The sequence below is a fragment of the Muscardinus avellanarius genome, assembly GCF_963383645.1.
Source record: "Muscardinus avellanarius genome assembly, chromosome: 17".
NCBI lineage: Eukaryota > Metazoa > Chordata > Mammalia > Rodentia > Gliridae > Muscardinus > Muscardinus avellanarius.
The window spans coordinates 59,717,569-59,789,657 of record NC_137803.1 but is presented as its reverse complement, the minus strand read 5'-3'; positions in this window follow the sequence as shown (position 1 = coordinate 59,789,657).

Here is a 72,089-nt window from a genome sequence, read left to right as displayed (position 1 = left end):
AGGATCGTGGTTTGAAGACAGCCTTAGCTACTTTGTGAGGCCCTTTGCAACTCAGTGAGACCCTGTTTCAAAATAAAAATAAAAAATAGTATATGCAGTGTGTACATAAAATTACATGTGCATTGGGTAGCATGTTTGTGTGTATGTTTGAGTATATGTGAAGTTTATGTACATACATGTGTATGCATGTATCAAGCGTGTACATCGTGTGGTGTGTCTCTGTATATGCGATGTGTTAGTTAGAATGCCCCTGGGTTCCATCCCTAGTACCCCCAGAAAAAGAAAGAGAGAAAGACAGACAGGAAGGAAAGAAGGAAGGAAGGAAGGAAGGAAGGAAGGAAGGAAGGAAGGAAGAAAGGAAGATCCTCTCATGTCCCAAGAAAGTGAGAGGGTCAGGCAAGCCATACTGGTTAAGCACCTTCTCCATGCTGAGTTCTCTGGGCCCATGGTTTTCTGGGGTATGCGGGTGGCTTCCAGAAAGACGGGAACCTCAGCTAAATGACCTGCCACATTCTGTGTATGTTTGCACATGAGAATTCGCTCAACTATGGAGCCACAACATTCAACAGATTTTCATAAGGGTATTGACTCTAAACTGGCTCTAAAATAATATTAATCATTCAGAAAGGATCTGCGGGGAGAAGAGTGTGGCCTGGCAGAGGGCTGCTCTTGGGTAGAGTAATAAACAAGATGAAGTTGATGGTGGCCAAAACTTTTGGAGATTTCCAGCAACATTTAACAGGTGCATGGAATTTGAGAGGCAGCTGCTCACTGGCTGTGCTGGCTAAAAGTTAGAGAAAGCCTCCGTGCTGTGTCTTCCATGCTGCCCCAGTCATCTCTGAGTCCAGCTCATCTTTCCCTAATCTCCTGCACACACAGTTCAGAAGTATAATCAACCCTGTCCTCTGAGCAGCTGGAAACCAAGTGCACTGCTTACCCCAGGTCAGCATGTCCGCCCAGCCCACCATCACAGGGTTGTGTTTATATTTTATTGTTTTCCTTAACAACCTCCAAACTTAGAAACCTCTAGGGATCACCGGCTGTGTTTCTTGAATGCCTGTCAGAACCCACTTTTCCCGTTACTCCTGCGCTCTTGCTGCACTCTGCTGCTGACCTCCGGTAGGCTGCTCAGGGCCAGCGCTGGGAGGATGAGCGGATGAGTGTCCCGGCCTTTCTGGGGCACTTGCCCAATTCAAGGACCAACCGAGCAGTTGGACTCCGAGCCAGACAGGCCCCCCGGCCGCCAGCTCCACTACCCCGTCCTGTGGCAGTGCTCAACCTTGCTGCTGCTGTCCATACAAGCGCCTCCAGCACGCTCTCCTGCCTCCCTTGGAAGTGACAGTAGCCAGTCCCACTTCAGAAACCTCATCCTGCACTGTTCTCTACACCAAATAGAAACCACAGCAGCAGCAAAATAAATAATAATAATAATAATAATAATAATAATAATAATACTAAGTGCTATGAAGATCTTCCTCCTCTAGATTGTTATGCACTTTGCAATCTAGTTTCTATGTGCACTTATGTTTGTTTCTATATTAAATGTTTTATGAGTATATATGCATACTGCTATGATCATACCATCACTAAATGTATAATATACATATGCCACGACATACTCTACTTTTGCCTTTTAGATGTTTCATTCATTGGTTATTCGACCTACTGTCACTTAGTCACCCTGCGCCTTGTCTAGCGCTGTGCAGACTGTGAAGATCCGTGGAGCCGGGCATGGTGGCATATGCTTGTAATGCCAGCATTCGGGAGGCTGAGACAGAAGGATCATGGTTTGAGACCAGCCTTAGCTACTTAGCTACTGAGACCCTGTTTCAAAAATAAAAAAGAATTTAAAAAATAGGTCTGAGGGTGTAGCTCAAACGTAGACTGTCCCTGGGTTCCATCCCCAGTATCCCCCCAACACACACACAAATTGTGGATACAATGAAATGGCCGAGGCTTCTGCCCCCTCCCTAATCCTGGCTTCCAATAAAATTGCATCGTATTTAGGTGGGTGTGGTGGAGCACGCTTATAATCCCAGCATTTGGGAGGCTGAGACGGGAGGATCGTGCAGGTTCGAAGTCAGCCTCAGCTACTTAGTGAGGCTCTCAGCAACTTAGCGACAACCTGTTACCAAATAAAATATAAAATAGGTCTGGGAGTGTAGCCTGGAGGTAGAAGGCCTCTGAGTTCCTGCCCAGTACCACAATAATAAAAAAAAATTGCATCCTATTTAGATGCTTGTAAAGCCTTGTTAGGTACAATGCTGTATATGTCTGTGCAGACGCAACCTTACTGTGTCTATGCAGATATGAAATACTTAAATTCTCACTTAAAAATATGCTAAGATGGAGCTTTAAAATCTTGTTTGGGCAGGAATTCAAGGCTCTCTTTTCTTTCTTCTTCTGTCTCACGGTTTATAAATTACAGCTCATCTCTATGAAAAATTACCCGGACGGCCAGTTGTTCACACCCCATGCCATCTGATTCCGTTCCGCGCAGGGATGTGCCTTCGTTTCCGCAAACTCCCCTCTCTACCACATGTTCTGTTCTCGCAGCCAGCCTGCATTTGAGAATGAAATGAGAAAAGCCCTCAGCAGCTTAGGTCCTTCCGAGTATTCTGTTTTGCCTGCTTGTTCTCCTGCAAGCGCCAAAGAGGAGTCTGCCAATGTCATCTGTGCCCATTTGGTGAATCACCTAGTGTGTGCGGAACCCTGTGCCCGGTGTTTTGTCATTTTTATCTTTCTGAATGCTTCCAGAGAAAAATCTCACCCTGCAGGCAGTTTGGCATAGTCCTTAAAAGCCTCCCAGCTTTTAATCCTATCGGCATCATTTCTCATCCGTGTGGCCTTGAATGACGTAAACACTGTTGCCTCGGTTTCTTTATCTGTCAAAGATAATCACGGTACCTGCTTCACGGGGACATGGGGAGAACTGGATGAGCTGAGACAGAAGGAGAACCTCGCCGGGCATGGTGGCACACACCTGGAATCTCAGGAGTTGCAGGACTGAGACAGGATAGTCACAGCAACTTAGCACAGGCTCTCAGCGACTTCCTGAGACCCTGTTTCAAAATTCCCCCCCAAAATAAAAGGGCCGGGGTATAGCTCAGAGATTGAATACCCCTGGGTTCAATCCCCAGTACCACAAAAGAGAGAGGGTGGGGAGAGGGAGAGGAAGAGAGAGAGAGAGATGGAGAGAGAAAGAAAGAGAGAGAGAGGGAGAGAGAGAGAATGAAGCGACATCAGCTTATGGTGGCATAATGCAATATAATCTCTGGAAATCTATGACCACTTTCAGTATTACTAATATTAGACTAAGTTGTATTTGGATGACATCATTCTTAATTTCTAAAATAATTTTGCTACTTAAATGTAATAAAAAAATCCATGTACTGTAGGCTAGATTATTGGTCCTTTACAAATGTTATATTTGTTTTCTGTAACAGGTAGTTAAAATGATATTTCCATAATGTCTCACAATACATTTACAGTAGAGCCGGGCGTGGTGGCACACGCTTATAATCCCCGCACTTGGGAGGCGGAGACAGGAGGATCGCGCAGGTTCGAAGCCAGCCGCGCTGGCTTAAGAAAGTCTGTTTCCAAATTTTAAAAAAAGTATAAAATAGGTCTGGGAGTGTAGACCGGAGGTAGAAGGGTTTCCAGAAACCCCATTACAACCACCAAAAAAAAAAAATAAAAAAATAAAAAATTACAGTAGAAAAGGTAGTATTGATCCTATTCTCTTGAAAAATGTAGATATTTATTTTTTTATCATGCATAGCATTGCTGCCTCCATCTTTAATATCTTTGGATAGTTGTTTGTTTGTTTGGTTTTTTTTTGAGCAGCTATTTTTAAACAGCTCCCTTCAAGATTTCATTAAAGATTTCTAATATTGGTTCTTACTGCTAATAGACACAATATTGCTTTCCACAAAATAAATTATGGAACACACTTGCCTTTGACATCATAACTAATTTAGAGGAAATATAATTGGCGATCAGCTTCTTCAACGCAGGACCTGCCTCTGCGTATTCGAACCTTCAGATGAGCTATTATTTACAGACAAGAGAATGATTAAAAAGTTCCTTCTTTTCTTAATAAATTGATGGTGCTAAGACCACATAACATGAGATCTACCCGTTTAACAATTTTTAAAACGTACACTATGTATTATCTACTAGAGGTGTGGTGGTAGGTGTGAATTTCCAGAGCTAATTTATCTTGCATAAATGAGGCGTTATCCTGCTGAACACCAACTCCTCCCTTTCTCCACCCCACAGCCCCTGAGGGCTCTTTGCTGCTGTGTATGGAACTCCCTTAGAGAGCTCAGAGGAGGGATCCAGTACTGTTCTTCAGTAGCTGGCTTCTCTCACTGGTGTAAAGTCCCCCGCAGTCTTCCATGTGGTCCACACTGCAGCATTTCCTTCCTTTCAAAGACCTTGGCCCAGGTCATCCTATGTCAGCACCACGTTTTCCTCACCCCTTTATACATCAGCGGGCATTTTGGTTGTTTCTGCCTCCTGACTCTCTTGAATGGTTCTCTTGGGTAAATAAACAACCAGGAGTAGATTGCTGAATCTTACATCATTTTTAATTCCGTTCAGGATCCTCTATGCTGTTTTCTAAAGCATACAACAAGTACCACCAGCTGAGTTCAGTTTCATCACATTCGCACTAACATGTGTTATCTTTTGAATTTTGATACCAGCCATCCTAATAGATGGGTCACTTTTTTTTTTCTGCAGTACTGGGGATGAAACCCAGGAGCATTCTACCTCTGAGCTACACCCCCAGCCCTACTTTATATTCTTTATATTGAAACAGGGTCTCGCTGAGTTGCAAAGGGCCTCACTAAGTGGCCGAGGCTGTCGGCGAACTGCCATCCTCCTGTCTCAGCCTCCCGCATTCTGGGGTTACAAGGGTGCGCCACCACGCCCGCCTAGATGGGTCACTTAAATGGAGACCCACAGAGTGTGATTTTGCAGTGGAAAGCCACATTGTACACATTTACAGTCCTCCGCAGGGCTCCTCAACTCACTGTGCGTGCGGGAGCGGATGTAGGAGTGTCTGGGAACACACTTAGTCCAGGCCCTTGGAGGCTGGCCTAGTTTTGTTTTTCTTTCTCAGTCGCACAGCCTGCAGTTGTAATCTTATTGCATAAATCTGCCAAGATAACTGAATCCATCACCTTGAGAAGGAACATCAACACCAACATCTGAGTACCCTGTAGTCACTGGGTCAATATTAGCATTAAACATACAGATAAGATGCTTGCGCGTGTATGTAAGTATATATACATGAAAGCATATACTTAGGCATACCAAATAACACGTAACAATTTCATTTCAATATAGTATATTATCTGTAGCCTCCCGAAAGATGGAATTGTGCATTATAAGCTGTTGCCTTATTTCACTGATACTTCACAAAATTGTGCTTGAAGTATTTTTTAATTGAGTAACTTTCAAGTGCCCTTTGGACCACTGTCCTGCAAAAAAACGCTTTCTCTTCTAAATGGCATTTTGTTTTTAAAAATGTATGTGCATTAAAGAGAGGAATAACATAGTTTAAAGATCTTGCAGGAACTAAATATTTCAAACTAGAAAAATTCAATTAAAATACATTTGACAAATTAAACTATAAAAATTACCTTGATGTATTAACACTACTTAACCAAAATATCATTATTAAAATGATGAGAACAACTTGTATATACTAACTAAAAGTGTTCTTTGTGATAATAGAAACACAAACTCATCACTGAAGTTGTTTTGATTGAGTTAATAATGTAACGTGTAAATCACTTCATTTGTTTAATTTCCTGCTTAATGTTAACTGTGTAGAAAGTATTCTGGTAGAAAATCTTAAACTGCAGATTCTATCCCTCAGATCTTCTCTTTGCATAAATTATACAAATTACCTACTTAGGACATTAAGTGGATTTCAGCATAAATTTTCTAAAGGCCATTAGTGTTGCTGGTTAGTATACCATCCCATCACTTGAGACCAATTTATATCTTGGAAGTTTCTAGTAGGCACAGACTAAGATATCTTAGAGGAAAGGTAGCACATGCACACATATACAATACATGCACATACACATGTTCACTTATACTCTAGAGGTATCTCCTTCACCGTCTAGCTTACTGAAGATGTCACCTACAGGCGTAACTTGAAAAACACTTCCGTGCAAGCTCAAAGTGCATCTCTTAAAGCACACCAATTATACGCCACATCTTGGATTTGTCTTTCATATTAAATTAATGAAATGACTGAGCTCAAGGCTCCCCTGAAACAATACTGGACGGAGATTATACTTAATGTCAATCTGTTTGTTCGTACATCAGGTGCAGGTTTCATATTATCGGCACACGCTCTAGTCTTGACGAGTTTCAAATTTCTGAGTGTTTCCACAGCTGCATCAGGGGCCCAGGGGCTGACTGCGATAGACCTGCGTCTCCTCCAGGAAGAGGGCTCTCCAGTTCTGCGCGTAGGCCTTTATTGTTTTGTCTGAACAATGTATAGAGATATGTATATGCCATAAAATGAGAAAGTCTCAATTAACTTTTCTAGGACAGAGGTAGAGGTAGCTCTTAAGGGGAAGGGTCATTCCAGCCCACTGAGTTGGATTGGAAATAGAAGAGACAGCCTGGACTGTTAGGAGACATTGATGAAGGGAGTCAGGTGGGATTGAGAGCGGATCCTGTGCCAACTGAGACGCTGTGAATCGTTTTTTGGGGCATTATGCTTGAAAGTCTGCTCTATATCGGCTTGATCACTATCAATAATAAGTTGCTCTCTCTCTATCTATAATATATATATGCATATATATATGATATATATATGACTGATATTTCTTTAGAAATAGATATATTTCTGAGGTACCAAAGTGTGATGTAGCCTAATTTTACTGAATTTACATTGATGCTGAAAATTATGACCTCTAATGTTAAGAAACAGTATCAGTAGAGAAGATGATATATAATCATATATAATCTCAACAGCATAATGAGATGAAAGAAATGTTCATAAAAGTTGGAAAGTGTGTGTGACTCCCAAGAGCAGTGATTATTCTGATGTGACTAGCACTTGAGTTTTGAGGGTGTGAAGTGGAGATGGCTTGGAAGGGTGGCCTGGATCAGGCGGAGGGGTATTTGAATGCCACCGAGGGAATTTCAGCTGGAGTCTAGGAGCATGAACGTTGGTATCAAGTGGAAGGAGGAAAAGAAAGAAATGATGGCTTTTTCTTTCTGAATGCACCTGCTATGTGAAAATGTAATTCCTATAGCCAACCATAATATGAATTGTAGGATGTTTTGTTGGAAAGAAATTGCATGAATTTAATGCATATATGCCAAGAATCCTATACTAAACCCTCTACATCAGTGCAGCCCTGACATTGGCACTGTGAGCTGAATCTAATCTTCATGATACATAAGAGGAAACTATGAGCTATAGAAGGTGAGGATTGGAGTAGAAGCAGGATTAAAACTCAGTCTGCCCTGTCTCAAGAACTTCTTTGGCTACTTCAAGGTTCCCTGCATGCTATAGGTGCATGGAATAAATTCTTTCTTCAAGAAGGAAATAAAGAGGTGTGGTGGTATACACCTGTAAACCCAGTACTTAAGAGACGGAGACAGAGGATTACAGGTTCAAGAGCAGTCCCAGCACCACAGGGAGACTCTCCGCAACCTAGCAAGACTCTGTTTCAAAAACAAAACCAAACAAGAATAAATAAAGGACTGGAGGTATACTTCAGTGATAGAATGCCCCTTGATTCAATCTCTACCACCAAAAGAAAAGAGAAAGAAGAGAGAATGAAGGAAAAGAAGGAAGGAAGGACAGAAGGAAAGAAGGAAGGAAGGAAGGAAGGAAGGAAGGAAGGAAGGAAGGAAGGAAGGAAGGGAAGGAAGGAAGGAAGGGAGGAAGGGAGGGAAAGAAAGAAGGCTGAACCCAGAGAGAATCTTCAAGAAAGTTCCTTAACATTAAAAAAAAAATCACTAGGGAACTTCTGCTTGCAGAAAGATGGAGTAGATATGCTTTTCTCTTTTCTTTTCATAAAACCTGAGCACTATATATAAAATAATCACACAAAGATTCTGAAAGATGATGAGAAGGGGGCCGAACATCGGGTCCTTTGTGAGCCCAAAGCAGCGCAGCAGTGTGCACCTGGTGTCTCCTTTTTCTCACATACCCTGTCCTGGACTGGATATTGGAGAAACTAAAAAAGGCAAAATACCTCCAAGAAAAGCCTGATCCTTCTAGTCAAAGGACCAAGAAAAGAGAAGCCAAGCACCACTGAGGACTTCTAGATAGTAGTCACCTACTCTGACCAAACACCACGAGAAACACAGTGGCCCCAGTCCTGAGAGAGTGCAAGTCTGAGCTCCCAGCGGGGACCCAGGGCTATGTCATGCCTGGGGACACAGGATCATGCCTCAGTCCAGCACTGACAAGGTGACCCTCTCATCTCTGCTGGTGACGTGCCACAGGAGGCCCTGTCAAGTCACCTCTGTCTACCACAGTCCACTGGCGCAAGGTCACCCCCACCCCAGGGAGAGGTAGCACCATCCCAGCCATGGAACCTGCACTTAGATCCCAACTTGGAAACTACAAGGCAGGGTCCCCCTGCTTCTTTACTGAAGCATGTGAGAGGAAGCTGCTTGAGCAGAAGTCTACATAAGATCCCAAGTTTTACAACATAAAGTTATCTCATAGGAACTGTAAAGCAGTCATCATAAAAATTCTCTAATAAGCAATCATTAACACACTTGAAACAAAAATATAGTTTGTGTGTGTTACTGGGGATTTTACCCAGGGGTGTTCTACCTCTGAGCTTCATCCTAAGCCCCACTTTATATTTATTTTGAAACAGGGTCTCAGTGAGTTGATGAGGGATTCTATAAGTTGCTGAGGCTGGCCTTGAACCTTCAATCCTCCTGTCTCAGCCTCCTAAGTACTGGAATTACAGGTGTATACCACCACACCATGCTAAAAAAAAATATAGTCTTTCCAAGGGAATAAATGATAAAAGTAGAACCAAATGGGAATTTGGGGAGTGAACAACATAGTGACTATAATAAAAGGAATAATTAGTATTATATTTGGTTTCAAAATAGGTCTTTGTAAAGTAAAATGTTCTCCTGAGCATTCAGTGTATACCAGTCTCTGTATCAGGGTCTTGAATGAGTTGTTTCCATTTTCACTAAAACCCAGTGAGGAAGATGTTGTTCTCACCATTTTATAGTCGAGTGTCTGGAAACAGAAAGGTGGAGCAGCTTACCATGGTCCGGGAGTAATGGCCCTGACCAGATACCCTCTTGTTCTTTAGCCATGCGTTTCACGTGGTATCACACAGATTATTATGCTGAATTTAAATAGTAGTTCTCTCTAAGCTCCCTAATTGATCATTTTTCAGGAGTTTGTAGGATCTAGGATAATTTCACAGGCTGATTTGTATGAGAATATTTTAACCAAGCATTCTTTATCCAACTTTCTGAACTCTCTGAGTTTTGTAAAAACATAGATTTCTTTTAACACTGCTGATGGAATTTTTTTTAAATAGTTCTACTTTTTCCTTACTCTGTGTGTGCTAAATTGTCTCATACTTGATATGGCAGTCAGGTGAAGGTATTGGCTATTTAATGGATGAAAGTTAGTTGGATTCAGAGAAAAATATTTTGAGGACTTACCTTAAAGCCACAAGATTTGGAGAAAGTTGACATCTATGAATCTTTGGGGGTTTGCCCATCTGTATATTTGAGAACAATAAAACAAAGTCGTGTTACATCTTTAGAAGGTTCTAAAAACCTATGATGGTCCTTTCTTCCTGGTCTACATTATGACATGACATGTATCATTGTTACTTGCTTTTAATTCAGAGAAGTAAAGTCAACAACAATTTAAAGCATATATTAGCTTTTATGAAAAGTTTTATAGCTATAATACAACTTCAGTAATGTACATCTCAGTATCATGTATTTTGTGTCATTTCACCCAAAATATAATATTTTTGTAAGAATACAAGATATCCATCGAGCGTCCTTATACTGGGTAAGTTAGACCACGCACATATTAAAGACAGTGATATTCTGAAAGATGTAGGTTATTTTATGTAGTTAATTGGCGGTAAATACAAACAGCATAAATTCTGATGGAGAAATGACATAGGGTGAGTCAGTGCTTCCCTTCAGTGCCAGGTAAGAAGTATTCACTTTGTCAGGGTCCTCAGCAAGCACCCACCGCTGTCAGCACAGGGCTCTTGTGGTGGGAGCACTTGTTTCTCTCTGCTTTCCCCTTTCCGTCATGCAACTCCTTTTTCTCAAGGCCATTTTCTGACCTGCTGAGATAACCCTTCAATGCTTCTCCTTGCCCTCTGGCCCAGGGAGGCGAGCTCTCTCAGACCCCCCTTCCAGGAGTGTTTCCAAATGGAGATGCCTCCCACCCACTCCCACACAGGGACTTAGCATTTCACCTCCCAGCTAAGATGACTCTTCAGTGTTTTCTTATCTGCCTCCTAGAAGAAAATGAGTATCATTGTCTGGTAAAATACATGAGACTTAAAATATAAAGTACAATAGGCCTTGTGGATGTGGGCTAGTTGCACTAAGAGCAAAACTCGTCAAAGTCTAACTGCATCCCCAGTTCCTGGGGTGGGTGAGGGCATGTTCCTGCCTCTGGCTTCCCCTGGGAGTTCCTTGACTATTTCAGGACACTTCACTTCTCAGGATCAGAAGAAAGGTTGTCAACAACTTGACATTTCCTGAAATACTGCTGACTTCTGGGGTTTTTATCTCTGTTTTGAAGCACAGCACTGAGGAGGCTGCTTCATCTTTGCTATTTTGCTTACATGTGAAATGCCCCCCAACCTTCCCTGCCTTGCCAGAGAGAAAGTGGCCATCAGTGTTCTGAAATGTCAGGGGCGGTAGGCTGGGTGTTGGTCAGGGGAGGAAGGACGGGGCCAGGACCCGGGTGCCCCAGCCCCTCCTAGCCACCCACTCGGGGTGAGAAGCAGAGATCAGGTAAGTTGTGACAACATGGCTGTAAAGTCATGGTCCAGAGTGGACATCACCAGGATTTGACAGGGCACGATCCGTTGTTTTCAGCCGAGCAGAATCGCCAAAGAGAAACAGGAACCAAATTGGCTGCTTGGGTATGAGAAATGGAAACATGGATGGCACACGATGATGATGTTAGAGGGCACAACCCGGAGCCCAGAGGCTGGGCAGCCAGTAGGCAGTGTCTAGGCTTTGGGAACTGGGGCCGGATGGGAAGAATCCAAGATGAAGACTGGGATCCCAATTAATGGGCAAAGCACAAAATAGGGACTGATTCTGGGTGAGAGGCACCTGGAAAACTGCCAGGTGGCGTCTGTCAAGTGGATCCGTGCTCCCTGGGAGGGACGGGGAGGCAGGGGACATGACACGGGGAGGGGATGGCCAGAGAAAGTAGGACCATCGGATTCTGTACCATAAGGCACCTGGATTCCAGTCATAGCAGCAGAGTAGGCATTAAGGAACAAGACTGGGATAGGTGCCAACACCGGGGACCCAGGGCCCAGGAGGCTGACGGGTCCCAGAGCAAGGTCTGTGCACAGCTGTGAGGGCATCAGAACTGCTGCCGCTAGAACCTGCGCCCTGTGTGTGGAGCCAGGACTGGACTTAGTGAGACACTCCTGGCCTTAGATCAGGAGGAGTCCCAGGAATACAGGGAACTGCACTAATCTGGGAACTGCAATCCCCTCTGGGAAGAAAGCATGGTGGACTGAGAGGCTGAGGGGACCCTGGGCTGACACCAAGCAAAGGCACATGGTCCCAGGTGCAGATGTTGCTGCCACTGCAGTGACTCAATGGAAACTCAGGCACAGACCAATATTTGGGAGCAGTCCCCTTTCCGTGTGTCGTCAGACAGCTAAAGTTACGCTAAAATACTCTAAAAACACAACCTCCACCATTTTATTGTAATCCTTAATCATTTTTGTAATGTTATTGTAAATCATTAATAGTGCTATAATCTCTTTCTCAGTTTTAAAATATGCAGCTATGCCTTAAACTGCATTTGTAGCTCCTTGTCATTTTGCTGTTTGAAAATAAATGATATGAAACTAAAACAGGGATCAATACATGGGATTGCAATAAACTAAGAGCTTCTGCACAGCAAAGGAAACTATCAAGAACCTCAACATATATCTGCCTTTAGAACAGTACTATACTGTTTCAATTATTGTAGCTTTATATGGTTTGAAATCAGAAAATATACATCTTCTAGCTTTGTTCTTTTTTGAGATCGTTTTGGGTATCTAGAGTCCATATTCCATATTAGGATAGATTTTTTTCTGAAAAATAAATAAATATATGATGGTTTCACCTTAAAAAAGAAAAAGAAAGAAATGTTCTCTGGTAAGAAAGAAAGCAAAAAGAAATATTGAAATGTTATCTTTAAGTCATCAAAAGCTTGGTATCAGACAAATGAAACTGTTATGTGAGATTATCAACATTAATATTGGATAAATTGCTATAATACTAGATGTCAACTACTAAGCCAAGCATGGGAAGGAGGGATGGGGAGGGAACGGGGTGGGGATCAGGTAGGGGCTAACTGGGTGATGTGTGCATGTATATGTATGTCTACAAAAGTATTATTTTTATCCCATTATGATGTATGAATACAGTGCACCAATAAAATAAATAAATAATTTAAAAATAAAAAAATAAAAAAGAACCTCAACAGACAGCCCAAAGAATAGGAAAAAATACTGCCAATTATTCTTGTGATAGAAGGCTAATATCTAAAATATAAAAAGAACTCAAGAAACTCACAGCTAAAAGACAAATACCCTAATGAAAAAATGGACAAGTGAACCAAATTGATACTTCACAAAAGAAGAAATTCAAATGGCCAATAACTATATGAAAAAATGCTCAACATCATTAGCAATCAGAGAGATGCAAATAAAAATTACCTAGAGATTTCACCTAACTCCGATTAAAATAGCAATCATTAAAAACACAAACAATAACAAATGTCAGCAAGGATGTGGAGAAAAGGGAACTCTAACACATTGTTGGTGGGATTGCAAATTACTGCAACCACTTTGGAAAACAGTATGGAGGATCCTCAGAAGAATGGGAATGAATCTACCATATTATCCAGCAATACCACTTCTGAGTATCTACCCAAAAGAATGGAAACCAAGCTACAACATAATGCATGTGTATCTGTGTTCATAGCCACACAATTCACCATTGCTGAACTATGGAAACAGACAAGATGTTCATCAACAGATGAATGGATTACAAAACTATGAGATATGTACACAGCGTAATTTTACCCAGCCATAAAGGAGAATACAATTACATCATTAGCCAAGAAATAGTTGAAACTGGAGAACATTATGCTAAGTGAGATTAGTCAGTCGCAAAAAGTAAAAAAAATTGGATATTTCCCCTAATATGCAGAAGCTAGGGAGAAAATGGGTCACAGCAGAAACTCTAGATGAAGGAGGAGAAACCATAGATGAGCAAATCAGGGGACCTAACTGAGGGTGATGGGAGGGGGAAGAGGGAAATTCCCCAATGTCCATGATGCACATCGACAAACATGTCAAAGTCAATCACTAAGCCAGACGTGGAGGGAGAGGGAGAGGGAGGGAGGTGGAGGGAATGGGGCAGGAACTGGAGAAGGGCTAAATGAGTGATGTGTGCCTGTACGCCTCTACCATCTCTACCCCATTAAGATGTATGACTACAATGCACCAATAAAAACTTAAAAAGTAAATAAATAAAATAAATTATGTATTTTCTGAAACTTGTTTAATCAATATCCAGTGTTAATGCAGAAGTGTCACTTATGTAAGTTGCATGTTAGATACTTGTCTTTTTAAGAACTAAAATAACTGTATTACTGTAAAGCATTGTTTTATTTTCTTTTTTTAAGTATGAAAGTAATCACCCAGCAACCTGTTACATATCGTGGTGTTTGTTAAGGTAGGAGAGTAGTGAACAGGTAATCTAGGAATATATCGCTAGTGCCAAGACATAAAGCAAGGGAAATATATTTTACCCAAACATTAAAAAATAGTGTTTTCAATAATCTTCTTCCTGAGACAAGAAGTCTAGTAGGATTTGTCTTACACACACCAAAAAAAGTCTTCTAAAATTTATCTGCAACTGTCTAGCAGCTTTTTGGTTCCTTAGCATATATATTCTGTTCATCTCTTTGGTAATGAGGTCAGGGCTCATCGACATTGTAAAATATTGGGTTGAACTATTTGAAACTCCTGATGTTCAGGTGTTTGAAACTAAGCTTTTGCAGTCACAAAAAGTAAGAAATTGGATGTTCTCCCTAATATGTGAAAACTAGGGAGAAAAGGGGTCATAGGAGGAACTTCCTTCATAGATGAAGGAAGAGAAAACATAGAGGAGAAAATAATGCGACTGAGAGAGATGGGAGGGGGTAAGAAGGAAATTCCCTAATGTACATGATGTACATTCATAAACAACCAAGTCAATCACTAAGCTAAACATGAGGAGGAGGAAGGGGAGAGGGAATGGGGAGGGACCTGGGGAAGGGCTGAGTGATGTGTGCATGTGTGCCTCTACCGTCTTGTACCCCATTAAGATGTACGATGCACCAAAAAAAAAAAAAAAACAACTAAGCTTTTCTATGTATCAGCCTAACGGGTCCCACCGTCTCTTCCTTCTTTCTCTGGAGGTAATAGTTCATCAATGAATTAAGGAGGAATTGGGCAAGCTGCTTCTCAGGCACGAGAGCCAAGCATCCAGCAAAGATGTGGCCACGCAGCCCTCCCCTCCCAGCTGCAGTGCCCAGCCACCTTGACTCTGTCCATAAGGACCTGAACTTGGTGTATACTACTCCCCTGTCAACCAGAAACTGACATTTACTTTAACCAACAGAGCTGTAAGTCACAAAAATTTCAACATATGTCAGAAATTTTCTAAAGAGAATGTCTTTAGAAACCTTATTTCCCCAATAATTTGCTAAATCCAAAGCTTCTAAAATAAATTTAAAATGTTCTTCTCAAGCCAGGCATAATTGTGAACACTTAGAATCCTAGTACTTGGGAAACTGAGACAGGAAGATCATACATTCAAAGTCAGCCTCAGTAATTTAGGGAGACTCATAAATTAATTAAAAAATAGGATTGGGGCTGTAACTCAGAGATTGAACACCCCTGGGTTCAACCCCTAGTTCCAAAAATAAGCTTTATCATACTATAACTCCTACTTCCACTCGTTTTCCTTTCTCTACGAATGTGTCTATACAGAATCACTGAAACATGTCAAATATGCAGGAGCGGAGGTTTGAGTAGGATGCCATGTCTTTGGCAAAGCCCCAAGTGAGCACAACATGGCCGTGTGGGAATCCACTCTCCGCAGTCTCGGAGCCACGTCAGAGGCCCAGAACGCTGTAGACGGTTATGGCCGACGCCCCTCACCTCGCGTCTTTTGCACCTTTCTTTCCTCTCCCATCATCTTCACCCACATTCCTCCCAAACCTCTCGTGCAGACTTTCTGACGTTTATATTCTTCTGAACTCCACACTCGATTCTGCTGTGACTTACGGGTGGAATCGGAAACCATTTCACTCAGGTCATCTTTCAGAGGTCCCAGTTGGTTTTGCTTTCCTTATTATCAGAGAAACACAGAGGAGCTAGAATGCAGTTAGGACGACAGCAAATGATTAAATGGCCACAGGACCTGCTTTATGAGATCCAGGGGAACAAAATTTATTTCTCTCAACATAAGTACTGAGCAAGAGGGCCTACGGTAGCTGTCTCCAAATGCTGGACAAATAAGGTTTAGGGAAAGACGGCATTGGTGTCTCTGGCATGTGCCATGTAGGGCCAATGATATGAAATCAAGAAAAAGAAAATTTACTGCCACGTTGATTATTTACGCATCTCTAATGGGAAGCCTGTGTTTGAAAAACAGGAAAGCTGCTTAGTAATAGTATATTAACAAAAATATACCTGTGCTCGAAATAACACTTCTCAGCCTCGTAGCTGAGCATAGCCTGTGAGGTTTGCTCTGTGGAAAGTGCTCCCTGAAATCGTCCTCAGATCTCGTATGATGCAGTGTAAGCCAGCCATGCTGCTCCACTGCTAGCGGAATGGCTCTTATCTCAGGACTCCAGCATAGACTGACTCCCAGCCACCCAGACCTGGCAAGCCAGGTGCTCACTAGCCTGTGTTCACAGCCTCTGCCTCTCCACACAAGAAGTACGCCATGGTTCCTTCAAGTTCTTTTTTTTCTCTTCTTTTGTGGTACTGAGATGGAACCCAGGGGCATTCTACATCTGAGCTACACCCCAAGACCTATTTGTTATTCTTTATTTTGAAACAGTGTCTCACTGAGTTGCAATGGGCCTCACTAAATAGCTGAGGCTGTCCATAAACTGTGATCCTCCTGTCTCAGCCTCCCAAATGCTGGGATTACAATTATGCGCCAACATGCCCGTGTTAAAATTTTTATTATAAATTAGATTTATTGCCAGGCGTGGTGGCGCATGCTTGTAATTCCCGCGCTTGGGAGGCAGAGACAGGAGGATCACGCAGGTTCGAAGCCAGCCGCGCGGTGCTGGCTTAGGAGACCCTGTTTCCAAATAAAAATGTAAAAATAGGTCTGGGAGTGTAGCCTGGAGGTAGAAGGGCTTCCAGGAACCCCAGTACCACCAAATTAATTAATTAATTAATTAATTAGATTTATTGAAGTCAGGTGTAGTGAATAGATGATTGAACCTATATCAATGCCAATATTATCAATTACAGGGCATGCCTAGAAGGGAGCCCTTCTATCTGTAGAAAAGGCTACTGGTGGACCATGATTCCAGTACTGGTTCACCCTGTCACACTGGGCCGGGCTCAGGTCATCATGACCCCCTCCCCCAATTCCAGGGTCCATTCCAGACACTGCTTGACACTAAAGTCTTTCTGGAGTCAGATTGCTTACAGACCCTCCCTGGGAAACTCAAACTGGCTTAAAATAGAGGAAAGTTTGCTGTGGTCCGCAATTTTATCATGACCTAAAAATAACAAAAGAAAAATTTCATGTATTCATAAAGAATTTATTGTGTTCCATGTATCAGCAAGTCTATTGTGAATAGGAAGTAAATTCCCTAAAAATAAAACAACTCCTTTAATGTTGATACATTTAGTCCACCCTGTACTCCTCTAGTATAGTCAAGGGGATCTCTGGTGGGGACGGTAGCCACCATTTAACGGGTGTGCGTGTGCACGTGGGTCCTTCTGTCTCTGTGTACATAAGATTTATCCCAGTTGCAACAACTCTTCACAGTTGAATCTTAATAATCTTATTATTATTATTATTATTCTCCTTCTTCTCCTTCTCCTCCTCCTCCTCCTCCTCCTCTTCCTCCTCCTCCTCCTCCTCCTCCTCCTCCTCCTCCTTCTTCTTCTTCTTCTTTCCTCCTTCTCCTTCTCCTCTTTCTCCTTCTCCTTCTCCTTCTTTACTTTACAAGGGGAGGAAATGCCATCCCCAGGGCAATGTCTAGGTGACCTGTGCAGAGCACAGCGGGGTGATGGGGACAGCAATTAGCCTGGGGGAAGAACTATGTGATTTGCCCTGGAGAGTCTTCCGCCCAGAACCGGCTGTCAGACTCCAACAGCTTCAGGATTCAGGATTCAGTTTGAGGGTTCTGAGGGGCTAGAAGAGCCAGGTGACCCGGGCTTGGGACTGTCCTCATTCACTTACGAGGTATCCTTGCACATTCCAAAATTAAAGTCTGCAAGAACGTAGAGGAGGGTTTTACAGGCATGCAGGAATAGTGTTTCTGACACATGAATATTAAAAAACGGAAGCTGACCTTGGGTGATATGGGTGAGTGTTCTTAGTTACCTGTCATATTTGGTGATGCAAGCAGTCACCACGACATAAGCTATGGCAGGTGCAGATGGAGTAGAGCGTCCCGTGACATCTCAGCACTCCACTGGAAGGACATCTGCGTGCTATTCTTAGAGTTTTAAGTTCCCAAAATTGTAAATGCCATATGTGCTAATGAATCTACCTTTAATTCTTTGCTGACTGGTGTCTATGGTCTAGACTCTAAGATATTCTCAAAAGGCAACCTAAAAAGAAACAACTATTTGAATGTGTTCAGTGGAAGAAGAGTATCTTTATTGCATTTTTAAAAATATTAAATGTTAAGTCTGTTCCAATGACAGGGGATCCCTGATTTATCACTATAAGCTGACAAGCATGCTTTCATTTTTATACAAGCCAGTGCTCCTGGCTGTCCCTATTCAGAACTTGAATTTGAAAAAAGAGGCAACCCTTCATGATTGTCTAAGAGAACAAACACGGGCAAATTTGGGATCCTGCTCTTCACATTCAAAATCAAAAAACCTCTATAGTTTGAACTTCAGCGGAAACATGGAAAGGCGAACAGACAGCCCAGGTACGAGCCTTTTGGAAAACGTGAACCAGAATGTAAGACACATACAATAGAAAGAGAACAAATTTGCTCTTCATAGTAGTTAGTTCTTTAGAGTTCTTCAAAATAATTTTTTTCTTTATTTGAGGGTACTGTTATGTTCACTAACTCATAGAATTCACTGAAGACTTTATTGTCATCTAAAAATATTATTTTCCATTGCTTTATTCGCAAATATCTGAATTTACCTCTTTCTGAAGATATAAATTGCATGTAAGCAGTGGAAGGTATATCTCGTATGTGAAGCTCTTCAAGATTCACTTTTATCTCGAGAACCTCTTTATTCTCTGGAATCACCTCAGAACTTCTCTCTTGGCCCGGGGCTGAGTGTGTGTATCTGCTGAGTCAGGTCAGGATTTCCCCCTGTGTCATCCACAGGCACCTTGGATGGAGTGCTTGCTTGGAGGAGTCTTCATTTTCATTCAGTGATAACAAATCATCCTTTTGAGCCTAAATATAAACTTACAATGTTAAGTATCAGAGTTTAGTTTTATTTACATATAGTTATTTCCCGAATGACTGCAAATACAATATATTTAGCTTTTTATGGTACTGAGAATTGAACCCCACTATACTATCTCTATCTATACGCCCAGGCCTTTTTCATATAGTTTTGAAACAGCATCTCCCTAAGTTCTAAGGGCCTCGCTAAGTTGCTGAGGCTGGATTTGCACCTGTGATCCTCCTGTCTCAGCTCCCAAGCACTGAGACTACAGGTGTGCAGCACATGTGTGGCATTGTTTAATATTTTTAACCTAAATGAGCAAATAATCTAAATAACATCTCTTGTCCAAAATTCTGTATAGTCCATGGTAGGAGTTAAAAACATAGTACAATCAAAGAGGAAGTAAATAGCTGGAGACGAGACAAGGATTGAACCAAGAAGGGCAACAGAGAGAATTGAAAAGAGGGTGTTTAGAGGCCATGTGGCTGGGAGGCAGCCCCGTCTAAGGCCTGGTGACCTCCATCCTGCCCCCCTCAGCTTCAGGGAGAGGGGGCTGCTCCTTCTCCTGAGCCCGGGAGCCTCAGGGCCCCTCTCTTCAGTCCAGTCCAGCCTCTGGGTGGGTGTGGAGTCTCCCTTCGTACAGCTCTCTGCCCAGCCTGTTTGTTCACAAGTGTTCATTGAGAAAATGTTGCTGGTGTGCTTCTCACATGGATTTTACATCCTGGATCTTGGCTTTTTTGTTTTGTTTTTTCCCCATGCTTTAAAACATTTGGATGACATTTCGTTTTTATTAAACAGCTTCTTTGCTTTAGGTGGCTCTGCACATGACTGCTGCTCGGCCTCCTCTCTGGTGCCTGCTCTATGGCCTATGGATAAGCATGTATCTCTATTTTTGTATCTGTTGCTTGCATTTGTGTTTGATACACACCCACTCCTCTTGTTGAAACTTCACAGGGTCTAGTTGTTCTTAGCTGCTGTTCACACCCACACTGTTTACAACTTGCATAGTTGAGAGTTTCTAAGTCCTTTTTGTTTCCTGGTTGAGGGGGAAAATTTTATTTTTCTTCCCTTTTTTTTTAAACTGCTTTCTTAGGAACGATGTTTATTTATCGCAAAATCATAGAGACCAGTACATCCATTTTCCTTCATTCTTTTTGCTGCACTCTGCTGCATTTTTCCAAATAAAAACGCAGTCAGTCTCTCTTGTAAATATTTTAGAAATTCATCCTCAATGTCAAAAGTCAAAGATACTAAGCAGATCTCTGAAACGCTTTTTTAAAAAAAGCATTACACTGTGATGCTGTCTCAGAGGTTAGCTGAGCCATTCTCCTCAACAAACATAGCACCCATCTTAGGAATTCCTTCTTTTCGATACAGTATGTGGTTTACCATTTTTGAAAGGGCTCTGATTAAATTTATTAGGTAGACATAATTATTACAGATGGAAAGAGTGGAGAATGTTCATTGACATTGAAGCAGAAAAATCACAGGTAATCCTCTTCTTACTAAATCCAAACAATGCACATACAGAACTATGTAAGTAGCTGAGGGGTAGGTGCAGCACAGTTTAAGCCCCAGTCTTTGGCCTTTGCGTCTGGACAAGGTTATCCCTATACTCCAATACTATGGTTCTTCCTCTTTTTATTGGTGCACTGTAGTCATACATCTTACAAGAGTACAAGATAGCAGAGGCACACATGCACACATCACCCAGTTAGTCCTTACCCAGTTCCCACCCCATTCCCTCCTCCTCCCTCCTTCTCATGTTTGGCTTAGTGACCGACTTTGATATGTTTGTGAATGTTCATACCGTATACATTAGAGAATTTCCCTCTTCCCCCTTCTCGTACCCCTCAATTAGTTCGCCTTATTTGCTCATCTACAGAATCTTCTTCTTTGTCTAGAGTTCCTCGTATGACCCATTTTCTCCCTAGCTTCTGCATATTAGGGAGAGCATCCGATTTCTTGCTTTTTGTGACTGACTAATCTCACTGAGCATAATGTCCTCCAGTTCCATCCATTTCCCTATAAATTACATAATTCTGCTCTTTTTTATGGGTGAGTAAAATTCCATTGTGTACATATCCCATAGTTCTTTTCTGATTTTTTTTTTGTGTGTGTGTGTGTAAGCCAGTCATCAGAATAATGCTCAGATCCAGAACATTACCATTCATGGTTGTGTCTCTTAATTCCACCCCCAGCTCCATGACATTCTGTCAAGGTCTTGAGTTCCAAGTTGAGCAAGAAAGAGAGTGAAAGATCAGCGGGGATGTTCTGCCCACTGGTCATGTAAAGATAATTCCATTTCAGCCCTGCTCACAATTTCCTTGTTCTTTTACCCCAAATCTCTGCTCTTGAAATCATGGCATTTCAAGTACAGATGGAAAACATTCAGATCCCACCTCTTCTTTTCTGCATGTTGAGGAGAACTGATTTTTACGGGGCTTTTTTCCGAGGTCCAGGGTAGGGTTTAAGTGGGCTGGCCTACAGTCAGCCCTCCCTCCCCAGGCTCCTGGACCTGCTGTAATCCTCCATGTAAACAATGCTAACAGCTTAGTTCCTCTAGACTTTCTACAATCCAAGGGCAAAATACAACATTAACTCATTTTTAACCTTTTTCCGCCATCAATTAGACATTGCCCAGCAATTCGTAGGTCTTATCTTTTCTTTAACTGTATCCCAGTTTTGTGTTTTATACTTTTATTGGTGCATTGTGATTATACATCATAATGGTGTTCAAAATCAATCACACACTACACTCAGGTCTTGGTGTGTTTCCCATCAGGCCCCTCCCCTCCCTCCTTCCCATACACAATGGTGAGATTGGTGTGACACCTTCATACAGGGGCTCAGCCTGATCTGAAGTATTTCCTCCTCTCCCCCCCACCCCTTCCACTGTCCCGTTGGTCACTCTCAATTATCTAAAGTCTTTTCTGTTTCCTACTTTCTCTCTAGTTTTCACATCAGAGAGCTACACCCCAGCACTAGATTTTTAACTCTTTGTTTTTGAAATAGGGTCTCTTTGAGTTGCAAAAGACCTCACTAAATAGCTGAGACTGGCTGTAAACCACATTCCTCCTGTCTCAGCCACCCAAAGCTGGGATTATAAACATTTGCCAACACACCTGGCTAAACATTCTTGTCTTCATAGAATTGCTATTTTAGGTAAGAACCCTGAGACCTTATTCTGCTGATGTAGGGCCCAAACATAGGTCCTGTCATTCAATCTGGCATATTTCCATACAATAATCTGATGATAACCCTGGAAGTATCAATATCACACACTTCCTTAGGGCTAAACAGTTTATAGGCATCATCTTTTTAATTCTTTTGTTGTTGTTTTTGTTGTTTTGTGGTGCTAGGGATGGACATTCTACCTCCGAGCTACACCCCCAGCCCTATTTTTTATTCTTTATTTTGAAACAGGGTCTCACTAAATTGTGGAGCACCTCACTAAGTAGCTGAGGCTATCTACAAACTGCAATCCTCCTGTCTCGGCCTCCCAAATGCTGGGATTACAAGGGTGGGCCACCATTCCCAGCTCATCTTGTTAATTCTGTTGCATTATACAACAGCCATGCATGGTTAAGTATTCTTAATCTGATTTAATAATGAAGGACCTAAAGGTTCAGAGAGATTCAGTGGAATGCCCAAGAACACACAGATAACAGAAGGTTGGAATTTGAATCCAGGACTACCTGACTCCAAATCCCATGGGCATTTCAACTCTACCGGGCTAGCAGAAAAATGTTCAAGGCTTTAAAAGGTCTAGCTGGGTTTCTGTTTAGACTACTTTCTACTTCTGTGTGGAATTCCAACGGTCATCTTGCAACATGTGCATTTCTTATTTTTTGAAAGTAGAACTACTGAAAGGGAAAAATCCTACCAGGTTTTCCCCAGAATACTTTTTCTTACTTGTGCCATATAGAATACAAAACGTGCCACCTTGCTCACTTCTCCTTGTAACATAGAAGGCTTCTATCTGCACCGAGTGAATAAAATTAGTCACTAAAACATTTTCATCATAATGAAATTTACTTTGGAATGAAACTGCCCCCTGTATCATCTGTTTTCCCCAGGCTTGAGAACATTCTTTTCTCAGACCTTCTCCGCCCACCTAAGTTGTCTTTAATAATTTCCTTTGCCTCTCAAAGCTTTGTTCAATATAGCGTATGAATTCACACACTTCTGCTAATGGACCTCCCGTTCTCCATCAGCGCTGCTGAGAGACCCTAAGAATGTTCTGGTAAAGCCCACTTTGTCCTCCCTGATTCCCGCCACGTGTATGTTGTATGCACGTCATACTGGTTATAGAAATGGCTGGAGGCAATTACGGTAATCAGAGGGAACCGCTCACGGCGGAATGATGCTCTGACGATCCTGATGATGACCTGCACGGCCACGGGCCAGCCAGTGCGTTCCCACCACTTAAGTTAGCTGGGGGGTAAATACCTTCTGTGAGGGCCGCGCTCAGATTTATTACTGCGTTAGTTGGTTCTTCCACAGATTAACCTCCCAAGTAATTGACCAGCTTCGCTTTGATCCTTCAGGCTTCTCTCGCCTCATCGCACATAAATACTCCGCCTGGGCATAAGCTCTGCGCTGTGTCCCTTTCTCTCCCATCACCGCCGGCAGTGGTGCTTGTATCCTGGCACCTAGAGCCAGAGTTGCGACCTCCACACCTCCTCATTCTGCCTCAGCTCAGCCCTTCCCAAGGGCGCCTCCAGACTTCTCTAAGCAGTTCCAACCCTATGAGCTGCTGGCAGGTAGAGACTGTGTTCTTCATGCCTTGCTATGTCTGTCAGCTCACCTACTTCCCGACACTTAGTAGGCACTCAACAAATCACAAGGATCTGGAGTAACCAGCCACTATGAGCCAGGGACACTGCGTGACCCTGAGGTGCAGCGTCAAGGAAGGGACAGCCCACTTCTGCCTAGGAACCAACCTCCTTCCCTTCCTCTTTTCTTCCCTTCCTTACTTCCTCCCTCCATCCCTTCCATTGTTTCTCCCTCCTTTTCTTCCTTCCTTTCTCCTTTTTTTTTTTTTTTGTGGTACTAGGAATTGAACTCAGAAGCATTCTACCTCTGAGCTATCCCCAGCCATATTTTGTTCTTTATTTCTGAACAGGATCTAAATTGCTGAGGCTGCCCTAGAATCAGCCTTCCTCCTGTCTCAGACTCCCAAGTACTAAGATTATAGGTGTGTGCCACCACCACTCTGGACCCCATGTACCTCGTGTGTGTGTGTGTGTGTGTGTGTGTGTGTGTGCGCGCGCGTGCCTTGTTTTGTCAAGAAGGCTATTCAAGGAAAGGAATAATGTTCTTTTATTTTTTTCTTTATTACTGTTCACATTACAGGTTCTTAGTATATATCTAAGTTAATTGGTTCAGTTATAGACATTTATTTTTTTATTTTATATTATTTTTTTTTATTTATTTATTTTTTTTCCCAGAGTCTATATTTCTTCACCTGTATAATGGACATAAATGTGAGGTTTATATAAGCTTTTGAATGTTGATGTACATACAGAGATTTAGAAGGATAAAGATACTGATAATAAATGTCATAGTAGAGACTATCAAAATATCAGTTTCAATGTTTTTCTGTTTTTATAAAACATATATTTATTGCTGTGCTAGGGATCAAACCAGGGCCTGACACATACCAGGTAAGGGATCTACCACTGCACTAGAGCCACAGTCCCTCAAAGTTGTGGATTTCACTTCCTAAAATGATTGGTTTCACTTCCTAAAAAGATTGTATATATTGCACATTTCAGCACCAACCATAAAAATTTAGCCCTTTATTTAGTCTGAGATAGTATTCAGCACCTATAATTAAATTAATCCCCTTAGTCAGGTAACACCAAGACACCCCGAGATCTTTCCAGGCTCACAGGGTACTCTGGCTGGACAGGAAAACCAAGGCCATTAAAAAAACCCTCCCCCCTCTCCACCTCACCTGGACCCTGTTGAGCCTCTGACAGGTGTAACAACCTGGGAAACATTTAGTGGCAAATGGCTAAAGAATTTAGTCCAACTCTTCAATGTGGCATTGAGGCCAAAGACAGAGAATGGGCCAAGTAGAATGGCTCTGCTTGCTGTCCTGTCCGCTGCCTCTCAGCCTTAAGACCCTGTCACAGTGAATGGGCGCGGACTTACACTTAGCAGAAATAGCACTAAGCTTGCTGGATCCAGGGTCATGCCATGGCCAGATCCTGCGATTGGAGCTATTTAATTACTCAGTATTTTGACCTGTAGAATAAATACTTAGACATGTCCTACTCTGAACTCTAGTAGGACAGCAGTTGACAAAACAGACAGCACTCTCTGTGACCTTTATCAAGTATAGGACAATCCCCTGAGCAGGGAGGTGGACCTTTCCTAAGTATAGGACAATCCCCCGAGCTTGGAGGTGGTGGGACAAGAGTCTGAACTCAGGAAGGAAGGCGGTGGCCCCTGTGGAGTTGGCAGTGGGTGTGCTGAATTACACACCTAGAAAACACGGGAGAGCTTCTGCTGTTGCAAGTGGTGTGCAAGGTACTAGCAACACGGAGGTGAGTGTGACAGATGAAAGAAGACAAACGGAAGCCAACCATGGATGAGGGGGAGCCACGCGTCGTGATAAGCACCAAGGAGAAGGCACATGGCTTTAAAAGCATGACCCTCGACTCAGCCTTAGCGGCCACCTGTCGTTGAGCTCAGAGACTGTAAGAAGGTCTAAATTATGCAGGGGGAAAGGTTTCTGTTGAATATTGTCCAAATTGAAAAAGAAATGAATGGTGCTGTGGTCTTCTCGAGTGTGTAGAGAGAAACTGATGCCATGAAGCCCAGCCCCACTGGGCCCCACCTACCTCTGCTCCTGTGGCACTTGCGGTGCAGCCTAAAGCAGCCTACAGCTCTGCCCGAGTCTTCTGCGCCTTAACAGTGTCTTAAAAGTATTTTTCCTGAGCTGATTCTCATAAAGCACTTTATTATTTATTGTGAATCTTTGGATTTCTGGACTCCTGCCTCGGCCAGGCTCTTGGTAATTAAATTCTGCAGAACATTGTGTCCTAAAAATCTGGATAGTCCATGGTATAAAGGAAATATTAGTGTTTCTAACCCCAGAAAAACAAAACTTTGCTGCCTGAGCGCCCATAAGCATTTTTCTTATCTACACATTCATCTGGCTTCAAAACCATTATTTCCCGTTCATCATAAATAGTAAGTTGGAACATGTAACGTGATTGTTTTTCTCCTTTCTAAAGCCATGCTTGTTTACTAGAGGAAAATTAGCAAATGTACAAGAGTAAGAAGAAAAAAAATAAAAGTATCCATCATATCCTGATCTTTTGCTATCAAACAACATAACTTAGAAGTTTGTATCAGAAAAGTATTCATGGTAATAATTCAAGTAATTTAGAGGTTTTCAAATAATTTCTCATACCCAACTTTTCAACACTGATGACTCAGACCAAGATTTCTGATGGTAGCAGATGGCCACATACTCTCCATACCTCCCCAACGCCCACACCTACCTACCTACGTAAATATACATGAGCTCTTTTTAAACATTTTATTTTAATTTTTTGTTAATCTGCAACGTGTTTCCATGCATATAATAGTGTGCCGTGGAGACATTGCCATATCAATGCAAATGGGTCCAATGAATTATTTTTAGCAACTGTATTATATTCCATAGTGTGAACACACCTTAATGCCTTTAATCCATTCCTCTATTGCCAGGCGGTTTCAATTTTGGAAAGGTTTTTCCTAATATACAATGGCGTGGCGAACATTTTCACAGGCATATTATTATTTATAGATGCATTATTCTGTCATATTTTAAAAGGCTTAATTACTTCTTATTTACACCCTACAAATGTCATATTCATTTTTTATGTTTATTAACTCTCCCGGGTCCTTGGTCCATTCTGCTGCAAAGTAGAGGAATCAATTCCTGTAATCAAACACACACACATGCCTGGCTTACACTATTTATTTAAATATTTTCATTCAATAACTGCTCAGAACAAGCCAGTAAGGACCAAGTACTGTCTCTGTTTCACAGATTTGAAGCTGAGACTCCTGAGTGGTCAAAATCCACTGAGAGTCACACGAACACAGGTCTGGCTGAACTTGGCGTCTGACCCTCCCTAAACCACAGGTGACCTGCCACCGAGGGGCTTGCCTCATAGCGGCCGTGCAAGACCTGTGGGAGGCCCTTTTCCTCAGTTTCTTGCCTTTTGCATAAAAACATAAAAAGTCTCAAGGACAAAGATGAAAATATAACGAGCTGATAAGTAGAATGACATGCATATGGATAAAATTGCCTCCATTTATATAAGGCAGTTTGGTTTCCATATAGGCCTTTGGTAACTGAATCTTTTTTTTTTTAAGCAAAAATTGAAACACTACTTTCATGACCAATTCAAAGGCTTGTTGATGAGAAAATGGGTGAATTGCTAAGTGCAATAAGAAAATAGATGCGCAAATCAAGTACTATAATCTCATTACAATCACAAATAGACGCAGATAAATTAATCAAACAGCTCGAGTCTGTCTCCCTAAAATTAATCAGGAGGTGATTAGCAACTCTGGAAAAGTTTCAGTTTAGAAACTTCCATCTTCATTATGAAGTAGGGAGCCTCAAGTTCTAATCAAGTTCCATGATAAAAGAGTTATAAAGTCAGCCACTACTGTATACTGCAACATTTTAAAAGTTAATTAATTCTCTGACATTCAGCACCATAACTAAATCACTTCATACAGTCGCTGCCTGAGCACAGAGAGTCTGTCATCTGAGTTAACATAGTAAGTGGCACAGCCATCAGTAGCAATGATTCTTTGCCCATCTACAACCCGGCACCCGCTGCCCTAGAACCCTGGTCCTCAGAAACAGGAAATTTCTCTCCACGGAGATGTAGAAATATTTTTCTAAACAGAGTGAGAGGAACCGAGACCTTTAAACTTCAGGTTTCGAGGTGAGAGGTTTTAAACAAAAAATATATATATTTTAAAATCTTAAACCAAAGAAAATTCTAACAAGGCTCTGTGCAGCATTACCACCTGCTAACTACTATCATTTACCCTGTGGTTTCTGTTTAAATTTGTCCTGATATTATGATTTATTCTTACCTCACAGGATAATGAATCTAGATTTTATTTCTGTTCTTTGCTCCGACTCGTACAGCAGGCAAAGTGTTTGAAAATCAAAGGAAAAGAAGATATTGACTTGGATAATCTCTTCAGATGTGAAAACAAAAGCAGTAACAAAAACACAGGATATACGTTGTGTTGTTCACAGTGTCTTACCTGTTTGACTGTTTGGATCCATCGTTCCGGCAAAGAAGGTGGGAAGGACTGAGCCAGAAGTCAGGAAATGGGTGTACTCGTCTCTTGCTGCACATAAGAAATTCCCTCACTTTGATGCTCAATACACCAACTTTCTCTTTTTTTTTTTTTGGTGGTGATACTGGAGTTCCTGGAAGCCCTTCTTCCTCTGGGCTATACTCCCAGACCTATTTTTTTATTTTTGGAAACAGGATCTCTTAAGCCAGCACAGCTGGCTTCAAACCTGCGCGATCATCCTGTCTCCGCCTCCCAAGCGTGGGGATTACAAGTGTGCACCACCACTCCAGGCCTAAACTTTATTTATTTATTTATTTATTTATTTATTTATTTATTTATTTATTTATTTATTTTGGTGGTACTGGGGTTCCTGAAAGCCCTTCTACCTCCGGGCTACACTCCCAAACCTATTTTATATTTTTGAAACAGGGTCTGTTAGGCCAGCGAGGCTGGCTTCGAACCTGCGCGATCCTCCTGTCTCCGCCTCCCAAGCGCGGGAATTAAAAGCGTGCGCCACCACGCCTGACCTTACTTTCTCATTTTTTAAAAAGAAAAAACTAGACTGTCTCCATGATCCCCACACAGGACAGAAGTCAGTCTCTTTGGTCCAGTGTCACTCCATCCTCTGCAGAAGGCGTGGGGGACACAGGCGTGTCTTGCTGAATTTGTTAAGCTGGACAACTGCAAAATCTACCTTGTTAGTACATCAGGAAAAAAAGCTATTGGGAAAGATTTCTAATAATCAGAGCTGAGACATTCGTTGGAGTGTAGGAAAATGAACGGCATATTTTCATTCAGTTATGTTTCTTCTGATGAAGACTCAATATAGATAGTATTTTGAAGCTAAGTCCCATGGTAGAAAGCTCAGCGGTAAGTTTTCCTTCTGTTTTCTCATTTGAGTCCCAATGTTTTGATCTGATCAGATGAAAGCATTGGTCATTGGTAATTAATATCCTATGTCTTTCGCCACAGTGATTCTATAAACTTGTTATATTCTGGAAAACGGTTAGAGATCTGTTGATCTTCTAGGAGAAGGGAGCATACTTGAGTCTCTGATACAGTGACCTGTTTGTTGAGCTTTGTTCAAAGAAAAAAAATGTATGCTCGGTGTTATTGAAAACCACGGCGCTGAGGTCTATGACAGATGCTAACCTACTCAGCGCAGTGTGGGGGGAACATCTGGAGACTGGAGGTACTCTTAATTTCATCTCAAATCAAGTAGTGAGGGTCTTGTTCTAAGAAAGTGGAGGACAGTTAAATTACATGACTTTCATTGTGCATGAACACAGAAGAGCGTCTATATAATAAAACCAGGGCTGAAGCTTGCTTTAAACAAATCACTTTTATGTTGCAAACCTCTCCATGCCAATGTTCTCACGGCCTTCAGGAAGTCTTCATTCCGTAAGCAACATGTTTTGGAGCCACCTGAGAAGCCTTACAAAAATGTGTTCGTGTTTTAATTCATATTTTGACACTTTTGAATATTTCTCCACAGAGTAATTATGTATCTGTCCCTGTTAAAACAGATACACAATTCTGTGGCTCACATAGTAAGAGTAGTAATGAGGAGCATCCTGACCAGAATAGAAAATACCACTAGCCAGCAGCATTTGTATAAAAAGAGAGTTGAAATCTCTTCCAACTGTTTCTGGGCCCACTTTTTCTTTTCTGCGTCGCTTGTAGAATCTCTGCCCATATGCTTTTATTTATTCATGCATTCATTCTGTCTTTAACTTCATCATGACAATTTTCCCCTGTGGAGGAGTGTGGTGGTGGTGTCCGCGGACCTGGGGGGCGAGCCCGAGGCTGTCTGTGGGTCCTAAGGGCCTCGAATCCATATCATGGAAACACCTATACTGCGCTCATCAGCACCTGCTCCTCCTCCCTGGCTCCTCCAGCCTGCCTCAGCCGGGCGCCCCGATTGCAGCCCAGTCCCCTTGATTATAATTGAGCTCATCTGCCCTGGTTCTGACATGGATGAGAAAAAGTAATGAGAATAAATGTGACTCTGCTGACATTAAATGATTATTTAATATTTTCTTTTCATTTTAAAGCCTGTAAATCTAAGTATGATTTTCAAGTTTTTTCTTTTTTTGGTTTTCAGTCTGGGTATACATTTGAATGAACTTTATTCATTAGTTCAAAAATTAATTCAAAAATTGAATGAATTTCATTCATTAGGAGTCCTTTTTTCATTTTCTTTTCCTTTTTTTTTCTCTTTATTCGTGTGTGTGTGTGTGTGTGTGTGTGTGTGTGTGTGTGTGTGTGTGGTGTGTTACTGAGAGTGGAACCCAGGAGATTTTCTACCTCCAGGCTACACTCCCAGACCTATTTTCTATTTTATTTGGAAAAAGGGTCTCACTAAGTTGCTGAGAGCCTCACTAAGTAGCTGAGGCTGGCTTCGAACCTGTGTATCCTCCTGTCTCAGCCTCCGAAGTGCTGGGATTACAAGTGTGTGCTACCGCACTCAGCTTTTTTTCATTTTAAGAAAAATGAGCTAAAAGCTATCCTCCATTTCTCCTGTGAAAGGAAATCTTATACACTGGATTTTTTTTTTGAGATTGAGATTGGGTGTGTGTGTGTGTATATATATATATATATATATATATATATATATATACATACCTGTACAAGCAGACTGGTTTTGGTATCTAGGATGTGTTTTCCAATTTTATTCATAATCATCTTTATTTTCTAATGCCATATATGCACAATAGATACATTTGGTCTGTAGAGTAAAAAGACTTTTAAAAGCTACCCTTTTATTTTCAAGTATAATTCTTAGAGATTTGACATTCTTTCCCATTATAATATATAAAAATAAGATTGGGTGGCAGAAATTTGAAATTACTTTCCAGTGATATAATTTTGTGAGGAAATCATGACCATCTTAGAAGGATGTTTGGTAGCAAACTTGGCAAGCACTAAATTGGCATTTGTGTCTGAGGAACCTAAAGTTTACAGGTAAGCATAGTGACTGTGACCCCTGAGACAGGATGCTTGGTAAGAACCCTTTGCGCCTTTAGTTACACAGAATAGAGCGTGAGCATCGAGTTGGCATCCAGCTGTACCAGGCTGTGCCCTTTTCCTGGGACAGAGCTGGGCATCTGGGCAGCGGCCTCTCAAGTTTTTACCTGTGCTCCCTGAGTGTTCCTCAGAGAAAAGCAAACCAAATCTGCTCCTTTAACACAAGTTGAGTCAGACAGATTTGAGTATATCTGCATTAATGAATAATACACGTTCTGTTCATGTTTTTGTTTTTTGCTCAGTAGAATGTTCTGGAATCAGACAGAGCAGCTAACTGGTCCCTTGGCCATTGTGGAAGTTGCAGCTATAAATGGATTCTTTATTATTCTTGGTCTCAAACATGTAATTAATACTTATTTTTTAATCCCGAAAGTTAGCAAGTTCAAAAAACCTGAAAGATAAACATGGTTAATGAACCCTTCATACATTCATTTTATACATAATATTTGAATTTGGGGTTTTCCCGCTGGCATATGATCGTGTTGTGTTTGATGATCTTCAGTGATCTTTGCTTCCCAGAGTTATCTGTCATGGCTGTCTTTCTACGTCAGCTTATAAATGTCTGCCATTTTCTTCCTTTTCTAAGTACAATTGTAGCCAAATACACAGGCACTTGCACCCACTTACTCCCCACTGGGGCCAAAAACCAGCGGCTGGCCCAGTGCGGCCACCTCAGCCCCACCAGCACCACCTCGGGTGACTCCTGTCCTGACCTCACTTGACACCAATTTCTTCTGCCCCCTTTGGAACATTTTATGTGTGGAAAAATACTCCACATATTCTCACGTGTCCGACTTCCTTTGTTAATGTATTGTTCAGCTTCCAAATCTTGGTTTGCCCGTTCTCGTGGTCGTGTGTGATTCAATCTATGCAAACAGGACTTATTTATTCATTATCAGTGTCGCCTGTTTTCAGGTCTGTCCTCTTACCAGCAGTGCACACTTGTCATCCCAGCATTCGGGAGGCTGAGATGGGAGGATCGCAGTTCAAGGACAACCTCAGCTACTTAGCGAGGCCCTTTGCAACTCAGTGAGACCCTGTTTCAAAATAAAGAATAAAATATAGGGCTGGGGGTGTAGCTCGGGGGTAGAATGCTCCTGGGTTTTATCTCCGGTACCGCAAAAAAAAAAAAAATTTGTGTGTGTGTGTGTGTGTGTGTGTGTGTGTGTTTGTGTGTGTAAGAAAGGGAGAAGAGAAAAAGAGACAGAGAGGACCTTGCTACCTACGGCTGTGCATGCCACCTTGTTCTAGAGTCCTGAATCCTGTGAAGGAAAATAAATGCTAAGTCAGAAAATCAGAAATGCATGTACAAATCGGAGGGATTGAGGAAAGTAATAAACATGAGAAAACTATCAAACTAACAGGAACAGCAAAAACTCAATGAGGGAGCCAAGGAATGAAGCCAGCGGGGTTTAAGTAGGCAACCAGAAGCCAGCACTTGTGGACTTGCGCTGGAGGGCCTGAAGACACAAATCTTCTTGGACATCTAGTTATTTCACTTAGATGTCTGTGGAAGACGACTTTCAGAGTTACAGACTCACTAACTTTACGTATATGTTGAAAGCCCCAGAGGAAGCTCCTGCACATCTCCTTACCATGAGTTTTTTTTTTTTTTTTTAATAGAATTATGGTGTAAGGCTGTGCAAAAGCCTGGAACTCATGCTTTTAGTGTTTTGTTATATTGCAAATGTTGTTTTTTCTAGGTGTCTAAAGATTTTTAAGCACCACTGCATTACAAAACAGTCATTGCTACATGCCTTCAAATATGCTAACTGGAATTGCTTGGGGAAAAAAATGGTTGCAATAGCAAACTGATACCTCTGTACTTTTCTTTGTAACATGAGGCTCATGTTTGGAATTGTGTTCTGCCTATTCCAGGCGTTTGTCTCACTGTCTTCCGTGCTTCTTCAGACAGGCAGCGACTCTACAGCTGCAGGGACCACCCAGCTTTGGCAAATACTCTATAAGCTACATGATGAGTTTTGTGTTTTCTACATAATTCCTTCATTAGCGTTGAGACTATCACCAACATCTCCTCCAAGTTTGGTGAAAATAGCATTCTATGTTCTTGTATTTTATGGCAAAGGATACATAGAAAGATAGAAAATTATTAGTGGCCACACTGCATGTTATACCGTTCAGCAGAGTGACATGAATGTACTATGAGCTGCACGTGCACTGAATTCTCAGGGCCTTCTCATGATGGACCAAGACCTATGGACTTTCTTTCACAGGGAACTTAGGGGAGAAAATGTGCTCTACACAGTCTCTTTACTGATATGGTTTGTGCATGAGAGTCATCACAGTTGAAAAGCAGATTGCTGTTTTTAGCTCTGATGTATAAAGAGCTTATGAATTATCATGCCCATCTTCACAAGAAAATATGAATAAACTGAAAATCAACAACTTATGTCCATCAGAGAAGTGAGGTCCAGTCTTCAGTGGAAGTTTCTTCCCCGGTGGCGTATCTATGTTAGGAGAAGGGCAGTTAGACAACGCCAATGTCCTCTATCCTGCCTGACACACCGAAAGTAAGGGAAAAAAATTCTAAGAAACTTCTAAAGGTCTCAGCCCAGGGACTAAGGCCAATGGGAGGGGGACTGGTTTTATCCATAAGACTGTAGAATTTTTCCACCTGCTCGAATGTTTACAACTACATCAACATGGGCTCAGATACGATTACAAGAGACAGCTGTGGCATATAGGCTCATTTAGGAAGGAGTTTCCAGATAGACCCTAAAACAGCAGGAGAGACAAGAGGATAGCAGAGGAAATTGAAGCCTTTGGCACCTCCAGGTAGACCAGACATTAAACATAGCCCAACTCCTAGCCCTATAAATATAAAACCTCCATCGAAAGCCATTCATCTAAGCATCTGTTATTTACTACTGACTTTCAAAAGGTTCCAAACTATGCTAATAGGTAAGAGAGAGTCTGATCTGGCAAAGCAAGCATCAGGACCAGCATCAGGACCAGCATCAGGACCAGCATCAGGACCGATCTCAGATTGTGACGTTATCCACCCAGGGCTGTAACTAAGCACTGTGATGGAGAAACTGAACAACATGTAAGAATAGATAAGTGATACAGGCAGACAGATGGATGCTCTAAAGAGATTCAACAGGAAGTGCTAGAAATTGAAGTCTTCTATAGCAGTGTAGATGGCCTGTCAGCGGACCAGACAAGATTGGAGAACGCATGGGGGGGTTTGGGCATGTGTCAGCAGGATTTCCCAACCTGAAAAAGCAGAGATAGAGGCCCGGCGTGGTGGCGCATGCTTGTAATCCCCGCATTTGGGAGGTGGACACAGGTTCGAAGCCAGCCTCGCTGGCTTAAGAGACCCTGTTTAAAAAAAAAAAAAAAAAAAAAAAAAATATATATATATATATATATATATATATATATATATATAATAGGTCTGGAAGTGTAGCCCGGAGGTAGAAGGGTTTCCAGGAACCCCAGTACCACACACACAAAAAAAGCAGAGATAGAGATAGAAGAATAAATAAGATGTTACAGAATACCCAAGAATTATAGAGCTCTGGGACATTTACAAAGGGCTCAATGGTAATACTAGCAGGAGAAGAAAAATGAGAAGAATAGAAGAAATATTTAAATTAAGATATAAGAAGCACAAATATATAGATAGAGATAGATAGATAGATATAAACATATACACAAACACCTATATCTCAACTGTATCATGTTAAGCCTACAAAACCAAAGATGAAGAGAAAATCTTGGACGGAGCCAGAGGGCAGAGGTCACCCAGCTCATGGAGAAGCAGCCACGAGAATATAATTCAGGGAAGCCACTTGGGGAAGAAGCAGACGGAGTGAGATGTGTGAGGTGTTGATGGAAAAACACAGGACCTGCCATTCTGTATGCAGCAAAATTATCTTCAAGCATGAAGAAGGACTAGAGCTTCTCAGACAAATCAAAATTAAAGGAATTTTTTTCCCTAGGAGAGCTGCCTTGCAAGAGATGTTAAAAGAAGCTTTTCAGAGACAAGGGAAATTGTATATCAGAAATTTAGAACTGCTTAGCAAGCACGTTAAAGAAGGAAAAGAGGAACGGAATGTAAAACATATTACATAGTCTTAATTGATCTAGCAGATAACAATTTATTCAACTATTATTCAAAATAGTGATAGCAGCTGGGCATGATGGCACACACTTTTATTCCCAGCATTTGGGAGGCTGAGACAGGAGGATCACAGTTTGCGGACAGCCTCAGCGACTTAGTGAGGCCCTTTGCAGCTCAGTGAGACCCTGTTTAAAAATACAGGATAAAAAGTAGAACTGGGGGTGTAACTCGAAGATAGAATGCCCCTGGGTTCCATCCTCAGTAACACACACACACACACACACACACACACACACACACACTGCATAATGCAAGCTCCAGGCAACCACTAAAATATTGCTTTAATTTAAAAGTATAATTGATGTGGTAAGTGAGGACAGAAAATTTAATCATATAAAATGTTCAATTAAAATCAGAGAAAGAAAAAGAGGGAAAAAAAAGGAACAAGTATAACCATTTTAGAAATGGAACAAACCCAAAATGGATCATGGACTGAAATAGAGAATGCGAAACTGTAACACTCCTTCAAGGTAACCAAGGAGAAAATCCCCGCGACACTGAAAAGGTAGCCTGGGGAGGGGAAAGGCAATCAGCTGGACCCCGTTAGAAACAAAGCTTTCTGTCCTGGGAAGGGCATGTAGAAGCAGATGCAGGAGACCAGACGGCATCAGTCAGGGAGAAAGGACAAAGTGTAAAAGAAACTTGAAAATAGATACGAAAATAACCCAGTGTTCACAAGGACAAAGACCTGGACACCGCAGCAGACATGGGGACATGGGTCGCAAGAAAACACACGAAGACTCAGCCCGTGCTGTTGAGCCCAGTCACATGGATAAAATCCAAATGTTTGCTGCTGGACACTCATTCCTTGCTGGGGAAATGCACAGTGGTGCAGCCACTTTAGAAGAAAGTTTGGTGGCGGCGGCGGCTTCTTCTTCTTCTCCTCCTCCTCCTCCTCCTCCTTCCTCTTCTTCTTCCTTCTCCTCTTTCTCCTTTTCTTTTTCTCCTCCTCTTCCTATTCCTCCTCTTCTCCTCTGTCTCCTTCTTCTTTTCCTTCTCCTTTTCCTCCTCCCCCTCCTCCTTCTCCTCCCCCTCCTTCTCCTTCTTCTTCCTCTACTTCTTTTTCTTCTTCTATTTTTTTTTTTTAATTTGCCATACTGGGGATTGAACCCAGGGGCATTCTACCTCCAAGCTACACCCCCAACCCTATTTTTTATTCTAAATTTTGAAACAGAGTTTCACTACATTTGCGGAGGGCCTTGCTAAGTAGCTGAGGCTGTCCAGGAACCTGCAATCCTCCTGCCACAGTTTCTCAAATCCTGGGATTACAAGCATGTGCCACCACACACGGCTTTTTTTTTTCTTCCACTTTTGGTACTAGAGACCAAACTCAAAGGCATTCTATCCCCAAGCTGCTATACTCCCAGTCCCTTTTTTAGTTTGAAATCAAATTGCTAAGGATCTTGTTAAGTTTCTGGCCTACAGCCTGTAATCCTCCTGTCTCAGCCTCCCAAGGCCTGGGATTACAGGCATCAGCCACTAAAAATAGCTTACAGCTTGCCAGTGTCTTACAAAGCTAAACACACTCTTAACATTCAGTCTTTCAGTCTTGCTGGTACACGCCCATGTATTTGCCCAAGTGAATTTAAAACATACCCGTACAAAAACATGAGCGCTAGTTTTATAAGTTTTATTCATAATAACCAAAGGCTAGAAATAAACGAGATGGCCTCTAGCAGGCAAGTGGCTAATAGATCAGTGTTCATACTCAAACAATGGAGTACTAGTCAGCAGTGAAGAGAAATTAGCTCCAAAAGGCATAAATGCAATTGCCTAGCGCCAAGTGGCAAGCCTGAAGAGGTGCCCTACTACAGAATCCCAAGTAGGTGACATTCAGCAGAAGACAAGGCTAAAGAAAGGTCAGTCAGTGGTCAGGTGTGCATGTGTGATGGGGTAAAGGGCAGAACAAAGGGTACTCTCCAATCTGGGCATGGTGACACACGCTTGTAAACGCAACATTTAGGAAACTGAGGCAGGAGGGTATCGGTTCCCAGACAGTCTCAGGTACTTAGGGAGGCCTTTTGCTCCTATCTTACTCTCCCAGGGACTGAGGTTACAGGTGTTCACCACCGTGCCTAACTATAGGGGTTTTTTGTTGGTTTTTTTTTTTTTTTTTTTTTTTTTGGTGGCACTGGGGATTGAACTCAGGGGCATTCTACTTCTGAGCTACACCTGGGAGGCCTGTCTCAGCCTCCCGAGTACTGGGATCACAGGCCTGTATCACAGAACCCAGCTGCATGCATTCCAGATAATACTTTCCTGCAACACTCTGCTGCTTTCTTTAGATGTCAATTAAAATATTAATAATCAGAGCTTACAAGAAGGAATAGAATGTAATAACTTTCTCATTAAATAGGATAGTTATCAGCTTTACCTTGCTTAACAAAATAACACCATAGAACTTTATCCTAAATTAGAGACCAAGATTGGGGGTGTTGAGATTAAGGATTTTCGAGGGGCTGAGATGCACATGATGAGTTTGTGTTTCTGCTGGGCCTCACTGGCCTACACAGGACCTGTTGGGAGTCCAGCCACAAAAACAAGTAAGGCTCTAGCAGCAGGGACATTCTTGGAGCTGAGGGGAGGGCTCTGGGTGCCTGCTCAGCCTCCTTTCTAGGATACGTTGTATTCTTTTTGCTTTTTTTAGCTTGGTGTTTGGTAGATCCTATATTATCATTCCAAAATATTCCCTTCAAGCTTTTCCTCATGGAAAATATCTTTTCTTGTCAGCTTCTGCAAGTGCAGAAAAATGGGAAAGTCAGTTTTTAATTTTCTGTTTTGCAAGAATTGGGCTGAGGTGGCTGGGCATGGTGGCACATGCCTGCCATCCCAGTGCTTGAGAGGCTGAGACAAGATTGCAGGTTTGAGGACAGCCTCAACGATAGTGAGACTTGTAGCAACCTAGAGAGACTCTGTTTCAAAACAAAAATAAAGCCAGGTGCGATGGCACACATTTGTAATCCCATCATTCTGGAGGCTGAGACAGGAGGATTGTGGTTCACGGACATCCTCAGCTACTTAGTGAGGCTCTCAGCAACTTAGTGAGATCCTGTTTCCAAATAAAATACAAAATAGGTCTGGGAGTATAGTCCAAAGGTAGAAAGCCTCTGGGTTCCATCCCTAGCACCACAAAGCAAAAAATAAACTAAAATAAAATAAAGAATAAAATAATAGGGTTGGGGGTGTAGCTCAGAGGTAGAATGTCCCTGGGTTCTATTCCCAGTACCGCAAAAAAAATAATTAAAATAAATAAATAAAAAATAAATAAGTAAATAAATAACTAAAAAGGTCTTGGCATGTAGCTCAGAGGTAGAATTTCCCTGGATTCATTCCTAGTGCTATACAATTTATAAAAAATTGAGATATAGTTCATAGTTTATGGAATTCAAAGAGTTCCAAGCACTATTGCCAAAGTGTTTTGAAAATTCAAATATAGACAGCTATCTATGCAAGAGCAAAAAAAAAAAATGTATCAGCTTTAATAAGTAGGTATTTATTTTTAGTGACAAGGTTTGAGGCACCGACATCTCTGCACATCGGCTTCCCCAGCAGCAAGGCTGGTGTGATGTGGGCAGCCGGGCCACGGGCTTCTGAAGAGTGTTCCAGAAATATCCCCCTGGAGCTGGCATCCATCCTCTCTGACACATTCTCTTCTCCTCACCGAGGCGTCTCTGGTTGTTAGAACGCGGCTTCACCTTTCCGGCTCGCTCCAGACAGTGTGTGTAATCGGTCCCTTCAAAGTGGTGTGGATAGCGGCTGACACCAGTTGTCAGGCTGAGCATCCTCGGATTGTTCACCACCGGAGCCTTGGAGGAGGGGACCGCCCAGAGACTGCCAGAGCACCAGGCTGGATTCCCGGGCAGATCGCAGCTTTGAGTTCCAGCTGCCCGCAGTGGGCTCTCGCCAGTCTACAGCAAAATTCCTAGGTGCTCGGATCCAGGGTCCTCATCCCAGGAAAGATGATAAGGAATTTGATAACATCAACTCTTTCCTGCCCCACCTGTGTGTTGGACTTGAAAGAGGGGAGCGTTTCCATGCCTGGGTTCTGTGAACACGCAGGATTGTGTGGGTGTCTGGGTGTGGGGGGCCCCCAAAGCAAAGCAATTCCCTCCTGCTTTGTAGCATCTCCCAGGTTCCGGAACCTCCAGGCTTGTCTCCTTGTCTAATTAGAGTGCTAAAGGAAAATATTCCCAAGGGTGGAGCAAAGAACATTTCTTTTCAAATATACTTGGGACCAAAAAGAGATCTTTTGAATCTCTTCATCAGAATGATAGGGTGAAAAATTTGTTTTCCTTGACTATTGATAGTAGGGACTTTTTTTTTTTTTTTAATTCTGCCCTAGCCGGGTGTGGTGGCACACGCTTGTAATCCCAGCATTTGGGAGGCTGAGGCAGGAGTATCGTGGTCACAGACAGCCTCAGCTACTTAGTGAGGCCTTTTGCAACTAAGTGAGGCCCTGTTTCAAAATAAAGAATAAAAACTTAAAAATAGGGCTGGGGTGTAGCTCAGAGGTAGAATGCCCCTGGGTTCCATCCCCAGTGCTGCAAAAAGAAAGAAAAAGAAAGAAGAAAGAAGAAGAAAGAAGAAAGAAGAGAGAGAGAGAGAGAGAGAGAGAGAGAGAGAGAGAGAGAGAAGAGAGAAAGAAAAAAAGAAAGAGAGAAAGAAAGAAAGAAAGAAAGAAAGAAAGAAAGAAAGAAAGAAAGAAAGAAAGAAAGAAAACTGCCCTAACATGAAGTCTCTGTGGGGGAGGAAAGCATCCTTGTTTCATGAGAAGTTTTCTAAACTTGGGATTGTACCCCATAGAGATAAAAGGCTCAGGGCTTGCTCTAAAGGATGCAGCAGAAAGCTCAGACAGGAGACAAAGTTCAAGTGTCTGCAGCACCCTGGGGACGAGGCCCTGGAAGCTTTCTCTTGAATGTCTGCAGTCAAACACTGGCCTGGGTTTCTCTACCCAGGCAGCACCACTGTTTCGCTTTGCACTAAATTGCTGAGAGATAAGACTTTTATCTAGCAATGCCAAGAGCCTTATGTCTAAACTGAAGAGGGAATCAGGATGCACCATTTAAATATATGTAAATTATTCCTACCTGTATCTTTGGCTCATCATCTTGTTAAAGATCTGAACTGAGATCTATTGCTGAGAAGTAGAAAATGAGTGACTGCTGGTCCCAGAACACTTGCCTGGCGTCTTGCTGACCTGGTGAAATAGTTAGAGGAGGCACAAGAAATTAATTTTTGTCTCTTTGTAAATTAAATATTAGCTATCATTAGAATGAGTAATATTATGTAAATAAGGGCCATGTCATTCCAATGTTGTATGAAAACGGGTCTATGAAACACACCTGAATATGTTCGACCTGTTAGGTATGTGGTTGAGTCACTCTGGGTAAGTTGCTTCTCTTCTTGTTGCCATAGTTACGGTTGCCTGGGGGGATGGAAGTCGTTATCATTTATGTCCTAGACTTTACTGATAAGCCTAGACAACTGTTTCTTTCTTCTATTACTTACGTGGCTCTCTCTTATTTACTATCTTCTTCAGCCCTTTCTCACTGATTTGTTTTTCTTTTTAAATAATTTTGGTTGATGAACTTTTTTCCTTCACATTTTGACATGCAGGAAAATAATATTACAAAGTAACTAAGAAAATAAGCAATAAGATAACACGTATTTAAAGAAACTAAAAGCTAGAGAAAGAAAAGTGTTTCCTGCCTTGTTCTAGAGGTAACTATTTTGATAGGCTTTTATTTGCCTTTAGAAGGATGATGATTTTAAAAATTGTTTTTCTCCAGTGGTGATGGATTGTCATTTATACTTTTGGCTAATTTTTTTCCTGTAATGATAAGCACCACAATCTTTTTAGTATGCATTTCTTGTGTGTATGCCTGTGTGTGGCATTGGGGATTGAACTCAGGGGCATTCTACCTCCAAGCTACACCCCAGCCCTTGTTTTAATTTATTTATTTATTCATTTTTTATTTTTATAAGGATTATATTAAAAACAGCATACATTCAGACAGTGCTTGGTCCCCTCTCCCTCACTTTCCCTCCCCCCTCCCAACAATGAGTGTCCAGGTTAACCATGCTATATTTATACTTTTACATATATTCAGGTGTAGCTCCTCCATTAATCAACCTCAGCCTTCTTCCTCTCCTACCCTTCCATTTCACCTTTGCTGAGATTTCCCCTCTGTTATCTGGAGTCCCTTTGGTATTCCTAATACTCCCTAGTTTGAGCATATTAAAGAAAATATGTCCCCTCTCTTTCTGTGCTTGGCAGATCTCACTGAACACAATATTCTCCAGGTCTTTCCATCTTCTTGCGAATGACATGATTTTGTTCTTCTTTATAGCTGAGTAGAATTCCATTGTGTGTATTTCCCATAATTTTGCAATCCATTCATCTGTTGATGGAGACCTAGGTTGGTTCCGTATTTTCGCTATTACGAATTGTGCTGCTATGAACATGGGTATGCATATGTTACTGTAGTTCTCTGATTTCAGCCCCTTTGGAAAGATACCAAGGAATGGTAGAGCTGGATCATATGGTGGATCTATTCCCGGTTTTCTAAGAAATCTCCACACTGATTTCCATAGCAGCTGAACTAGTTTGCACTCCCACCAACAGTGTAAAAGAGTTCCTCTTTCCCCACATCCTGGCCAGCATTTGTTATTCTCACTAGGTTGATGAGACCATTCCTACTTTGCTAAGGCTGTTCTTGAATCTGCTACTCTCCCGTCTCAGCTTCCCAAGCACTGGGATTGCAGGCGTATGTCACCACACCCAACTTAAAACCGTTCTCAGCAGTGGCATCAGTAACTTTTCTTACATGTTCCTTGTGGTGACGATGCCCATGACCACAATGACCATTACGGTGGCTGCCACACACCTTCCTCTGGCCCTTCCCAGAGGATCAGCCACTTTTCCGTTTGTCCTGTTTCGCCCTCTGAAGGGCAGCGGAGAGGCAGGGAGTGACTTGCCAAGGCCAGCCAATTACCAAGCAGCAGTCCAGCGTAGGGTTTCCTCTGTACCCCTGGACCTCTTGCCCGAGACCACATACTTCATCCCAGCATGCTTACAAACCTGCTGGACAGTAGCTTCATAAGGAGGCTGGAGTGTGGCTCTAAGCCCAGCCACAGAGTTTTCCCACTGTGGCTGAGCCATTGAGACTCTGAGCATCCCTGTCCTTACCTATCAACAGAGATCAGTCCTCTGTTGACCCAATCAAAAGAGACAAATAGAAAGGCGCTAAAGTCAGGCACAGAATCCTTGCAGGTGTGTGCTTGGTTCTCTCTGTCACCTCATCAGAGACAGATTCCTAACTCTTGTTCTTTTCTTGGATCTGGGGATGGAACCCAGGGACATTCTGCCTCCACGCTACACTTCCAGCACTATTTTTTTATTCTTTATTTTGAAACAGTGTCTCCTTAAGTGGCAGATGATCTCACTAAGTAGCTGAGGCTGTCCAGGAACCTGCAAACCTCCTAAATACTGGGATGCCAAGCATGGGCCGCCATGCCTGGCAGATCCTAACTCTTTAGCAGTAGTTCCTGGAGACTTCACACCCTGTGTGGTACGGGGTGTGTGCCCAGACGCACAGCCTTTTGCTTACTCTCTCTGACCATTGTCGTGTTCTCCCTTAAACATAAAGACAAAGTTTTGCAGAAACTTGGAAACTGTGCTTGGAGGATACTGGGCTGGCATGCGGCCAGAAGTCAAGAGCCGTTCGCTGTCTCTGCCGTTCTTACTCTGTTTGATGACAGTCTTTCTCTTCTTAAGAAGAATGCCTTTCTGCTTGGGCAGAAACTTTTTCTTGAAGATGACAGAATTGCTGTCTTACAGTTAATGAATTTTACAGCCCCAGTCCCTTCTGTTTCAATGAAATATGGACATATCTACCCAAAGCCACACTGTGTAATAACAATGAGAAAGGAGACTGCACGTCATGGCTGAGGTCATCTCAGCTGTGGTTAAGTTTTCCCTCAGACAGTCGCCTCCCAGCCACTTGCAGAAGTGACTGCTTTCACTGTCAACAATGGTACATTCTTAAAAGAAACATGAAGTCTCTGTGTACAGAGAAGAGGCCAAGAATAGAAGTTTCATCATCTGTGTCTCGCACCCATATGCAGACCATGAGGCGTAAGGGAAGATCCTTCATTGGGGGTTTGAGAACCTGGGCTCCACTTCAACCACCATTTCTGTGGCGCTGGGCCAGGTTTCCCCAGGACACCTGTTGGAGGATGAGTGGCATTTGACTAATTTTCAGGGGTTGATACTGTTATCCCACATTGCCCATTATGTCAAGACATTTTTTTTTATTGCTTCTGGGAGCATGGGGGTGAGGAAAAACAGGTATTCAAAGTACTTCCTTATTAAGTGCTGTTTTCTGTTCAGCCTTAAAATTAAAAATGTTTTCTGACCAAATTTATCTAGATCAAACCTAAAATAATTAAAATTCCATCTTCATCACGGTATCAAAGAAACTCTCAAACTCAAGCAAATGCTTCTTCCTCTTGCTGGCCATGGCTTCAAATCCTACCTTCTTTCCCAAGCATAGTAGCTTTTAAGCCTAATGATTTGAAAGGTAATTGGGTATGGGTAAAGAAAACCTGGTAGTACTAGATGTCATTAAACAATAAAGAGTAAACTTGGAATGAATGCCAAAAATGTGAGAAATTTTCCAAAGGTTAAAAGTTCTTTAAAGCCCACAGCGCCTAGAAAATCCTTAGGGAATTTGAAGTGGGTAATAGGGTTTCTATCACTAGGTGTAATAACACAAGCCTATAATCCCAGGACTTGGGAGGCTTAGACAAGAGGATTTCAGGTTCCAGGACAGGCTCAGCAAGTTGGTGAGGCTCAACAACATAGCAAGACACTGTTTCATCAAAATAAAAAATAAAAAAAAATCAAGTAAGGCCAGGAGTCTAGCTCACAGGTCAGTAGATCACGAGTTCAATCTCTAGTGCCAATAAAATGAGATGGATTCTTTCCCCTGTGTGTCTCAGAGTGATGGAACTGTTCCCTGCAAGTGGGAATGGGTGCCCTGAGCTGCTTCTCTAGCAGGTAGCACCAACTGCACAGCTGAGGGAAGGTTTAGACCAGGAAACAGGCTTTGAAATCTCTTTCAAACTGTACGTTAGCATCTTCAGGAGTCATGGAGTAGCCACATCTGAAACAAATAAAAGCAGAGCTCCTGAGAGAAGAGAAAGAGCCTGAGTCCCACCCACTCGGTGTTGATTCCCTGGCCACATAGAGGCTTTGAAATTTCCATTTTTGCAGTGACCACATGGTCCATTTGTTCATTGCACTTGAGTTTCCTGCAGGCCAGAACCATCTTAGGCAGGAGGGAAACTACAGCCAACAAGAGCTGCCCCAGGGTGAGCTCACAGGGCAATGACCTTAACCCAGGTAAGGCGGCTGCCAAGAGCGGTGCCAAGAACGGGTGCTGTGCTACTAGGAGGTCAGAGAAGATGCGGGCCCAGATCCCAAGGATACGCAGAAGCAGCAGAGCCAGGCTCCAGGGCAGAAGGCAAGGGCAGAAAGAAAGGCTGACAGTTTCCATCATGGCCCATATAAAAACTGTGTGACCTGAATCCTGTACAGGGAGCACCTGATACAGTGCTAGTACCTGATACAGTGCTCTCACGATGGGGAGAAACCAAGGTAGAGAAATCGAATCACTTACCTTTGTTCCTGCACTAAAGATGAAGCCACAGTCTGAACCCAGGTGTTCCCTAGAGCGCACTGCCAGGGCCACCACCCTGCCCTGCCTCCCTGCACGTTGGGGGACGGGGCAATAGCCTGCGAAATAGAAGCCAGTGTGTTTGCCAAAACATCATCGTGAGCCAGGTGTGTCTACTCATCACTGGCCACACTAGGACCCGTGATTGTGTAAAGATGGGGTCTGGAGAACAGTCAGTGGGGAAAATGAAGCTCTAAGAAGGAGCAAGCACGTACGTCATCTCCAGCACAGAGGGACTTGAAGAAGTACATCAGAAGAGAGACAGTGTGTTTGTCAGAGTCTGGTCAAAACAGTAGACCTTGTTTGGAGCACAGAGCGGAACCCGAGCAGGTTAGTTAGAATTTGCAGAGTTCCTCGTATAATGTCTAGTCATCTGCCTTTAATGAACATCATTAATGTGCCCACTAGACTGGGAACTTCCGCAGGCCAGGGATCTCCACTTCTGTGTGCAGCCTCTGGGCCTAACCTCGTGCCAGGCCCGCAGTGGAAGCTCACGGCTGGATGAATCTTGGAGCATTTCTGGAACCATGTCCCCTGCCTTTTTTCTCTTATGTACCGCCTTATCAAATTTATATTTCAGCTATACAAGTAGATGTTTTCTAATATACACCAGTAGATTTCAAGCTGTCTTACTATCTTAGCGTAGTACATTTGAAAGTGCCAACACTAGGTGGAAATATATAAGAAAGCTCTATACCCTTTAAAAATAGAAATGCATGATAAATGAACAGGATGCTAATCCGTTGTCCTTCCAGCATAAACTGACAGGACATTCTATTACAATCCCTGAATAGTAAATGGTTTCTGCCTGGCCGTCAGGTGTGCTCTGTAGCTTAGGAATTTGTAGCATTCAATCTGAAGAGCAAAATTAAGGGCCAGTGAAGTGCATTTTCCAATTTGTTGACTTTGTTTTTTCCCTGGAAACTAACAATGTCAGACTACCCTGTGTCCATTCGCCTGCTTGCTCCCCGAGTCCTGAAACAGAAAATTTGTCACTATTAGCAAAGTAGAAAAAGTTGAGTATTTGCAAAACTTAAACTGAGATTCTCTGTTACCTCAGAAGTCTGGATAAAAAATACCTATGGATTCTGTAACTCATGGGCGCTTCAAGATTTCTGACCTCTCTTCACATTTGCTTCACTGTCTAAAATCTGGTTATTTATTATTTCACAAAAGACATGTAAGTGTAGTATCCCTTGTTGTTCATTATGACCAGTCTCTGGCAAGGAGTAGTAATCCAATATATTGATTAACTGTAAGTTAGCTATATATATGAACTGTCATAGTCCAGAAAATGCAATTAATTTGATACTGACATTTTTCTGAACATATTTTATAGCTTTATGATTCAGATGCCACTCCACAGACTTACTACATTTCAGAGCTATTTTATTTTAATATCACTTTAAATCATATTGATTAGCCGGGTGTGGTGTCGCATGCTTGTAACCCCAGCATTTGGGAGGCTGAGATAGGAGAATCACGTTTCACAGACAGCCTCAGCTACTTAGTAAAGCCCTTTGCTACTCAGTGAGACCTTGTTTCAAAATAAAGAATAAAAAATAGGGCCGGGGGTATCGCTCAGAGGCAGAATGCCCCTGGGTTTCATCCCCAGTACCACAAAGAAAAAAAAAGGTATTGGCTAATATAATAGTGCCTGCTTATGGGAATTTTTGTACCTATTCATATTTATAAATTTTAAACCAATCCTTCCAAAGATGTTATGAAGTTAACCTACAGGAAAAAAAATTTAATCATTTCTCAGTGTTTCTTTAAGTTCCTAGTATGCCTTGGGAATCACCTTCAATTGCATTTCGCAAAACTCCAGAGTAGACCGTTAGTAACTGATGGGTGCAGTGTTCGAGGACCGTGGAGGCAGCCGGTCCACAGTCAAGCACAGAGCTCAGTGGCCACGTGTACAGCGTCGGTGTTGAATGAGACAGAATCCTTAACTGGTGGGAATATTACAGACCCGTCTGGTGCTCTCTGAGATGTCTGCTCCAGCAACCACAAGTACCACTTTCAATTGTTCCACTGTTAATGCTCGCCCTGCAAAGCCAGGGACTTTTAATGGGATGCAGTGAAAGCCAAGGCTGAAATGCAGGGCACTTGTGCAGACTGGGCTCCGCAGTGCCGCACAGCGCCCTGGGGACACCTTTCATTAGTACAGACGAGGCCTCCGCAGATACCCAGCTCAGGACGCAAGGGGTGCCATTAGCACCGTGGACAGCGTCACCGCCCACGTTACAGAAGATATGTGATCCACTACTGACATTTTCAAGAAAGAACCGAATTTGCCCACTGAAACAGTCCTACCAAGAAAGTGAACAAGGATTTTGCTACTCAGTTCTTTTCTTTTTATTATTATTATTTTGTGTGTGTAATGTGTGCATGTGTGTGGCACTAGAGATTGAGCACAGGGGCATTCTACCTCCAAGCTATACCCCTCCTCCATCCCTTTTTTATGTGTGTGTGTGTGTGTGTGTGTGTGTGTGTGTGTGTGTGTTGATAGGAATGGAATCCAGCGGCATTCTACTTCCGAGCATCACCCCCAGCTCTATTTTTTATTCTTTATTTTGAAACAGGGTCTCACTGAGTTGTAAAGGGCCCTACTAAGTAGCTGAGGCTGGCCGCAAACCTGGATCCTTTTCTCTCAGCCTCCCAAGTACTGAGATTATAAGAATGTGCCACCATGCGTGGCCCCCTCCATCTCCTTTATTAATTTTTTAATTTTGAAACAAAGTCTCTATAGGTTGCTCAGCATCTCCCTGTGTTCCTGAGGCTGACCTCAAACTTGCAATCCTTTTGTCTCAGACTCCCAGTCCTTTGGTACTTCGGATTTGAACCTAGGGGCACTCTACCTCTGAGCAATACCCCCAGCCCCATTTTATTTTTTGTTTTAAAACAGGATCTCGCTAGGTTGGTAGGATTCTTGGATGAATATATTACTGCAGACTGCTGTGGCCCCAGTGGCATCTCAATAGTTCCTGGGATTGGTACGGTTTTAGCATCTTTCTGGCTAGGAACCAAATTAGGTTGGGGCTGTGTGTCCTGTTGAGTAGTATTCTTTAAAGTTGCAATGTAAGCTGGTGGTGGTAGCACACATTTATAATCCCAGCATTCAGGAGGCTGAGACAGGAGGATCATGGTTTGCAGTCAGCCTCAACTACTTATTGAGGCCCTCTACAACTTAGTGGGACCCTTTTTCAAAAATAAAGAATAGAAAATAGGGCGGGGGTATAGCTCAGAGGTAGAATGCCCCTGGCTTTCATCCCCAGTACTGCAAAAAATAAATGAATAAATAAAAATACAAATACAAGATAAAGTTGCAATGCGAAATAAAAGCACAGGGAATTCTTCAAGGGGCATCTGTATCAGGCTGAGAAAGTCCACAAGTCAACGTCATGGGCTTTTGCTGCAGCTGCACAGGCCCGGCAGCAGCTGCCACCTCCTACAGATGGAGGCAGGCAGCAGGGAGCAACACTACTGAGATCACAGGAACACGATTCTTTCATAGGTAGCATGTTTAAAATGCTCCTGAGAACTTAAGAGCAGACCACTACACATTTTTCTACAAAACTGCCTGTTTTTTTTTGTTTGTTTGTTTGTTTTTGTTTTTGTTTTTGTTTTTGGTAGTACTGGGGATGGAACCCAGAAGGATTCTACCTCTAACCCACACCCCCCCAGACCTATTTTTTATTTATTATTTTGAAACAGGGTCTCCTAAGTTACAAAGGGCCTCACTAAGTAGCTGAGGCTGTTCTCAAACTGAGATCTTCCAGTCTCCGCCTCCCAAATGCTGGGATTGCAAGCGTGTTCCACCTCACCAGGCATCAAAACTTCTCTTTAATTTTTCTCCTAATTAGGAGCAGATCATCTGCTGGGAGAGGAAAAAAAGTCTCCCTTTGCTCTACCCCCTCTCGCCAGACTTTATTTCAGACCATATGCCCTTAGAAATTGTTCACCTCACAGTAGCCCGTGTACGTAGAGCTACTGGGTAACAATGTGGATTCTATTTGAATAGCAAATCTGAGAGGTTTTGTGCACAGTGGAGTCAGTTTATATTTGCATTTTAAAACGTAAGGCATTGGTTTTGTTGAGTTGCTTAAAACTAGATACTTTAGAAGTTATTGTGCACAGGTAGTCAAGATAATAGAGGGTATCACCATATAGAGAGACTGAGGAACTTAGTTCCTAGAGTAAAAGTTACCCAGTGAAGTTACTGGTGTATTTGTCATCGTAAAGACAATAAGGTTAATTGCTTTTCAGAACATTTACCATAACTAGTTTGTTGTTGGTTTTTTTTTTTTTTTTTTTTTTGCGGTACTGGGGATAGAAACCAGGGGCATTCTACCTCTGAGCTACACCCCCAGATCTACTTATTTATCCTTTATTTTTTATTTTACTTTTGCGGAGGGCCTCACTAAGTAGCTGAGGCTGGCCACGAACAGGACCCTCCTATCTCAGCCTCCCAAATGCTGGGATTACAAGCGTGCGCCACCGCGCCCGGCTACTATAACTAGTTTTTATAGTTTCTACCTAAAGAGTAAGGTTGGTAAGTCAGGACTTTATGTGTCCTAAAAAATTTCCTTGACCTATTCTGGGAAAATACATGGGAAAATCAGAAGTGGGTGAGAAGCCATCCTATGCAAGGTTTTTATCCAGAAGAAAAGAATACAGAGAACTAAGACTCTGCCTTCCATTGTGACCCATTGTTCTCTGAATGCTGTTTCACTATTCCTAGTCATCATCGAGCAGGGTCATATCTAGGCACTTTTTTTGTAGCACTGGGGATGGAACCCAGGGCATTCAATCTCCAATCCACACCCCCAGCCCTATTGTTTATTCTTCATTTTGAAACAGGGTCTGCTCATGTTTGGCTTAGTGGTTGACTTTGATATGTTTGTGGATATACATCATGTACATTAGGGAATTTTCCTCTTCCCTCCTCGCATCCCCTCATTAGGTCCCCTTACTTGCTCATCTATAGTTTATCCTTCTCTGTCTAGCCTTCCTCCTGTAACCCATTTTCTCCCCTAGCTTCCACATATTAGGAAGAACACTGGAGAACATTATGCTGAATGAGATTAGTGTCACAAAAAGTAAAAAAAAAAATTAAGTAATTGGAATCAAGGCTGATTCTGTGAAATGTGGGGCAAAAGCTGTTCTGACAAAGACAGGAACACACACTGGGTAAAGTCAAGCAGACCCACCCTGGACAGGCCCCGGGAGTGTTTCTCCCACTTACCCCTCACAGCTCTCCAAGAAACGTTCTTTTTCTTCTTGTGGCGGTCCTGTATCACCTCCTCTTCCTTTTTCTTCTTTCTCTTTTATTAACTGTGGAGAAAGTGCAGTGAAGAGTGTTTAACCTTCAGAGGGCCACACAGGCAATGTACGGCCACCCGTGCGGCACCAGCACTAGACTCGGTCATCCCCATGAAAACCAGGACACCAGGGTCCCCTTCTGAGACGGTTTGGCAGCCGAGGCTGAAGTCTCTACTGTGTTAAATCTGCCTGAGAAACTCCTCCCCAGGAGCCAGTGTGAGATAAAACGGGAGATGGATGGGTTTGCTCCCAGCCGAACGCCTTCATGGCCGAGGCTCCCAACACAGACTCCAGTGAAGATGTGCGTATTTCTATCAAGGGTAATGAGTCAGCAAAGTGTCTCACTCTGCTTCAGAGAGCTAGTGCTAGATCAACGCTAATGCCCCCTCAGTGCATTCCTATGTAGGGAGTTTTCTTAAAATAATCATCCGAACACTTACATTCCAAACACAATTCAAAGTCTAACCTCCTTCCAGAGCTGCCTGTAAACAAAAATGGTTATCCCTTAGTAGAGCTCTTGAGAAAACATTCAGGTTTAATGGGGATTCAGTAAACTTAGGTTAAAAAATAATGAAGCTACTAAAAAATCCTTTTATTCTAAGATCAGCCACTCAACAAGCCTTCTATGGAGCAATTACTCTGTGTCCAGAAAGCCCACCAAAATATAGCTGTATCAGAGGAAAGAAACACAGAAGGGCATGGTCTTTGTTTGAACTGACAAACTCCAGAACATATGCACTGGAGGTGAGGTAGAAGATTTCATTGCTCTGTAATTTAACTCAGAATCACTGTCTCTGTTTACATTGTGATTAGGTGTGAAAGTATTGGCACTCCCCCTTCACTTGTTTACTCAACATTTGTGATACGTGAGATAATACGCCTGATACTGGGTTATTTATAATGACTCATGGTTTCAGTCCATGGTCCACTGGTCAGCTGCTCTGGGGTGTGCATTTGAAGCAACCCTTCCTGGCAGGGATTTGCTTTTCAGGGGAAGCAAAGCTAGTCAGTCACCTAGTGGTGACTGGGGAACAAATAGATTGAAAACTGTTGGGGTTCCAGTATCCCCATCAAGGGTTAGCCCCAATGACTTAAATTCTTCCCACTAGACCCTCCTCCAAAGGGTTCCACCATCTCCCAAGAACCCACAGGCTGGGCCTCTGAGAACACTGTAGATCTAAACTGCAGCCTGAGAACATTTACCTTGTCACTTAAAGAAAATACTTTCAAGTTTCTGTTGGACGTATACAAATTGCCAAAATCGCTGCTCTTGTTCTGTGAGGCCAAATTAAGTAAAACAAGACTCGCTCGGACACAAGCACTGCGGCACCAGGACAGTCCATCTGATAAATGAGACGGCCAGCAAGTGACTGATGGGCGGGGCGCGTGTGGAGCAGAGACGCCTGGACAGGGGGCTGAGTCACCCGGAAGGGACAGAGCGGGGCAGCCCGAGATTCATTACGCTGCTCAGAATAGCACGCAATTGAAAACTTACAAATTGTTTATTTCTGGGATTTTCCATTTAATAGTTTGGGACCGTGCATGGCCACAGTAAAGTGAAACTACCAGAAGAAAAAGTACAGAAAAGGGGGACATCTGTATTCTCTGCTTCTCCAAAGTGAGGGAGGGAGGGATTTATCTTTTCTGAAACCAGAAAACCTATAACCCAAGTGTACAAGGACACAAGAAAACTATCCACCACCCCAATGTGTCTGTTAGCAGCAGGTATATCAGCTTACAAAACCCCCTTTGAAGCTAGAAGCTAAAAGAACACTTAACGGTCACTCTTCTCCCGTGGAGGAGGAAGAAATAACGTACATCAGGCCAAGAGCTGGGCTTAGCACAGCAATTCTTGGGATCACAAACCCCGGCCTCCTAATAAGTGACAATTGGACTTATTAAGTATTTTATGGTGCAGCTTAGCCAAAGAGCCATTATAAAATTGAAAAATTGAGACCAGCTAGGTAATGGGAAAGATGAAATGGTAGAATTAGTGCCCTGAGTATTTCACAACAGAAAACTTACTGTATTTACAAAGGGAACTCTTTGGATTTTTTAGCTGCCTGGCTGTTTATGGCATCTAGGGCAGTTACAATATGTTCTCTGTTCATACATCTGTTTTAAAACATTTTACTCCATTATTATAAGAAGTTTTAAAATGCAATGAAATCTCAAGCCAGAAAACCTTAAGAAAATTAAGGAAATATGGAGAAAATTGAGATACAAATGGGTAAAAAGGAAAATTTGAAACAAACATTTTATTTGGCAAAATTTGAAGGAAAAGACACACAAATGAATTATTCCTGTCTAAACGAAGCTGGAAGGATTTGTCACACTGGAAAAATATCGAATCAAAAGACAAAATTTTCCATTTTTCCTGTTCTTTCTCTTCTCTGCACTGAATTCCTGATCCTACCAGCTAGTGTTACCTGCAAGTCAGAGGAGGGGCTCACCCGGCAAATCTGTCCCAGATATTTTTTTTTTTTTTTTTTTTTTTTGGTGGTGTTGGGGGTGGAACCCAGAGAGGCTTTCAACCTCCGAGCTATACTCCCAGACCATATATATATATATATATATATATATATATATATTTTTTTTTTTTTTTTAATTTGGAAACAGGGCCTCACTAAGTTGCTGAGAGCCTCACTAAGTAGCTGAGGCTGACTTCCAACCTGCGTGATCCTCCTGTCTCAGCCTCCCAAGCACGGGGATTACAAGCGTTCACCACCACACCCGGCTGGATATACATTTTACATAATGTCAAATTTTCTCCAGAAAACTTGAACCAATCTACTCCTGCCATAGATGTAGGAGAAGGCCTTTCCACACATTGTGTTGGGAAACTTTTTATCTATAAAAGTGGTATTAAACACGAAGGTCAGATGAGCATCTTTTTATATTCAAAGAGTCACTTACATTCCTTTTTCTGTGATCACTTGGTTAAATCCTGTACCCGGCTGGGTGTGGTGGCGCACGCTTGTAATCCCCGCGCTTGGGAGGCTGAGACAGGAGGATCGTGCAGGTTCGAAGCCAGCCTCAGCCACTTCGTGAGGCTCTCAGCAACTTAGTGAGACCCTATTTCCAAATAGAGTATTAAAAAAAAAAGGCCTGGGAGTATAGCCCGGAGGTAGAAAGCCTCTAAGTTCCACCCTACTACAACCAAAAAAAATCCTGCACCCATTTTTTTTTCCATAGGTGTGTGTATGTGTGTGTGTGTGTGAGCGAGTGTGTGTGGTGTGTGTGTGTGTGTGTGTGTGTGTGTGTGTGTGTGTGTGTAAAATGAGCTATTTTTCTGGATTGTGAAATGTAAGTTTTTGTAGCTAATTTTTCGCCTTTGCACTCGCTTTAAACACTATTTGTGGCTTTGTATATACTTTTTGTATTCAAATATATCAATCTTTTCATTTGAAACCTTTAGCATTATATCACACTTAGAAAGGCTCTTCTTTTCTTAGAAATCTACCATGGTTTCCTTGAGTACATTTATTACTTTATTTTTCAGGCGAAATTATTGGTCCATTTACAATTCACTTTTGTGTGAAGTGTGAAGTAAAAATTGAATTTACTAAGCGGGGCATGATGGAACAATCTTGTAATCCTAGAATTGAGAAGGCTGAGACAGGAGGATTGCAGGCTTGAGACCAGCCTCAGCTAGAGAGGCCCTCCCTAACTAGTGAGATCCTGTTTCAAAATAAAAGAAAAAAATAGGGCTGGGGGTGTAGCTCAGAGTTAGAATGCCCCTGAGTTCAATTCCTAGTAGTGGAAAGAAAAGAAAAGAAAAGAAAAGAAAAGAAAAAAGAAAAGAAAAGAAAAGAAGGAAGAAAGAAGAGAGAAAGAAAGAAGGAGGAAGAAAGAAAGAAAGAAAGAAAGAAAGAGAGAAAGAAAGAAAGAAGAGAGAGAGGAAGAAAGAAAGAAAGAAAGAAAGAAAGAAAGAAAGAAAGAAAGAAAGAATTGGAACTTATTAATTAGCTTCCTTTCTACTTGCCCCATCCTATCCTACTACTGATTTAATCCTTCCTCCTTTCTCAGATGAGTTGAAATCACACTTTATCAGATAGTCTGGTCCCTTACATATTTTAGATTATTCGCAGTGTTCTGTCTGCCACATTCCACATTGCTTCAGTCACTGAAACTTTATGCTAGGTTTTAAATCTAAGCAGAAACTAATCCCCTCTTAAGACTCTCCCTCTTCACAAATCCCCCTGCCACTCGTACTTGTTCATTTTACAAATGAACTACAGTGCCAGTCTTTCTGCTTTAAAACATAACTGCTCTTTGTTTATTTTCAGATGACATGAAATTTAAAACTTTGAACAAGCCTTTCCCATATTCAAAATATTTTCTCTTTTAGTAGCATTTTAAGTGTTTTATGGAGAAATTGTGCCCTTCTAATGAAGTTTATTTGTAAATATTTGTATCATTTTTGTTGTTACACTAATTCTTCCTTGATATTTTCAGCTAAGATTGTTTTTATGTAAAGGATGTCAATTTCTGTATATTAATTTTAATCTCATTGCTATATTATTATCTATAATTTTTCATGTCCTTGTTTTGGGTTTCCAGGTAAACCTGTCATCTACAAATAATTATCGTTTCACCTATCAAGTGTTGTATCATTCTAATTTTCTCTTAAATGACATAGCTTGACAACTTGTGGACAGTCTGTGGGAGCACGCTCTCAGGGGGTAGGATGGGGTGTATGTGAGCATCCTTTCTGGCAGGAAGAATGGGGGGTCTAAGGAGATTTCAGGGGCCTGGTTCTCTCCTATGACCAACAAGACCCCTTACTGTCTTCTCTTAATTCTACCTTTGCTTTTATTTTTGTTTAATTTGGTTATTCTCTCACTTTCTGGAAGAAATCACAAAAACATTTCTCTTATCTGTTTAGTACTAAAGGACCGTGGGGTGTAAGTTAATCACGGCTTTAGCGGTTGATATCCCTCTGATAGAACCAAATTTCCTTCCTTACAAATTCAGCTTAATGTCTGAGTGTTGAGGGAGTTAAGTTGCTGAAGTTTAATATTACCCTGCTTAAGATATGTGGGATATTATCTGACATTTTCTTTGCTTTGTTGTGGGTGTTATCGTGTTGTTTTGTGGTGCTGCAGATTGAACCCCGGGCCTCCTGCATGTTAGACAAGTGCTCTACTACTAAGAGACTACCCCCCCCACCGCCCTTTATGTTTTATTTTGAGACAGGATCTTGCCAAGTTGCCCAGGCTGGCCTTGAACCTTCCATTCTCCTGCCTCACCCTTCTGAGCAATTGAGACAACAGGCATGCCCACTGTCCCGGTCCTATGGAATATTCATCTAATATTGAGCTGCTTCACTAAAGTCTCATTAACTGAAAATTGCTAATACTGTAAAGACTTAAAATTTTTATAACTTAATTCCATGGGGACTCAGTATTGTAATAATCCCTAGTCTCATCGGCGTAAACACAAGCTTGTTTTGACTGGCAGATTAATTAAGATTCCCGGTTGAGGGAATATTAACAATCTTAGTGGGGGTTTTTGTAGTTAAATTTAACATAAGTGAAAAACTTGTGGATTAGATCTTAACGTAGAAACTAACATTCTGAGAAACTCTTGGAAAATCACTTAACCTCTCTATTCCGATATTTCCAATTTGCGAGTGTAAATATTATTAAATATTCAATATTATTAACATACATGTTAATTAATAATACGTATTCCATCCCTTGTGTTTGTAATTGTACTCTGGTATCCTCCCTAGACAGTCCTGTATGTTGACATTATTCCTCCCTGGTTTCTTTGGCCCTCACTTAGTGTCATAGATGTGGAAATGGGGTAGAATTTTATGACTTCCATAGTCCTTCTGCAGAGGGAGTGAGCAGCTGGGCTAAGAACCCACAGGCATAGGTTTTTATCAGCTTACCATCAATACATCTACTGCCTGCCTCCATTTGTCCTCTGCCTTCTCAGAAAGTTGGTAAGGAGGAACGTTTCCCACTTGGCAACCCCGTTGTGAATTAGAAATCTTAAATCTTAAATTATATTGTGGAATCACATTTTTCTCTGTTTCCAAGACTGTAAACACGTCCTCTGCAGAAGGGGCAACCGGAGGCAAAGCCACGGGAAGCAGTAATATCATGAGAAATAAGCAGTCTTACCTAGCTCTCTCTTGTATCTGCAGCCGACGAACTTTAAATGATACCGTGAAAATAATAGTTATTATCCTACCATATGTTGGATAGACGAGAAGCAAACTATTCACCAACACTTTAAAATACAAAGTAGAACCTGGGCATGATGGTACAGGCTTGTGATCCCGGTACTCGGGAGGCAGGAACATCCCAGGTTCACAGCCAGCCTCAGCTACTTAGTGAGGCCCTCTGCAACTTACTGAGACCCTGTTTCCAAATAAAGAATTTTAAAAGTTGGGCTGGAGGTAGAGCTTGGAGGTTGAATGCCCCTGGGTTCAATCTCCAGTACCACAAAAATATGTAAATAAATAAAATACAAAGTAGAAGTCATGAATGTAGGGAGTGGTATGAAAGTACATATAGTAAAAGTCTGCAAGAGAGAAACAGGAGGATGTCTTAGAAATGGAGATAAACTTAAATATATGTGCGCTCAGTGAGCTGCTCAGACATGCCGTGGACAGTGTGAGGAGCTTTAGGCTGGTCCTGAGGCTGTGCCTCATTTGAAAAGACCAAGTGATGCTTGGTTTGCATTAACAAGGCAAAGGATGCAGGAACGGGGCCCACAGGAACCTAGAGGCTCTGTTCCAGAGAGGAAAAGGTGACTCTTCTTAATGGGGAATACTGACAATATCTAGAGTATGTGTTGGCCACATTGACCCCAGAGAACAGTGCTGACTTTCCTGGTGGATTCTCAGCCATGTATTCCAGTTCTTCAATGTCATGTCATCACGCTAGAGTTCTGTTTTGCTTTGTTTTTACTAGCACCGTAATGTGTGTGTGCGCGCGCCCTCTGCACTATTGTAACTTTATGAGCATCTAGGGGGCCCCTTCAGTATGACCACCCTGTGGGAAGGAGGTGGTTCAAGTGGGCAGTCGTGAATAAACAGGAAAAAGAAAAGAAGCTACTCAGAAGAGAGGAACAGAAATTATTTTTAAACACCCTTTGTGATGATTTAGCTAAATGTGGAGGCGTACCAAACTTTGTTTTCAAGGCGGTGACCTTTTTCACAATCATAAGCCCGTGTCAGAGTGTGCAGAAGTTTTAATTAGCCACCCTGCCGTGTAAAGCCAACAACCACACCAAACGTGACGGCTTTTGGAATACCCATTGATTTGAGTAATTAGGAAAGAATCGCTGTAAGCAGCATTCTGTCTGTAGCTGGGTTTATCCTGGTCTCTTTCATTTTTAGCCAGAATCGGGGGAAAAAATATAAACTATTTAGTTCCAGTTTTTAGTTTAGAAAACTGAGTATGACCAGCACTGATTAATTAGCAGAGGCGCTTTGAATGCAATCGCTTCCTTCACAGGCGACACCTCAGAGCAGGGAAGGAGGTGGTTGATGTTATTTTATGGGCTTTAGTGACTATAATTTAACAAAGCAATATCCTGGGATATATTAGTAAATAACAATGACAGATTCATTTGGTATTGAGGGCCCACAAAAGCCATCTATGTAAATACAAATGCTGTTTGTGACATAAAAGTTGTTAGAAAAAAATGAGCCCCTCAGTCAATGATTTTTAAATGACGAAGGGAAGAACAGTTGGGAGCCGCCAACGCTGTTGTGATTATTAACTCTATTTTAAAATTACACGAGGGCTGGGGTGTAGCTCAGTGGTAGAGCGCTTGCCTAGCATGCATGGAGCCCTGGCTTCCATCCTCACTACCGAGGAAAGATAACAAACAGGCCCCCATTTCATATGTTTTGTCTCATATGTGGACGCCAGAGAGAAACACGGAAACACAAGAGACGCTTCAGGAGAGATAGAAGTAGTCGAGTGGAAGGAGACTTTGGGAGGGAGAGGAGGAGGGAGAGGAGGAGGGAGAGGAGGAGGGAGTGGAGGAGGGAGTGGAGGAGGGAGAGGAGGAGGGAAGGGTAGACGATGGAGGAAAATGTTCAAACAATTCTACGTACATTCATGAAGCCTTCAATAACAATTTTAATACTACGAGTGGGGAGGAGCTGGGTGGGATCACCCTGTTGGTCTCTGCCACAGTAAGCCTCACTATGACACACGGTCACGATGCATCAATAGAAGTATATTTTTTAAGAAAGAGCTGAGCTGGTAGCACATGCCTAGAATCCCAGTACTTGGAAGCTGAAGGAGGAGAATTGCAGGTTCCAGGACAGTCTCAGCAATGCCAACATAGGGAGACTCTTAGTAACGTAGCAAGACCCTGTTTCAAAACAACAACAAAAGGAGAAGTCCTGAGGGTGTAGCTCAGAGGTAGAATGCCCCTATATTCAGTCCCCAGTACCACGAAAATAAGTAAATAAATAAATAAATAAATAAGCAAATAAACAAATAGAAAAATCAATAAATAGAAGGGAGAGAGGGAAGAAAGAAAAAAGAAAGGAAATAAATCCCACACGTCCACATATACATTTAGTGTGTTGTGAGTGATGCAAACGTATGTTGTCAAAAAAAATGACAGCTAGTAGTAATAACTATCAGTTATATATAAATGAAAAACTGAGAGTTTATCTCTGGAAACCTATGGTATGTAGCAACAAAAATAGTAATCAAGAAAATCTTGAGTGATTTTCAGGACTCCCTCTATTGAAAAAGTGGAAGTGTAATTATTTTTAATCTCTACGTGACTGTTTCAAGTGTAGGAAATATGATATGAATAAGCCGCACAGGATTTTAGAACAAGAATAGTAGATTTGTGGAAAGTATACTAATTATGTATTTGCATAGGCGTTGTGTTCCAGCGGAGAGTGCATTATGTTCAGATAATAAATACGTCGCTTATTTATAAACTGCACACATGTGGGCCTGTCTCTTCACTTCTCTGACTAGGTCCCCACTTGGAATAATATATCTTTCCAGTGTGAGCAAAGACCATCGAGGGCACCCACAAAAGGGACAGACCCGCTTGAGCACAGAGCTTGTTTATACTATTGATATGGTTTTCAATGAAAATTATTTTAATTATTGCTCTTCGAGAAATTTTCATAGCTTACCACTGCCACCATCCTCTACCCCTTATACTTGAGCATTTTCTACAGTCCCAAGCATGGTGCTCAGCAAAAACTGGCTCACCCTTATAATCCCAGTACTTGGGAGGCTGAGACAGGAGGATTGCAGGTTTGAGGACACCCTCAGCTACTTAGTGAGGTGCTCCATAACTTACTAAGACACTGTTTCAAAATAAACAATAAAAAATAAAGATGGGGGTGTAGTTCACAGATAGAATGCCCCAGTGCTGCAAAAAAAAAAAAAAAAAGGTGGTAATAAATGCTTGTAGCATGTGTTGAACTATTGAATTCTGAGTTTATTTATTCATTTCCTAAAAGGCCAAATCCTTCCACAAAAAAAGCAGCCCATTCATTTTGATATCTTCGACTGGTACCGTCTCCATCCTGTCCAAAGAACTGACTCAATTTTCATCGGTTTTGGCTCTTTTCCCTTTGAGGTTCGAGGACCACAAGAAATGGAGGTTTCTTTTATCTTTTCACATGTCTCAAACCAGTGCACTCGGATGCAAAGCTCTCTTGCCACCCTTCTTCCCCAGCCTTATGGTGGCTCCTGAGCTGATGAGCGCACTCTCCAGCATACCACCTCGCACAGAAGTCAGTGTGTCTGGCCACAGAAGCGCTTCCTTTCAGACTCTCAGTCTTGCTGCAGCCTTACTGGAAATGAACAGGAACCAGAGACGGGAGTGACCTCACCTGTACTGGCTCCTGACCACCTCCTAGGCACACCGTCCTCCCTCTTGTCCTCGCAGTAACCAAAGACTGAGGAGGGTGGAGACATTTGCTCGAGGTAACGAGGCCAAGGTGAAGCCTAAGCTCTGTGGTTTCAGAGCTCACAGTCTTAACTCCAGCCTGACCAGCAGCACCTGGCCCTGTTTTCCTATCGAAGGCTTGAGTATGCTTTCAGTAGTGCGTGGTGACATAAAAAAAATGGGAAAATAAAACACTGAAATATAAAAACTGGACTGACTCCTGGCCCACTTACAGTCAGAGGACCTTAAACCACAGCACTTAATCTCTTTTTATCTTAATTTTTGCAAAAAAAAAAAAAAAGCATGAAATTGAAATACCTTACTTTTGGAACTATTGTTGGGATTAGGTGTGATAATCCATCCAAAATCAGTACCAGGGTACCTGAAACCAATGTTTCAGGCTTAAAGACCATTTGCAAAGGCCTTTGAATGGCGCTAAGTTAGCGTCATCTCTAATCCGTTGGCAGTAGCAGAGAACTGAAAGCTTTTACACTTGTCCAGGATCAGATATGTGTTTCTAAAAGAAAGAAAAAAAGAGGGAGAGTTGAAAAGCATTGTGGAGGGTATGTTGGGTGAGAGCAAGTCCAATCGAAGAGCAGCTCCAGAGACCCTGCAGAGGGAGAACCAGAGGTGTCAAATTGCTCGTTTAATATGGAGGTGGGTGCTAATCCAGAAACAGGAAATACTAGATGAGAAAAGGATTTTCTGGTGAAGACAATGAGGCCCGTGTGGAAAACGCTGAACCTCTGATTTCCTAGCCAGGCATCATAGACAACATGTCTGCTGGAAATCAGGTCAAGGGGCTCAAAGCTATCTAGGAGCTCTGGACCAGATCTGGGATGTGTAAAGAGAGTGCTCGGTGACTGTGGGCAGTCTCTCAGCATCATAGTGAAGGTCCTCAGGGGATGCTCAGTGGGGCTTTGTGAAAGGAGGGGAGAAGGCAGAGAGGAAATGGCTGCGGGGGTGTCACACCAAAAGAGAAAGAGCCAGGAAGAGGCAGACTCTGAAGGGAGGAAGAGTCACAAAGGGTGTTGAGGAACAGACCTCCATGGATAGCTTTGCTTCTCCGCTTACCTCAACACTAAAGAAGATTTCACAGATGCCCTGAGATCGCTGCTCTCCCCTTTGCTCACTTCTTGCAGAGAACCTGAATGCTGCTGTTTAAGCACTCGCACGCAGGGAGTTCCATGAAAGGCGTCCTCACCACTGGAGAGCCAGCCCCGTGACAGGTGACAAAGGGGACCACGCTGTACTCCACGGCGCTCTCCAACAGAGCGTGTCTGTGAAGATACGTGACACGTGGTCCTAGCTCTTTGTCTCCTTAGTACATTTCTTTCTATGGTTCCTCTCTGAATTTCTTCCCCAAGCTCGATTCTACCCTGCAGATAGGCAGTTAGGAGCAACTCCCACAGCTACCTGGAAATACTCAGAAAAATCCAAATGGGTTCATCATGCTCTCGACTTCCATAAGAAGACATAGGTTCAAGATGTGTGTTTGTCACTGAACAGCTTCCTCCTTAAAATTCTTGGCCCTGTCAGGCTGGTACCCAGGGTCCCGGGAGCCTGGAGCTGCTCTCAGGGGACCACGGACCCCTGGCTGCATTCCCAAATCTTCACTTTCTTGACCATGGAGAAATGTTTTCCCATTGAGATACACCTGCCTTCTTCAAAGCTTCCCTTTGGCTTCCTAGGTATTATCTTCTCCCCAGTTCTCTTCCCCCTACCTCTCCTCTTTACATGCTTTTTGTTGCTGTTTTTGTTTTTGTTTTTGCTTTGGTTGCCTCTTATTTCTCTACTTGGCTTTAAATAATATTTACAGAGCTCTCCTCTCTGTTGACCTCTGAGTTACCTCGGTCAGCCTCATGGCTGATGACTTCCAAAGTTCCATCTCCAGCTCATCTCTGACCCTTACCCTCCGTCTGCAAAATGAACACATTCTGTAAGCTCCTAGGTCCACCTCAGACACAGGAACTTACTATCCTAAAGGCCTAGAATGGCTCCACTCTCAAGTCAGTTTCCCAACCCAGAAATCTAGGATCATTCTTGACTCCTCTCCTCCCCTAATCTCCTATATCCAATTAAAAAACAAACCTATTGATCCTACTCCAAAATCTCCTCAAGACCTGTGCTGCCAGTTACCTGGTCCAGGCCCCAAGAGTCTCTCTCACCTCAACTGTGGACAGTGTCCTGTCCTCTGTGAGCCTGCTGACTCCCCTGTATGTCACTCTTTTCTTTACATTTAATGTGATTTTTCAAAAGTAGTCATGCTTTCCAGTGCTTAAACCCTTCCGTAGCATTGTGGCTTGTGTCTAGAATGAATGGCCCTCAGAGCTCATGTGTTGGCAACCTGCGCTCCCAGGGAGCAGAGTTCAGAGTCGGGATGTGAAAAGAGCAGTGGGCCATTGGGGCTGGGTCCTGGAGACCCTGCATGTCCAGGTCCCCTCTTCTTGCTCTCTCTCCCTCTCTGATTCCAGTTGCCAAGAGTTGGGTGCCATTCCTCTGCCAGCTGTCGCCACAGTGTCTGCCTTGGAGCCGGCTGACTATGGACTAAACTGTGAAACCATGAGCCAAATAAATCTTTCATTCTCTAAGTTGTTTTTGTCAGGTAATTTGGTTACAGCAACAACAAAAACAAATGAACAAAAAAGCCAACAGAAACAAGCAATCTCTCCAGTAGCCTCAGAACAATCATCTCCGAGGAACCTCTGTGGTCTGGCATCGACCCTGTCTCCAGAACCATCCCTCTCCACCGCCTTCCTTCTCATGTACCTCCCACCTCCTCTCTTTGCACGAGCTGTTTGCTCTCTCCAGGGCTCCTCTGCTCTCCTCACCTCCTCACAGTGCCTGGATAATTCCAATCACCCCTCTCCTAGACACTGCTTTCTTCTGCGGGCTCCCTTCCCTTCCTCCCACAGTGAGGCACGGGCTCTGCTCTTAATCGCATGGTTCTGTTCCCCTACATTTCCCCCATCCTAACACTCACCATACTCCATTTTAGTTTCTTATTTAACTGTTCATTTCTCCTCCAGAATGAGCACTCTCTGGAACAGGAACCATGTCTCTCCCGTTCATCCCTGTAGAGGAAGTACTGAAATTAGCACTTAGCACATAGTAGGCATTTCAGAAACTTTTAAGTTCTGTAATAAACGATGGCCCCTAGGAATTCAGAGATAGATAGAAAAAGACAGGCATCCTGCTTTCCAGGACTCAGGATCTTTAAGGAAGAGAAGGTTATGAATTAATTACCCACCATAGGCAGAATAATGGAAGTATACGCAAGGTCCAAATTAGCACAGAAAAATGAGTGGCTAACTTTGGGGGCCTTGAACCGATATTTCTAAAGGAGGGGACCTGAGAGAAGATCGGGCTCTGGACTTCGCACTGCCATTAATTAGCTTCTTTATCTTTGGCAAATTAACCAGGATTTTCTGTACTTTAATTTCCTTCTCTACAAAAGCGGAGATAATAATACCTCATTTCACAAAACTGTAGGGAGGAGTAAAAGGAATCATTAGCATCATGTGTATGCGAAGCGTAGCAGCCAGGAGGTGTTCAGTGGGGAGTAGCTGAGTTACCACTTGACTGTGTTTCAAGTCACTTATGCAATGTTCTTTGAACGAGTGTGCCCAAAGATGAATGAGGAAAAATTGAAGCTATTTTTGATATGACTAAAGTTACAACTTTAGCCTGGGCCAAGATGAGGGAAGTTTCTAAGCTATAGTCTAATATATAATTTATCACTTGTATCCATTAACCTGTGATGAACTACTGGAAGTCCACGGGGGCCTTTACAGTAGCAAATTCCATTTGCTCCAACCCAAGGGAATTCTTTGTCCTGTGGCCTTCATGCTAAAAGGAATTTATGTATTTATTTTTATTTTATTTTTATTCTATTTTATTTTATTTGGTGGTGCTGAGGATGGAACCCTTCTACCTCTAGGATACACTCCCAGACCTATTTTATATTTTATTTGGAGACAGGGTCTCTTAAGCCAGCGAGGCTGGCTTCAAACCTACGCGATCCTCCTGACTCTGCCTCCCAAGCTCGGGGATTACAAGTGTGCGCCACCACGCCCGGCATGCTAACAGTAATTTAATAGCCCTGCATCACTTATATTCATCCATGATATTGATTCCACATAATCTCACATAATAAACCTCTTCCCTGGACTTCAGCCTCATCAGCCTGGTATCCTTATATAGATTTACTTTAAAAGTATAAAATTTGTGGCTGTCAGCTATAGCATAAATGCTTTTGAAAACATATGTGATGAATGTAATTCTAACTAATAGCTATTGGCCATACCTCTCTCTGTATTACACTTCATTCTTTGGGGAAAGGCTCCTGTCCTATAGCCTATTCTGTTATGATGTTGGTAATCTAAACTATCTGAGATCTTTAAAGTATCTGAGATCTTTAATCCTAAAAGGTAATGTCACAAAATTTCTATCAGCCACTTTTAAGTCACTTTCAGAAATGCCAAGAGTCGATTTCAGTTGGTCCCAGGTCCCTGAGACACTGTCAAGTCATCAATTAACTTGCGTACCATTGGGCAACACTGCTGCATCCGTGCTTCCATCTCTTCTTGTGCTAATCAAAATCTTTGCTCTCACATTGTCTCTAAACCTTAATTCTTTCAGAGCACAAAGCACAGGTATGTCATTGGGTTGACTTTACCTAAAAAATTATCCATTTATCTAAAGATGAATGCTCCTCTTTGGATACTTGCAAGTGGTATATTTACAGGGATAATCAATCCCTCCTGGCCTACAGAATTCAGGGATGGGAGAGAAGGCAGAGCTTTGTCCTATATCAGAACTGTCAAGGAATCCATGGCAAGCTCTCAATGCTTGGAGCATCTCTTCCTTCTGGATGCAGCAGGTCCACTGAAGTCTTTCTAAAGAGTCATATAAAAAGTCAGTTGTAATTGTCATTCTAGAACCTACCGGTAGTTTGTATTGAGACTTCAGTTTGGCTTTCTGTGTGCAGCACAAGGGCTTGGTGTGATCCTGGCCTTCAGACCCTCCCAGGGGTCCAGCCTGTGCACGGGGACTCAGCCCTGCCATACAGCAGAATCATGCATGGAGCCATTTCTTCAGAGTATAAGCTCAAGCCCCACCTAAGAAACTAATTATGAAATACCAGAATGGAAGCCAAAGGTATTATATTTTTCACTATCACACACACATAAAAAGAAAAAACCTGGAACTTCAGCTAAGATCAAGAACCATGGCCTTGCTCTGACTCCCAGCATCCTCTCCTCTGCAAGTGAAGCTCTGCCCCTTCAGTCTCCTGCCTGTCCCATCTTCATGACATTGACTCTAGGTTGTTTTCCCATCTACAGAAACCCTGGCCATCTCTTGAAATACTGCCTCTTAAATCTTAAAGTGAGTGAGGTACAGTGGCACACTTTTGTAATCCCAGTGTTTGGGAGGCTGAGACAGGAGGATCATGGGTTCAAAGCCAGCCTCAACAACATAGTGAGACCCTGTTTCCAGATAAGAAATAAAAAATTGGGCTGGGGGTACAGCTCCAAGGTAGAATACCTCTGGGTTCTGAGTAAGACCTTGTTTCCGAATAAGAAATAAAAAGTTATCTGGGGTATAGCTCCAAGGTAGAATACATCTAAGTTCAATCCCCAGTACCACAAACACACACATGGACACACACACACACACACACACACACACACACACACACACACACAATTTCTCAAAGTGCTTCGGAAAAGTCCTGGAATAATTGAAATTAATATCCTGTTCCCAGCATTCCCTGCGGCAGAGCTTCTGATTCAGAGGGGTGGGGCTGGGACTGGGGGCAGGCATATTTTATAAAGCCCTCTAGCCGACTCTGAGGCCCTTGGCAGTGCCCGTGGCTTAATCTGTCTTCAGATTGACTTTTCCCAGTTCCAGCACACGGAGTTAATTGCTCCCTCAAGTACCTCCCACCAGAGGCGCCCTCCGTGGCACAGTGGCTGTGATCTGGGGTCTGGCCCCTCCTATAACAGGCAGTTCCCAGAGGCAGTGGCCATATTGCCTTCAGTTTTGTGTCCCTGCCCTTAATTGAATGCCTGGCACAATTCAGCAAATGTGTGCTGAATAGGCCGTAGTGTTTGGTGACACAACGTGTATTTATAATTTAAAATTACAGTGTAAAATCTAGAAAAAGTAAATAAAATTCTGCAGCTGCTCCTCCATGACTCAGCGCCAGCGTCGGGAGGAGGTTTCCTTCCTTTCTTTTCTGGGGCCCCATCTCTCACACTGTCCCTTTCTGAGGCAGATTTCTGATTACCAGCAGGCCCACACTGTCCATTTTCATTTTAACAGCACCTTAAATCCATTCCACCTGTTTCTTTCAGAATCAGTGTCTGTGGTATTTTTCCAAGGGGGGAAAATGCAGTCCTCTGTTGAAGACATCAGGCGCTCCTGGTTGTTTTCTCCTTTTTCCCAAATTTCTCTGGTGGGCCGGACCAGGATCCTGAGGATGCCCGTGTGCTGCAGGAAGTGCCATGGCCTCATCCGCAGATGCCAGCTTAGGGGTCCCTCCACCACCCCAACACTGGCCGCCACTCTGCCGAGCTCTCCACCCATGCCTTTCTCCGCCTTCTGCTCCCCTGTTTACCTGCTTGGCTTTCAGGTCTGGTCCCAGCCATTCTCAACAGAAGAGGCTCCCTAGTCCTCCTAAAACTGAGTTTGAGGTCCTGCCTGTTCTCCTATTCATTCTTAGTAGACATTGCAGACTTAGCAAGTGGGCTTGCCGGCAACCCCACAGCTCCCTAACAGCAAGACACAGTCAAGAACTGTGCCATAGCCACCATCTCTTCCCATACCTGCTGTCCCTGGCCAGTTGCAAGTATAAAATGACTATCTGTTAAATTACAAGAGAGGACAAGGAGTGATGTGATCTCCTAGACAGTAGAGTCCTGAGGGCCACACCCCCTGCACTTAATAAACCCGGGCATTGGCTTCTCCTGCCTCCACTCCAAACGCAGCTTCACAGTGTGCTCCTCCTTAGAGGTCCCCAACTAGTCCCTGTGGAACAGTCAGAGGATGAAAAGACATGGCCCCAGGTGAATGATTTCTAATCGACTGGAGCCATAAGCACAAAGATGTTAGGGCACAGATGGAGGAGGAAAACACAAATAGCAACAGGACAATCAGGCATATGGTAGTGGAGTGGTGCCCGGGAGTAACCATCAGAGCCGGTCACCCAGTATCTGCAGGATGAAGTCCAGAATTCCAGCACCCTCAAGGCCTCTTCCATCTGAGTTTTCCAGGGCTCCTTCCGTGTCTCTACAAGTCTCCTAGATGAGTCCTCTCTCTAAGCACTGGGTATGTTCCTTACTCTCCAGATAAACCATGTTCCATCCGTCTTCCACATCACTGAGTGCAGAGCTTCCCCACCTGGGGTCTTCCCCCTACTCTGTTCTTCTAGGACACGCTCCATACTGCTGAGTACGGCTGCCCTTGCCACCTTGACCACGCTTCCATCTTCTGCAGCAGTCACGGCACACTCAGGAGACTGCTCGGAGCCAGGAATCATTTATATGTAAATGCTCTCTCCTAAGGACCGCACAAGAGCATCCCCACTACATCCGTGGTTTTGTGTTTTATAGTTTTAGTGATCTGGAGTCAGTTGTGATCAATTGTGATCTAAGGGGAAAATTCCAGAAATCAACAATTAATAAGTTTTAAGTTGTGTACCCCTCCGAGTAGCGTGATGAACTCAGCTACTCGGAGCACATCTGTGCTATGTACGCTGTCCTCCTGCTAGTGACTCAGTAGTCATCTTGATCATCAGATGGACTGAACACTATCACACTCACTTGGGTGCAACTTACCCTTATTTTACCTAACCATAGCTTATTTTATTGTTCTGTTGACAATCGTTCTATTTATTACTAGCTATGATTGTTAGTCTCTTACTATGTCTAATTAATAGATTAGATTTTTATCATAGGTATGAATAGGAAAAAAAAAGTTCTTATATATAGAACATCCACCATGGGGTCTTAGAATATATGAGAAGAAACTATTGTCTTTGACTTTTTTTAAATTTTCAGTGCCCAGTGCAAAGAGTAGAGTCCCAGTCAATATTTGGAGAAGATGGCCATTTCTGACTTGAGTGTTCGGCCAAGACTTTCAGAGGACTCAATATAAAGAGAGGCACTGGGGGTGGCCCCACCCCATCACCCCCAGAATATAAAACTCCAAGTTTCACCTTTGGGGCACCGTGATAGGAAAGGCATCTAGTTTTAGGGCTTATCTCTGGGTAGCCTTGAGCATGGTCGACCTCTCTGCTCTTTCCTTCTGGAAGCTTCTCAAGCACCACATTTTCTAGGTTCCCTTCCCATAGGACCATCCATCCCTCCTTCTTGAAGTTCTCCATTTAAATTCGAGTTTATAGCCCTCACCTCCTCTCTGCACACACCCCCTCTGGGGGACAGCGCTAACTCCCCGTCTTCAGTTAGCAATACACCCTTCAGAGTCTGCCTGTATCTCCAGCCCTTGAGCTCTCATCAGCTCCTGACTCATAAGTCCATCTGTAATGTTTCAGACTGCATTCACATGTCCCAAGTCCCTGGGACCTCATTTTGTCTCCTCCCATGCCTCTTTCCCCCAGTCTCTGTGGCAGTGAATTTCCTTCCCACCACCTAAAGCCAAAAACGGAGGAAGAGCGATGACCTTTCTCTTTTATCAACACTGTCCTAGTTATTGTTTGGGGTCCTGTTGATCTACCTATTGACTCTTCTGTCCATCTCCTTCTCCCCATCCCTGTGGGTGCTACCTGAACCCAAGCACCATGATTTCTCACCTGATGACCGCAGGGCTGGAATGGCCCGTATGTGAAATCCTAAGAAAGGACAGAGAAGTGCGTGCCGCAAAGCATTCCATGAGGGAGGCATTGCACGCCTGTCACCGTTGCTTTCATACAGCAACTTTAAAACTCACCTTTGTCACACTGACGGCGCACATGAGGCCAGAGGAGCAGCAGATACGAAGCTTCACTTATGGAAGAGAAAACCGAGGCCCAGAGTAATGAAGTCTCTGGCTAATGGCTCCGGGGTTTTGACCTTGACTTGAAAGAAGACTCTCTCAGTGCCAGCCTGTGATTCCACAAACCTCTCTTGTCCAGGCTGCCCGCCCTCCGCTGCTGCTACAAAAATAAGTAAAGTCTCCACCAAGACAGCCTTGGGAAAGAGAGCATGGCTGAGAAAGCACATTCTGAGAAAAGGACAGTGCGGTGGGAGAGACTGACTGACCGAAACCCTGGAAAACCACTTGCAATTAGAATCACAGTAAGAGCTCCAGGACAGCCCTGGGTGGCCCCTCGGGGCACTTGTGACATCTCTGTCAGGGTGTCTGAGGACACCCTGGGGAGCGCAGGTAAGTTGGGGGCAGAGAGGGGCTGGGGCCTCCAGGGGCACAAGCCCAGTGCTGACAGAGGGTCAGGCCCGAGCGGGAACCTGTTTTGTTTCTAGGAAGCTTAAAGATCAGAGCCCAGATCCTCTCTAGTGTAGTAGAAAAGAGAAGATGACAAAATATTTCACTTCAAGTTTTCTACACCTTCCACTCTGAGTCAGCACAAGCCAATTACAGCTGAGAAGTCCGGTGGGGAGCAAGGGAGCTGAGGAGCCAGGAGGAGAGGATGCCGGCTCTGGGAAGGAGCGCCGGGTTTGCCTACACCAGGGTCTGCCAGGCTCAGAGCGCTGCCTCCTCCGCTGGCAGCAGTTCTCCCTGCCAGCACCCGCTCTGGGGCCTCTGCGAGTCAGCCCAAACAAGAGCGTTTCTCCGGATCTCAGAAACGGGCCTGCAGGGGCACTGTGACCACAGGTGATGGCTGATCTGGTTCCGCATAGAAGAGAGAGTGGGCATATGAGCCAGCTGCTCGTCACTGTGTCTAGCAGGCCAGGACGGAAAGCCCGGCTGGAGGAACCATGTGGCTTCAGAGATTGCTGGCTGCCCTGGCGAATGGGGAGAGAGGAAGGAGGGGCGAGAAGAGGAGAGGTAAAGTATGGAGCTAGGAAAGCAGATTGGAGATGGGACAGGAGGGACCAACTCACTCAGAATATAGGACACAGACCCTGGAGAAAATGCAAGGCCCCAGGGACCCTCAGAGCCTAAGGTAAACACATCAAGGTCATCTGTGCTGGAAATTAATCTGCATGTCATTGCCACTGATAGGAGAAAAAAATGCCTAATCCTGTTGCTTTCTGGCAAAACCTATGGCAGCAACTTAAATATGGTTTGGCCCCTGGGAGGCAGGCTGGCATTTAATCCCCAGAGTCTTATGCTAATGATATTAAAGAAGGGGAAACTTAATCCAGCTATAGTGTTTAGAGATGGTGACTTTGGGGGAAGATTAGGATTAAATAAGGTCTGATTCACATAAGTCCCGATGGACAACAGAGATAAATGTGGGCTCCCAACAGGCTGTGATGCAACCAGAGGGGGGCGCCACTACAGCTTGCACCATGTTGTGTGGATTTCCAGCTTCCCAAACTGTGAGCTAAGTAAACCTCTGTTCTTTATAAAGTAGCCTGTCTCAGGTGTTTTATTATAGTAACAAAAAGCTTCCTGATGCACTGACATTAACATCAGATGCTCGTGTATATGTTTTCAAACTATTTCTTACAGCAGATGCATGGAACCTGCAGTTCTTTCCCACATCTGTGGCCCACTGCCTCGCTTCCTGAGGCTGTTCCACGCTTCTCCTTGATCTTTATTTCATCAACAGACAAATAGAACTTTAAAGTCCAGGTGTGTCCTTTGCAGAAGCCTTTAAGAATGGCTGTTCTCCAGTCCTTTAATTCTACAGTGGTATGATCTTAAAGCTGCCTTTCCTGCACTCACCCAAATCTGCATCTTGTCCATGGATGTTAGTTATGCTGTTGTGCGGCTCAGTCCTCAACTCCTGAAATGTCCATCCACTGTCTTTACAGTCCAGCAGCCACACCGCTGGGTAGTTACTACCATTTCTTATCTTTAAGGAGAACTTGTTTCTAATGTACTTCCAGCCCTCACCCCCCCAAAAAAAAAACAGAAAAAGTTTCTAACCAGAAGCAAAGGTTACTACCAACAGGAAATGGAAAAGCAGCCGGGTCATCATTTCAAAAAGGAGTAATGGTTCTTCTTTACTTCAAAATATGCTTCTACAAACTATCAGCCAGAACTTCCATGACTGTATCCTGTGCTTTTATGTAGTAAAACGAAAACGTGAGCTCAAGGGGAGCAGTCAGGCCTCCCTTCTTGGTGTCTGAGAGGACAGTTGTACTCCTAAGGCCACTCCATGTCCCTTGTGCTGGCCTGGCCTTCTTCTGATGGGACTTGCTCACTGCAGACACTGGGACCCAAAGGACTTTGGGTGTGCTGCCTGCACAGGAGTAAGCAAAGAAAGGCCTGCGATCCATTGGTGGGGGACCAGCCTTGAATAAAAGAGGAGCAAAGGGCCTTGGTGACCAGGAAATACCATGCTGGGTAAAAAAGACGTGGGTTAGTCAGAAAAGAGCAGATCCCCAGCTTAGGTGACCGGGCTCCTCACCTGCCCCCTCCTGGCTTCCCCTTGAAGTCTACGGAACCATCTTTCTCAGGTATCTGTCAGCACATACTTTGGCCTCACCAACAAGTACTACAGCCACTGTGAGATGCCAGGGAGACCTGGACCTGCTTTTACTTTTTCGTCTTTTTTAACATTTTTCA